This window comes from Phalacrocorax carbo, chromosome 1, assembly GCF_963921805.1.
Source record: "Phalacrocorax carbo chromosome 1, bPhaCar2.1, whole genome shotgun sequence".
Taxonomy (NCBI): Eukaryota; Metazoa; Chordata; class Aves; order Suliformes; family Phalacrocoracidae; genus Phalacrocorax; species Phalacrocorax carbo.
Window position 1 is genome coordinate 115815361 of NC_087513.1, and position 71097 is coordinate 115886457.

The 71097-nt window shown below is 40.8% G+C and overlaps 3 protein-coding genes across 9 annotated transcripts in view; all 3 read left to right on the top strand.

Annotated features, from left to right (window-relative positions):
• The first annotated feature begins 13925 nt into the window (after positions 1 to 13925).
• On the top strand, positions 13926 to 29522 carry IFNAR2 (interferon alpha and beta receptor subunit 2). 5 transcript variants are annotated; one of them, XM_064470877.1, is made up of 10 exons: positions 13985 to 14096; positions 15122 to 15354; positions 17216 to 17312; positions 20569 to 20610; positions 20919 to 21048; positions 21860 to 22023; positions 24786 to 24958; positions 26443 to 26605; positions 27050 to 27168; positions 28105 to 29522. In XM_064470877.1, exons 3-10 carry the CDS (start codon positions 17282 to 17284, stop codon positions 28792 to 28794), a joined length of 1512 nt encoding a protein of 503 aa, XP_064326947.1. In that variant the 5' UTR covers positions 13985 to 14096; positions 15122 to 15354; positions 17216 to 17281; the 3' UTR covers positions 28795 to 29522. The 5 variants fall into 5 exon arrangements, with proteins under 5 accessions (XP_064326932.1, XP_064326947.1, XP_064326961.1 ...); XM_064470891.1 differs by lacking the exon at positions 15122 to 15354 and adding an exon at positions 15401 to 15554 and having other exon boundaries at positions 13988 to 14096; XM_064470869.1 differs by having other exon boundaries at positions 13994 to 14096; positions 15117 to 15354.
• Positions 29523 to 30393: 871 nt separating this feature from the next.
• IL10RB (interleukin 10 receptor subunit beta) lies at positions 30394 to 44243 on the top strand. 2 transcript variants are annotated; one of them, XM_064470901.1, is made up of 7 exons: positions 30394 to 30567; positions 33216 to 33339; positions 34688 to 34857; positions 37057 to 37223; positions 39365 to 39515; positions 41065 to 41222; positions 43480 to 44243. In XM_064470901.1, the coding sequence occupies exons 1-7, from the start codon at positions 30519 to 30521 to the stop codon at positions 43690 to 43692; spliced, it is 1032 nt and encodes a 343-aa protein (XP_064326971.1). In that variant the 5' UTR covers positions 30394 to 30518; the 3' UTR covers positions 43693 to 44243. The 2 variants fall into 2 exon arrangements, with proteins under 2 accessions (XP_064326971.1, XP_064326980.1); XM_064470910.1 differs by lacking the exon at positions 30394 to 30567 and adding an exon at positions 31027 to 31389.
• An 11309-nt stretch (positions 44244 to 55552) lies between these two features.
• Positions 55553 to 71097, top strand: part of IFNAR1 (interferon alpha and beta receptor subunit 1) — a 20924-nt gene continuing 5379 nt past the window's right edge. Inside the window, exons 1-9 of one of the 2 annotated variants that reach the window (XM_064470932.1) lie at positions 55553 to 55711; positions 60687 to 60807; positions 62458 to 62651; positions 63327 to 63484; positions 64596 to 64743; positions 65678 to 65792; positions 66652 to 66851; positions 68656 to 68810; positions 69675 to 69828. In XM_064470932.1, the coding sequence (XP_064327002.1) occupies positions 55603 to 55711; positions 60687 to 60807; positions 62458 to 62651; positions 63327 to 63484; positions 64596 to 64743; positions 65678 to 65792; positions 66652 to 66851; positions 68656 to 68810; positions 69675 to 69828 (1354 nt within the window). In that variant the 5' untranslated portion in view covers positions 55553 to 55602. The remainder of the gene's footprint in view (positions 55712 to 60686; positions 60808 to 62457; positions 62652 to 63326; positions 63485 to 64595; positions 64744 to 65677; positions 65793 to 66651; positions 66852 to 68655; positions 68811 to 69674; positions 69829 to 71097) is intronic. The other variant, XM_064470924.1, reaches the window with a different exon arrangement.

Here is a 71097-nt window from a genome sequence, read left to right on the forward strand (position 1 = left end):
AAGATGTGAAGGATGTCATGGCTCTGAGTGGCAAGATGCAGCTTTGGGTGCTTCTGTTGTCTTTACATAATTTCCTCGTCTGTTTCTGCTGCTTTAGAAACCACACAGCAAAAAAATCTCACCACAATAACAACAAAATCCTCTGCCTTTCTTCCTATACACCAGTCAGCCCTTCAGTCACTGAAATGTCACAAGCCAGCATTAATACTCTTCAGAGTCTTCTCAATTTCCTCCTGTCTCTTTGTGCTACAGTCCTCTCTCCATATACCCATCTGTCCTTTACTGACATCTGTGAGTCTCCTCCCTGTCCTCACCAACATACACAAAGCTCAGCTGCAATTTTTTTCCTTTAATTTTTATTTTTCTTTTGCTGTTGTTTAAGACCAGAATATGGATAACCCATACTCCAGATATGGTGGATGGTATTATCTAATTTTTTTCAATTTAGACAATAAGGTCTTTGAGCCTGGAACTTTGCCTTATTTGTTTACACAAAGCGGGATGGGATGCTTACTTGGAGATGCAGTCTGTGGTATGCACCTGCTTTATACACTACCTGCATTGCACAGGTTCAGTCTCAGCTAGGACCTTCAAAATGCATCTTACAAAGCTAACATGAGAGACAAACCTCTGGTTCAAAAGTCTTCTGTTCTGTAAAGCTTCTGGGATTCAAAACTAGGGATCAACAGATGGAGGTTACTAGCTGGTTTCTATTGTCAGTAAAGCCCACCAGTAAAGAGGTTACCTTGTCCCCCAGACAGCCAGAACATCCTGGTTTACCCCCAGCTGGCAACTAAGCCCCACCCAGCCGCTCACTCACACAGCCCCAGTGGGACGGGGGAGAGAATCAGAAGAGTAAAAGTGAGAAAACTCGTGGGTTGAGATAAAGACAGTTTGATAGATAGAGCAAACGCCATGCATGCAGGCAAAACAAAACAAGGAATTCATTCACCACTTCCCATGGGCAGGCAGGCGTGCAGCCATCTCCAGGAAAGCAGGGTTCCCTCATATGTAACGGTTACTTGGGAAAACAAAATGCTGTAACTCTGAACATTCCATTCCGCCCCACCCCCACTTCCTTCTTCTCCCCCCCAGCTTTCTGTGCTGAGCATGACGTCATATGCTACGGAATATCCCTTTGGTCAGTTTGGATCAGCTGTCCTGGCTGTGCCCCCTCCCAGCTTCTTGTGCACCCGGCAGATCGTGGAAAAGTGGAAAGGACTGGAAAACTCCTTGACTAGTGTAAGCAATACTTAGCAGCAACTAAAACGTCTCCACATTATCAACACTGTTTTTAGCACAAATCCAAAACACAGCCCCAATCGAGCTACCATGAAGAAAATTAACTCTATCCCAGCTGAAACCAGCACACAGAACTATAACCATCCACTGGGAGAATTTTGAGATTAAGGACAGCACCTCAAATCCTCGCAGCAAGAAAGAGAGTGACAGGAACTGCACATAACCCATCCCACAGGAGATCAAGGGAGCACAGACCCACATGGGAGCTTGTGACAGCCAGATCCACACAATACAGCAACCACCTTTGTCAGGTCTCCCAGGCAGATGTTACTGTCATGTTCAGGTGGATTTGGGCAGCTCCTTTAGGAAGGAGGCCAGGGAGAGGTGCAGCTAAGGAACAGCAGGCTGTTTTCCTGAAGCTGATCCTTTTCCTTCCCCTGAGGAGTCCTGGGAGCCCATTGTACAACAAGCTGCTTCTTCCAGCCCTCAACGAGAGGAAAGTAGAGAGTTTCCAAATACATATATCAGCAGACTCTATTAGGTCCTTGAATGTATTCAGGTGGCTACTTCTTCTGAAAGCAATGCAAGTTTTTTGCCCCTAAGCTGATTTAAGGAGCTGGGCTGCACGGTCTTACATTTCCTCCTCTTGTGTTTTGTTTTGTTTTGTTTTCTCCTTCCTGCGCCCTATGTCTGCCAGAAGTAGCGGACAGATCGTTTTCACACACGTAGATCAAGAAAATTACCCACTAGAAATGGCTCACACCCACACACTGCACAGCTCACTGGTAACTTGCTGTTTCCTGTGCCATCATCCGAAGAGACAGAACTACCTCCGTTTAGTACAAAGCAACTACCAAAAGTTAACATTATTACCTACAAAGAGAGTACATGTTTCTTTCATCTAATTAGATAACATGCCCAGGTGTTTAGCACCAAGGCATCTACTCCTTAATTGGAAAAAGTCAAGGACAGAAACTAATTAGCAGCATTAATCAAAAGCAGAGGTCTAATGATAATTAACAACACATCCCCACTACAAACCCAATCCCTTTATTAGAAGGTGTTCCAAACTGTAAAATTAAATGAATGGTGTTTTACAACAAGTGTTTCCAGTTGTCAGTTTCTGGCAAAACTATGCATTATTTGTCCAAAATAAAGAATGCTAATCAGAGTAAACAATGTCATTTTTCACACAATGGCTGTAAGCGGTTTGTCCTGTAATTTGGGGGGAAAAAAGAAAGTAAAATTCCTAGGTAACTTCCTATAGTATTGCAGCCACTGAGTGGCCAGACAGGTCTGTATTCTTTCTGGGGCAAAATGCTACCTACCATACTCAAGGATGTGCTCACGCTAGCAAAAGAAAGACATGCAAGGGGAAAGGAAACACTGAGTCTTGCTAAGGTGGTAGTTTTGCTGCTCTCCAGAAGCATGGGAGGTTACAGGTCTTAGAAATGTTGGCAAAGACCTCGAACTTTTGTGAAATAAAAGACTAAGGAGCTGCAGCAAAAAAACTTCAGACCCATTGCCCTGCTGCAAAAGCCTCTGGAGAAGGCAGGGCCACAGGGGAAATCCCCCATTTCCAGCTCTCCCCTTCAGCCCTGTCATTTAGGAAACCCTGCAGTTTTCCATGAGCATCAACACACTCAGACACATCCCAGAACACACTTTAACTTCGACGGCTCCGGGTTTTAGGTTCACTGGTGCTCAGTAAACTGAGGCTGTACCGGGTTTGCAAGAGGGAGAGACCACTGGGTTGCCACATTAACTACACTCCACTCTTCCCTGGGACTCTCCAAGATCATTCCTTCCACCCTCCCTCCACACGTCTACCCAAACTCTTCTTTTAACTCTGTTCTTTTCTGGGCTTGCCATTACGGTGTTAATAGAAATGCATCTTCATGGCAAGTTAAAAATTATCATCCCATGTAGAAACATAGTCTGCAGTTGGTTACTGCCAGCTGAGCTGTAAATTACATTATTATAATATTAACAATGATTTTCCTAGGTTCTGACATGCCATTAAGTGATTACTTACAAGAAGGAAAGCATCAAGGGAGGGAAAACATTACAACAGTGAGGCTCAATGTTTGAGAGCACAGGAGTTACATTCTCAAGAACAAGATATTCACAGAAAGAGAAATCCCTGCCCACATCCGTGAAGTAGGTCCACCACAGCTCATTCTGCATGTGTAATGCTGGGTAATTTCTAACACCATTCGCTTGCTCTTTTCCCATCTACTCAAACACTCCTGTGTCTGTGAGGCAAAAAAAATCTTACCTGATTCAAAACGTAAAAAGAGTAGCCAAAAACCAAGAACAGCAGCAATTTTTGTGCAAGACTAACACATAGGCTGGTCAGCTGCAAACAAGATGTCCAGATTCTGACAGCTTTTGTGGGCTGAAAATCCCATGGCTGGGCAATGGAAGGTTTTATACTCTTTCTCTACCATTTTAAGGCCCTTTAGTCACCTGCCCTCATGTAAGGATTTAATAATCTAATTTATTTCACTAAAGCAATTTGTGCGAGTAAGACCAAGGATGTATGTAAATTCTTTCAGGGTTACAGTACCTTTTCATCACCTCTATTTAGCAACCATCCTGTGGTTTATGTGTGGTTCATGTTAGATACAGTGCCTGTCAAATACTGAGAAAAACTTCCCAGGTATCTACACCACCAGCTTTTCGGAAGCTGAAGTTTACAAAAGAGAAAACAGAAATAAAAATCCCTGAGGTACAGTCTTGCCACGTCCCTCAAATCAAGGTTGTTGGGATTTTTCATTCTTTTGTACTGAAGAGAGCTTCTACACATTGTCCTTCTCCCAAAGGACTAAGGCAACAGAGACTGTTACTGAACAACACCTGATACAAAAGAAATCTAACTACTCTGTCAGCCCGCTGCAGGTCCAACACAATCTTTTTATTATTTTTTTTTTGTATTTCTATGTTACTTCTTAGTGAAGAGACAAAGCAAAACAGGAAAAGTGTAAGTGTTCATTTCATTTGGTGTGTGGACTAAGAATAATTGCCATCAATATTGATTAACCCTTGGGGACACCACTGAATTTAAAACCCGCAGACAGTGAAATCCCAGCTGATGCATGCTCTGCTTTGAGTAACACTTATTGCATGTTTCTGTGTTTATATTTATCTGAGAAAACTGTGAAACTAATGGTCCCACAGTGGGAATAATATGTTATCATATGCTCCAGGACTGTGCAGTTTCTGCAGATCCCTACCCCTACCAGGTGCTAATCAATGACAGGTTGATTAAAGTTCTTCCAAAACTGAGTATTCTGAAAAAAAATCAAACCATTTGTGAGTGTTTAGCAGCCCCAGAAAGCACTTGATAGTGTTCTAGCTCAGTGCTGGTTTTTAATGAATATAAATCACCAGAAACCAGATTCTGTACCACCCTACTGCAAACCCTGCTAGGTTAATTGACTTCACTGAGGTGGCTGGAGTTCATGCAGAATTTTACTTAACAGGTCATACCTATATTGTTTTAGTTATTGCACTACAGGCAGCAAAAGGTATGGGCCAGGTACCAAATTCACTGTTAGCATGATACCAAATCAGATCCCAACTCAGTCATGGGATATACCAAGGCATCAAAGGCTAGCAGAATCATTTTAATAAAGAGAACAAGTTGTTAGTAATATTAGCCAGGCAAAAAAATTCTCTGTAATCTATCTTCCAATCAATAAGTATTAAATCAGAATATTTTGCACATGTATTTTATATTTAAACTGTACAATAATGTCATCCATGGCTTACTCTATGCCTAGAAATGGATGTTTCACTGGGGCTTTGTATGAAGGCTCCCATGGTTGTTTTCATTACACTCAGTGCTGTTATGTGATGATATAGTATTGTGTTTAGTTACTGGAAGTACTCATTATAGCAGACATTTTAAACATAAGAAAACATTCAGTAAATATCCTGATTTTGGTTGGTTTGGCTTTTTTTAATCAAGACTTCTCTGTCTTATAACTACCACACATGCAGGACAAACTATTTAATTAATAGGACAGAAAAGGGCAATTCAACCAAGTATTCAATCAAGTAACGAAACAATAACATGATTTTAAGTTAAAGCTTCAGCCGTTAAAAAAGAAGAGACCTAAAGTGCTGATCTGTGCATCTGGCTTGCAAACAGTCATGCCCAAAGCACAGAGATATAGCTGCATGGAAAAGAGTTGCTATATTAACTTGTTTGTACAGAAATGCAACGTCTTCATGCAATTAATACTACTAGTAATAGTAAAAGTAGATTTGGATTTATTCTATTGAATGTGCTTAAAGTGAGTTGTAAAAATATGCAGCATTAGGTGAAAAGTCCTTTGTCATTACAGATAGGAAAAAGTGGCAACTTGGAATTTTTTCCAAGGTTTAGACTTCAGATACCACCGTCTTTAGGAAAGGAGGTGTGGTACTTCCTGAAAGGTTAATTTTACACTGGAAAGTGGCCACATCTTCCCAAACAAAATAAGTGCCCCATCTAGAAGCATAATCATGAACTTCCAATGTGTCATTATAAGGCAAGAATAAGCATTATTTCCTGCTCACCCATCTGGGAAGTGTGTGTGTATATATATATATGGTCCTCATGCATAGCAATCCCTATAACTATCCTAGAACTGTGAAATACTGAATGAACTATACTGTACTTGCTTAAAACTTTCTTTTTAATCCCTGACTAGAACTTTGGCCAAAGTTTCAAGGCAGGTATGAGATATATTTTAAAGTGCTCCCTTTTTCATAAGAACATTGCACTGTGTGTGACTGCCAAAGAGCAGGGCCATGGGCAAGTACTGTCTAGCACTCTTTTCCTATCTGTTATATAAAGTTGGCCAGAAATTTCACCAAACTTTTCTTAAGACCACTTAACAAGTGGTAAACTGCCAATACTGATTACCCAACCAGAAAAGAAAGACTTCTTCAGGCTTCCACTTTCAAACACAAACCACATTTTAGAGAGCACGTAAAAGTCACTATAAAACTGAGAAAACACTTCCCGTCTGTAGTTCTTTTCTTGTAGACTAAGAGTATGGGACAAATTTTGGGGTGAAAAGTATTTACTAGACAACAGAGAGTCATCATTCCTCTTCTACATCTCCCTAGTCCAAGAAGGGAAGTACAACATCACGTCTAGCACCTGCATATCCCCTGAGAAAATGATCAAGGTTACTTAAGGCAGCAGTTTTCAGAAAAAAGTTAGCAGGTTCTCTAGAATAAACAGTGTTGAAAGGTAACATTTGTCACTGCTGTTACAGAAGTGTCTCAAAATCACAGCCAAAGATCAGAAATTAGCAGTAGTCACTTTTTATATGCACGTGGCGTGACCACTGTCTTTACCTGGAAAGAGCTTGTTACCTGCATGATGCACAATACAATGCAGGCAGGATGCAGTGCAAGGCAGGTAAGACAGCAGAAGCAGAAGCTGTACAGCAAGGACCTCCACAACCCAGGAGCAGAGGCTTAGGCAAGGAAAAGATCTGATGGACAATCCATTTTCTGCAAACATGAAACAGAATCTTTCACTGTGCAGTTGAAATGCCACCAGGTCTACGTACCATTGAGTTTCACATGTCTTGGAATGCGGATTTTATTTCTTCTACGTGGCAGTTGTATGTAGGAACTTAGCTATATTCCTGGAGCCATTATGCCTATTATGTTCATGTGGAGTTTGGAACCTTCACAGTACCTGAAACTCCACAAGGAACCTCTGGGAGTTCACAGGCACTGAAACAGCCCATGTTCACAAAATCCTGTTATCCCTAAGCACAGCTGGCTTGGATGTCCTGCAGTGTGAGTCTGTCCTCCTGATCCTGCAGCCATAAAGAAATAAGCTTAGTCAGACTTCATCATACCTGAAATTCAGTTATACCCGTGTCCTGTCTCATGCAGCAGCCAGCAGCACAGGCCTCAGGAATAAGGTAAAAATGGGTTAAGTGTCTAGCCATGCCTTAATATTTAATTTAATCTGCCGCTCTAATCTATCCAGTAGCCCAGTGACAGCTGGAAAGTATTGCAAAATATTTCCACCCTGCATAATTTCTCACTAGCAGTAAACTTTGTCTGCCTGCTCCCTTTTCCAGGTGATTTCTGAACATGCTGAACAGTGCAGACCCAACACATGCCTATGTGGAAGAAAAACATCCTGCACCCACTGTCTAACCAATCCTAGAGTCCTACTTTCCCTCATACCCCCAAAATAACCAAGGGTTGTGCTTGGGACTCCACCAGAAATGTATGCCATCTCAGGCCCCGCCACCAAAGGCAGTAGGTGACACATTTCCCCACCCTCCCAAGTTGTGGATAAGGGAAGTTCTCTCCCCCATCAGGATTAATTGACCTGCAGGGTGAGACACAGGAGTGACACAGGTGACACCTGAAGGTGACAGGCCACATCCTAGAGACATCTAAGACTGGAATTGGATTTTATGCAATCTTCCAAGAAACAAAAGATTTCTTAGTGAAAAAGAAGAAGGATCTCATCAGTTTGCTAAGGCTACAAAAGGACAAGGAAGTTGGGCCAAAATTCAAAAATTTGCCTGTATATTACTATTTGAGTCAAAATACACAGATGATAAGAACTGACTGAAATGAACCATTTGCAAGGTACTGAAGTAATACCAGAAACCTACTCCACCTCTTGGCTTTGCACAGTGACATCTTTCAAAACAAATAAGAATAAGCATCTTTTGTGAGCACTTGCACAGAAACCACACCTCTCTCCCACCAACAAATCTGAAAGCATGTCAAAGCACGTGACCAACACAAGAAGTTGGTCATTAAAAATATGCATGAATAATAATTAAAAAAAAATAATGGCTCCTATTTTTAGTGTGCTGGTCCATGATATGCTGGAAGGTTTAATAATGTACATCTGAGATCTGCTAAGAGAGGTGTCAATCTTCCAAAGTGTTGATGAAATGTTATTAATACAAAGTCAAAGAGCATAAACAGGTGAATATCTAACTTTAACGCAAGTACTTCCGATAAGACTTCCAAAGTACTCCTCTTCAATGTCTTTTCCAATACTTCTTCCTAGAGAAACAGCAACACCTTCAGGCCAAAAAAGATCACATTCCAATTCTTGAGTCAGGAAAGGCTTTAAAATTACCTCTCAAAATCTTGCACATTTTTTATTTCCTTCTGATGCTAGATTGCAAAACATGAACACACAAAAAATTTATAGGGCTGTACACAAATTAAAAAAAAAATAGCAGGAAGGGGCAGTCTCTCCTAGTTTTGGATCCACTGAAGTTTCAGAACAATCCACGCAGTTGAGCTCAGAAGAAAGTAAACACAGCAAAAAACATAAATAAGATTTAATAGAAATAGATGTGTCAGAATTAAATAATGAAAGTTATATAAAGATGCTTACAGCTAGAAACTGTATTAAAAATGTTCTTCCTAACACTATCACTAAATCAGGTGCACCAGTACTAATATTGACAGTAAATATAGCAATTGGAAGGCAGGCTTATGGCACTTTATGCTAGTTTTAATAAATTCCCAGCATCTATATACTCAGTGAAACCCTGCCTGTATAGAGGATTGGCCCTTGCTAGAGGTATCAGTGGCAGGAAAGTAACAGGATGTAAGGAGAAGAAACTAAACAACACAGGACATGGAAAAGTTGAGGATACCTCAGTTGGATGCGTGAGGTGAAGCAAGCGCTGCATGAATTCACAAAGAAAATAAGAGCACCTCAGTTCTGTCTTTCTACATCTTTCTTTATTCTCTCTTTCTTTGCAGTGGGCCAGTTTTACCAACAAACCCATCAGTAGCCAGCTACTATAGCAATTATTTTGCAACCTGAAATCCCCAGTAACAATAATACAGTCAAAAAGGTCAACATGGCATATGAATGGCAGAATTCAGGATGTTTCAGGGCGTGCAAGCATAAGGTACCAGCAGAAATTAGGTCAAGCCAAACAAGACCTACATGCACACTAGGAACTTCCTTCGTATCAGGGAAAAAAACAGATGTACCAGTGCATAACCTCAGGATAAATACCAGTTTGCTGAGCTATTTTTAAATGATCATTTGAATTATTTTCATGCTACTGAAAGATAGAATCTATGATTCCATGATTCTATGATTCTACCGCCTGTCCTGGGGTATGGCATACACACATGATCATCTTTAACAGTAAAAACTATTGAGCACAACTAGGCTGAGCAGCCACAAGAGAGGAGGTGTGACAATGGTCTGTTATTCCAAAAAGGTGGGATACTACCATTCTGTGCGGCACAGCATGGGGGCTGCCATGTGTGTTTAGCTGCTGTGCTTACTCCTCCAGCTCTACAGCAGCAGTTGTACCCACAGACCTGCCCACAGCTGGCAATTCTTTGGCTTGTCTAGATACCACAGGAGCTCCAGAGAGGAGCAGGACAATCTTTTCGCCATGTCCCAGGCTGGTTTGTAGTGATATGCTTAGGATACTTTGGGCTTCTGAACAACCTCTGTAATCTTTGGTCTGCACAGACAGCGACAGTCTGACCTTGTGTCAGTCTAGACCAATGAGACTTTCCTTCCACACAGCTTTACATTCAAAAACTGAATAGCAAAGAGACAACTGAAAAGAGAGGGTGCTTACTTTACCAGTGTTAAAATCTAACTTTTAATACAGGTGCTGTGTACTGAGATTCCTGCTCCAAATTCAGACAGAGAGTGCTAAAACACAGAAGGAAATGTTTCTGCCATTGCCCTAATGAAAGAGCAGCCACCTCTGTCTGCCCAGAATAGAAAAAATGAATGACAGTGACTTCTTCTATGTTAGTTAACATTTTGTAAATTTTGCCTTTCTTATACTAGTTTTGAATCTAGTTTTAAAACTTCCTGCTCTTTTAACAGTCATGTATTTCATGGGTTAGGGGTGGCACATTTAATCCTGAGGAATAATTTTACTTCAGATTAAATTTGATTTATTGCACAGATAAATCACAGTGAGCTCTCCAGATTAATTTATGTAACCTTATATTGCAACAAGAGAAACTGAGAAATAGAGGGCAGATGCCTTCACTGAATAGGAAATTTAGCATCTCAAGTTACTTCTTCAAAATATCTTCCTTCCTCCCCAGTATCAGCTTCACATGACACGTTTCACGTGTACAAGCTGCTCTTCACCCAGTGTTGACCTTGTGCAAGTAATGATCTCTCAGAGAACAACTGATGAACCAGTTACATGCACGCAAATAGATATTTATGTATAAACACACACACGTGCACATACATACACATATTAACAGAACTAAGAAAATAATTGGCTGCAATAACAGTGTATTTAGTCTGTTCAATTTCTTCCCAACTTTCTTTGAAGAATAATGGATGTGTTTACTGCAGCAGAGCCCAAGGCCAGGCTCCCCATTTCACTTACAAATTCTACAGGCAATTTTTCACATGAAGTGCAACAGATGGAGTCATTCTCTGCATGAAAAACAAACAAACAAATCAACCAACAAAAAGTCCCCCCAAAACGACTAGAGTTTTCATTACAGCGTCTTAACCTGGTATAGCTGAGCATCCCTGTGGCTTCAGCACACTTTTTCTTTCATGGGAAATGCAAACTGAGCTGCCAAAATCAAGAGGCTTTATACTTTGCACTAGCCAAATCTTCATTATTCCTTGCTCGTAGTCCTGCCCTCCTCCCTGTCTGCATTGGGTCAGTACCTGAGTGAGAGTACTTTGCTGAGCACTCCAGAATCAGGAATAGCTAGGGGTGGAAGTAATATTTCAGCACCTAAGGATACATTTATCTCTAAGTCACAGACAGATCATTATGGGAGGCAGTTTATATTTATACTGGTAATAGCTATGACCTGGTGATCTGACCAAAAAATTTTGAAAACTGAATTCTAGCCCTCCATCGCCACCAACACACAGGATAATCTTGGACAAGTAGCTTCTGACTTTAATGCTAGTTACAAGAATTACCAACAACCTGTAACTCACCCTAAAATCATCAGGGGTTGGAAGGGACAAGCACCTTTGAAAACAGACCTTCTTACCTCTCTGCCTTAGTCATCTCACCTATGAAATAATAATATCTTCCCATGCTCTGCAAAGGGCTCTGAAGCCCAAGGAAGGAAGGAAAACCCTACTTAAATAGAAAGTATGATATTATGAAAAATTAGTCCAAATAAGGAAAGAGTTTCCTTATTTAAAAAATAAACAAATGCAGGAAAGGCATCATTCTGGGAATGGGAAACAATGTAAGAAATACCCAGTTAGAAAGAAAAACATTCTGCATGGCGGAAGAAAGCAGAAGATTAACATTAACACATGTAAGCATGTGACAGGGATTTTAACTTACAAAAAGGATATAGCGCTTTTCAGGTAATTCAGCAACCTTGCAGCTCAAGGATATGCTCCCAGCCAAGGCAGCAATTCAGCTCTGGGTACTCTCTGTTAGTCTGAGCAAAAAGAACAAGCCAGCAGCCATACAGATGAAAAAACAAAGGCAAAAAAAGACACTTCCTAAAGTCAAAATATTCAGTGATACCAGAGATGGTGAAGTTGCCTTTGAGCACAGGTAAAGGATAAGACGGGTACCAGCACACAACTGATACGGCAAACTGCAATTTTATTGTAAGAGTTTTACAAACAAGCTTACTCAGCAGTCACTGCAGGGATGTGAACAGTTCCCTGTAGCCACCTAGCAGGGGACCTATAAAAAGGGAACCTGATGCACTGGGCCTTCTGCTACACCTTTTCCGAAAGGCTACCTTGGAAACGTTTTTCAAGGTTTTTCTGGCTTTTTTGCCAATCACTCAGGCTGAAGGCTGGGTCCTTACTCCTCCCAGCAAAATTCTTCTCCCTTTACCCCTACAAATATTGGTAAGTAACAGTCTCCCGTAACATAGTCTCCTTCTTGCTGCCTTCCTCATCACAAGATAGGAAGGTAAGCAAGCAGGTGAAGGAGTCCCTGCATCTGAAGAGTCAAAGGCAAAAGCAGCTGATTCCTGCGTGAGCCAGAGCTGCTGAACTCTTTCCCCTCCTGCTGTTGCTCACTTAAAGCTTTTTTCCCCTCACCACTCTCTCCCTCGCACAATGGAGCCAGTGACTTGAAGGTTGCTTCATCCCTCCTGTACCTAGGCCAGACTGAAGATTCACTGGATGATCAAGTGACAGCATTATCACTGGAGACAGTGAGGAAAGCTGGTGAGAAAGCTGAAGACCTCACTTTTTGCTGTATTTAGAGTTTAAAGAAGTGAAGAGGCAAGGAATGATCAGAAAAAGGGAGAAGGAAATGTAAGGAGAAAAAACCCCACAGCTAAATTTCAGCATCTTCAGCACAAAGTGCTGAGGGACCATGACAGACAGCAAATTAATCTCATAGGCAGGAAAGAACAAGAGTTTGGGGGAACTGCTGCAAAGATGGCAGGAAATGAGAAAGAGGTTTCACAACAGATAATGCTGAAAAAGCAGTCAACAGAAAATAGAAAGGCTCACAGGTAAAACAGCCTTAAGAAAAAAAAATGTGGGCTGGAGCAAGTCAAACAACAAAAACAAAATAAAAATTAGAGTGTAGGAGACCTTAACGTTTGGTCTTTTAGGCAGAAGCTGAGTGAGCCACGGGAAGGTAGTGTCAGCAGTATAAAGGAGATGTAGGCATGCCAAAAGGTGCAGTACTATTGTGGCAGAACTGATCAAGACAGAACATCATTAAAATTTTGATCGTCCTTCTGATTTTCATTCCAGACTCTGCTTCCAAGTAAACATTCTGCCCTTAAAAAAGTCAGTTTGGAACTGGAATCAAGAAACACAAATACTGGTGCCACATATAAGACTCACTCATGAGACAAACTCATGCAAAGGCATACAGTGAATTTAGCCTGTTTGGAGTTTCTAGTCAGAACTGGCACCTTTTCAGTTTGCATCTCAGATCCAAGGTTATTTCTTCACGAAGTAAAATGGAGAAAAACTGTCTTCACTACTTTTGAGCTATTCATGTGTTAAAGCAATATATATATTTAACCAGAAAGTTTGGAGAAGCCTAAAAGATGAAAATTGGAAGTCTCAGGTTTGCTTTGCCTTGTGTCGATTAAGCAGATGCAGCACAACCTCACGTCCAGCTGCCAAACAATTACACGCGTCTCCATCCGTGAGGAAACAGATGCCGACAGACAAGGTGCAGCGAGCAAGGCCGCAGGTGCTGCGGGACAGGGCCACTAACCAGGCGTGGTTTGTTACCCCTCGCTCCCCCCAGGTAGGAACCAAGATCTTCTCATGAAGATCCCTCAACGTGATGTCATACAGGCTATATTTAATACAACATTACTGCTCTTTCCACTGTCAGCAAATACTTGGACAGAGGACACCCTCCATTTGAGTGCCCGTTAGGGCAAATATTTACAAAACGCTTAGGAGCATCACCATGCTCCCTCACCGCTAAGGACAAGGAGACCCCAAAAGAGAACGGGGATCAGCAAGCTCCAAAACAAAACAAAACAAAACAAAACGAAAAAAACCCAAAACAAAACAAAAAAAAAACCGCTTTCCGCGAGCGTGGGGAAGGAGACTGTCGTTCGCCAGGCGAGCCGCCGGCCAGCGGCGAGGTGCTGACGCCGCGGCTGCTGAAGCGACGCCCCGCCGCTGGGCCCCAGCGGCGCTGAGGGGCACCGCCCGCCCCCCTGCACCGTCCTGCCGCCTCAGGCGGGCGGGCCGGCCGGCGCGGCGGGGCGGTATGGGCCGGGCCCAGCCCAGCCGCGCTCCGCAGCGCCGCTTCCGCCATTTCGTGTTAGGCGCAGGCTCTGTCTTACTCTCTCTCGGCCTCACAGGGAAGCCATGGGGAGCCGGCGCGGAGCGGAGCCTAGCCCGCAGGGATGCCGCCTACTGCGAGGTACGGCTGGGAAGGCGGCGGCGTGTGGTGTCGCCTCCCCCCCGAGACGCCAGTTTCTCTTCGTGGGTCGCCGCCTGCGGGGCGAGGGTGGGTGCGGCGGGCCTGTGGTAAGGGCGTTAGAGCCATTCCTTTGCAGCAGCTGGAGCGAGGGCTGGGGCGGCCCCTCGCCGCCCCGGTGGGCTTGCCCGTCTCCCTCGGGGAGGGGAGGCCTCTGCGGGCGCCGGGCCGGGCTTCCCGAGCTGGGAACGGCGGCCGGGCTTTCCTGGAAAGGTCTGTGGTTTCTGCTTTGCCCCTTGCGGAGGCCGCTGTTGGCCGAAATCCCAGTCCCCGCAGCGCGTTTTGGTATAATACCAGCGGAACCGCACATAAAGCCAGCGGGGTGGTTGGGGTTGTTTCTCTGGCGGTGTCGCCGAATGCGAAACTGACCCCAGCGATAGTCTGAGGGGTGCGTTGTAGCCGGTTTTGATGCAGGTTATCAATCATGTAGCTCACGGCCAAGAAATTGTAAGGAAAAATACACAACGGTAGACTCTGACAGAGCTTGTTGTCGCAAGTGCTGTGCCGTTGTCCCCACGCCGCGCTGGAGCACCACAGGGCGGCCGAGGAGTCTCTTGGTACAGTTTAATGCTGCATGTCCCACGCTGGTTCCTCCAGGGTCACGTCCGGCTCACCAGGAGCACCGCTGGCAGTGTGGGAAGTGGGCTTCTGCGTGGTGGGCTTGCGTTATTACGGTTAAATGACTTCGATATCCTTAGAAGCGATTTACCCAAAGTCCCCGAGCCAAGCCAGGACTAGAGCGTGGGCGTAACATTGCAACCCACAGAGCGATCCCCTGGTTCACATGGTCTCAGTAGTGAAGTTGATCCATACCTTGTATTGCCTTTCGGTGGGTTTAGAACATTCCTCTGCTGACTTCTCTGCCTAAAACATCTCTTGTGGTGTTTCTCTCTCTCTCTCTCTCTCTCTCTCGATATTTTGATAAGTAGATTTCTATAAATATACCATCTGCTTGTTTCAAAGAATAGGGTGTGTTTTCTGCTCTGCTGATATGGAGCTTTTCTGAAATACAAGCTAGTGACTTTCAAAACTTCAAAGCCTGATTTTTCTTCTGATTGGAAGCAAAATGAAAATAACCCAGCCCGAACTCCAGTTAAAAATGAGCTGCCGCTGAAGGTGATGTGGAAGTGCAAAGCAGAGTTTTGAAAGCCCTGCAGACTTCAGGCAGCTCCTAGCGGAGTTACTGTGAGCCCAGGCTGAGGTGAGTTGGGGCTGGGCTCACTAGTATTTCCTTGGCTTCTCTCCAGGAATTGCTGCACCTCTGAGAGGAAGAGTAACAAAAGCTAAACAGAGTTCTGACAGAAATGGTTTTCCTCTGGAATTTCCCCCGCAATTTCACTGGCATTGATCTGCAGAAGACATCCAGAATTAGATAACTGTGCAAACTCAGAGATAAACCTGGTTTGTCACATTTTATTTACCTATTCTAAGGTGCTAAACCCGTAACGTGGCTTTGAATGTGCATCGTGTGAATACATGTGGTGTTCAGCATACAGAGCCGCTCACGAATCACTTCAGATTCCAAGAGTGAGAAAGTTGTAATTCGTGACAGCATGTACAGCAAGGATCAAAGGCACACAAATACATCTATTGCATAATACTACATATGGAGTGCTTTGAACATGTCTTGTAATTAATTGCAATGATTAAGACCTAAAGAAAATATTTTGCTAAGTAAATTCAGGATCTGTAATGTTGTCCCCTTAAGAGAAAATTTTGAGCAGCCTGAAAAATTAGATCCTGCAGGTGTAACTGTTCTTTAAAGTTACTGTGAAGGGAACGTGGTTTGGCATTAGGTTTCTGTGTGACTTTTGAACAAAGCTGGTAACCTTGTTGAAGTACAAAGTTTTCTTTTTTTCTACTTGTGTAATCTGTAAGCTTGATCTGCACAAGAAAGTCAAATTATTTTATCTTGTCACATTCACTAGTGCCAAAACTAAATTACTTGATAGATATGTGTGACTTAATCGCTTTCAGGTTTGCTGATATCAGTGATAAATGTAAAGATCTTTTTAACTACTAAATCTTATCATCCATCATTTTTAATTTTGATTGAAAAGAGAAAGACTGGTATTTTGTGTCTCCTAAATATTCCTCATGCTTGGATGAATTAATAAAATGACCAAACTGAGATGAAAAGAATATTCTTCTTGTCTGTGGAATTATGAATATCAGTTGTACAGATGGAGATTCTCAGCATTTATCCGGTGACTTCCTATAGCCACACTAAAACTCAGAGCAGAAGATTGACATCTCAGACGAGGGTTTTTTTAGTTCATCAGATTTTAACGTACTGTGTTAAGTTTGACCCTAGTATGCTACGTCATGATTTTAAATTTTAAGCTGTTTGTTTTGCAGAGAACATAATTTAAGTTGTATTTTAAAATAATTTTAAATTAAAAAACAATTTATTTGTATTAAACGTGAAGAGAAGATTCTTTGGAAATAATTATGCCCTTGCCCAGCTGTCTATAGATTCACGATTGGCCTTAGTACTTTACCTTAATTCAAAACCTGATCCTGCGAATATTGATGTTATGAGGATAATAAATAGAGTAAAATAACATCAAGGAGAGGGAATATTTTAATAAATCATGTATTAAAAAACTGTCACAAACTTAATAACTTCCTTATAACTAATAATTATATAATTGGGGTTTTTTTCCTAACTTTCTTCTTGGTCTACCATCATTCTGGAAACATTTTTTACAATAGTGATGATTTCCAAGCAATGTGGTTTTTTTTTCATTGCATTTAATAAGTTGGAGTGAGTGGCTACCTTCATGCAAAATCAATACAAATAATCAAAACAATGCTGTACTTATTCGAAATGGTAAGAGCACTTCCCATGTGAAAAAAGGAAAGTGCTGTTGTCATGAAATTGCCTGTCTAATCTGAGGATCCTTGCCCCACCCCCCCTCCCAGCAATAACTGTTTCTATACCACTGCCTCCCCCCAAACACTGAAGAGGTTAAAATAACTTTGTCCATAGATTTTGTTTTACTTGCAGGCAATTTACTGAGATGATTTGCTGAATGTGATTGTTTTTAATGTATTTGCAGGTACAGAAGCAAAATGTTTATTTTACGATCAGTAGGTTATATTTCTTAATCATTGTGGAAACACTGATGGATGGACCAATGCATTTTTATCAACTTGGTAAGCTGCCTGTACCTTTATATTGTAAGAGGAGTAGGAGTGCTAATTTTTCACTAACAGTCCTCCTGAGTTACTGAAGTAAGATACCATCATCTTATTATAGAGCTCTCCCCAGAATAATTCACAGAATCTTCCCAAAAGAAAGAAATGCTTTGAAACAGCATACTGCATTCTGCCTCTCTAAATGTCCAGCAAACTCTTAGTTGGATGTGTCATTTTTCATTTCTTATTCTAATTTTTTTAATGACTCCTTAGTTTCTGGATTGATGGGCACAATAAACATAGTTTGGCTGAGCTGTAGTTGTAGTGAGAAGCTGTTTTGATAGGATCATTTAATGCTGTAAAAAGGATAACATGGTAAAGAAGGTTCCCTGTTCAGTTTACAGACATCTTTATTTCTGTGGTCTTAATTTTCCCAGTTATTTGGTGTAAGATTTTTTTCTCTTGCCTGTGTCTCTTATGTAAGAATGTAACCTACAAAATTTTGCAATTCTCCAACTATATTTGCTAAACATGTTTGTTGAAACAAAGTTCTAAGGCTGTTCAAACTCTAGATGAATGGAATTCGATTTTGAGAGAGGGGAGGCATTTAAACGTCACAAATATGGACAGAACAGAAAAATAGTTATGTCAACAGGAAATATATCAGCAAGACAGCTGACACATGTGAAGTGGCTGGCATACAAGAGAATGGCAAAAGACTGTTTGCATCTCTTAATCCGAAGGGCTTGCTCCAAGGAAGTGTATCATTACTAGGATCTGTGCACTGGCACTACGTTTCTATAATGGGACTAGCCTTATTGTGCTAAAGGGGGTGTGCCTGTTGGAAAACTGCCACAAGTAGTTACAAATCTGAGGTTGTGCTCAGGTAAAGAGTAAGAACTGTTAAAGTATTGTTGTTATTCATACCCACTGGATGTTTTTTCCAGATAGGTGATTTGTTACTCTATGGCAAGAAATCAGTTGTTCTACATTTAGTTTCTCTTCTCTAAGGGGAAGTTCATTATTTACTAATAATGTAGAAGAACAAGTAGAAAAGGAAGGCATATAAGAGAGAGGATGTCTGTGGTTTGGATGGCAAAATGTAGCTTGAGAGAGGAGTTTTCTGTTTTGTGGAAATACAAATTTGCTGCATGTGCAACTCGAGTGAGTTGCTTAACCTCTTTGTGTCTAATTTCAGAAGGGATGCTGGGAGCATAGCTCAATATTTATGAGACAGATGTCCAAAGAGCCATATTTGTAAAAAATACTTGGCTAAATATCCATCCCAAATGATTTCAACAAATTTAGATGCCCAAGTGTATTTGTGTGCTTCTCTGTGTGCCCACTGCTAATAAAAGGGCAATTTTTAAGGCACTTCTCTGCAGCCATAAAGATTCTGTGCATGTATCTCTTTAATTGAGTAGGAGATTTTTCCCTTCCTTTTCCAGTACTCTCTTCAAAAGTAGACAAGGATCATAATTGGATTAATCCATTAGGAAATTCTCCCAGCGTATCTGGGACAGGATAGTTCCCACTGAGCTGCTATTGTTCTGAATCCTCGCTACTTTGCCAGGAATATGTACTCTGGTACCATGTTTCACATAGCTGGGGGTTGGACCAGGTGACCTCTGGAAGTCCCTTCCAGCCTCAAGCATTCTGTGATAGTTCTGTCCTATGCATTATTTATACATCTCCATAAAGATGGTTTTAATTTTTTGTGAGGTATATCCCAGATTTCTTTTCTCTTTTCACGGTCATTCTTACTGTGGCACATCTTGTTGACCCGCCAAGTAGTTCTGTTACATTATTTGTCATAGTGTAGCACCTGAGAACCTCAGTGGTGGACCGGAGTGCTGCTATGTTAGTTGCTGTGCACATATAAAGTCAAAGACATTCCTCATGCTGCAGAAGTTACCATTCAAAGAGAGATGAGGAAAATAAAGGAACATGTTAAGGCAGTATTCATCAGCACAGTTAACAAAGGTAGCAGGCCAGTGGTGTTTTGGGTATTGTAATATTTTGGGGTAGAGGGTTTAGGTGTCAAGACAAAAGAGAGTTCATGGAGAACAGTTTTAGAGAAAATAATGAAGTGAATTTGCAGATTATTTCAATGGAGTTTGTCTTAAGGCATGAGAAAAAGCATGCATGTTTGAACTTAAACTAATAACTACTTTGGCCAACTGAGTGTGGGAGTCAGCGTGTCATCAGCAGGAGGATAGGCCACCAAATGCTTTTAAAATGAAGAGAGGAAGTTTATATTATTTGCACTCAGAAAGCAGAAGGGAGCTGAAGGATCTTGAGAAAAAAATTGGAAGGGTCAGAAGAATAATTTCAAGAGTGTCTTGAAACACTGTGCTGAAAAGATATGAATGATGCAAGACTGGGTTGGTCAAGGAAAAGAATTCTGGATACAATATGAATCTGGATGAACAGTCTCTTATGGAGGCTATACAAGAAGATGTGGGGACCTCTGGAATGTCAGGATGTGCAAGAAGGCTGGGTTCGCAAGATTACTCGGACAGTAGGCCTGACTAAAAGGCTGAACGTGGCCTTCAACGTTCCCTCTGACAGGGGAAGCGTTGCAGCATCTGTTGATGGTTTGTTTTGGTTTTTTTTCTTTTGCAGGCAGAGAATAGAATGCTGTAGAGTTAACCACCCGCAGGGAAATGTTACAGAAGCAGGACACAAAATAGCGTGTGTTACAAAATAGAGCCTGAAATAGGCAGTTACAGGAGTTAGCTGAGTGAAGACAGTGAGTAATGTACTGAAGTTGTTGTACAGCCTCGAGGACTCCCCACATTTAGCAAAGAAGGACATCTGTGAAGATGATTCAATAATGCTTTTCAAGCTGTAATAGTATTTTTTCCCAGATCAGTTTTAAGATTCTTGTCGTAACTTAAAGTGGTGTTTAACAGAGAGAGCTACCTGAAATATAGTCAGAATCCTTTACGACATCTCAAGTACATATATTTACACTGAGTCTTGAACCTTATCTGGCAGGGATCAGCATAAGCCTGAACCACGGTGCAGTTATCAAAGAACTAGCTCCTAGGAGCCTCAAATTAACAACAGAGGTTGGAAGGGGACATCCCGTACTCTGGGGAAGGAAGGAGGGGTAGAGAGAAGTAGTAGGAAGATGATGGGAAAGAAACGGTTCCACTGAGGGAATACTGAGTATTGCCTTTAATTGTTGAAAATTAATATTGCCAATAGTAAGCTAATAATCAGATATTTTAGTCATACAAATGCATTAATACATCGTTTCGTTTTCCAGTGTACATCAGCATTCTGTCTACAGCTTCTTGCAGCTTGCCTGGTAAGAGTGTTTATTGTCTTTCAAATGCTTTTCCTAGCACAGGTGAAAAAACTTGCATGTTGTCACCAAGCATAATTTTAAAACTTTGTGTTTTTTGAAGCAAGAACTTAACAGAAATATAATACAAGAGGACAGTCCTTTGCATTGTTGTTTTTATTGTGCTGAACTCTGTTATATGGTTGCTTTATTTCTGGCAAATATTGGGCTGCTGTAACTGGGTTTATTGATTAGAATTGTTGCAATCTCACATTTGTTTGTTATTCATGTTGGTGGGTTGTTTTTGTTCGTTTTTTTTTTCCCCTTTCTAGAAAGGTTTCTGGGAGGGCCAGCTCACAACCTACAAATGAAATCTCACAATTTTCAGCACATTTTGTCCTGGCAGGCAAAAAGTGATCCAACTGGGCCAACATACTATCGTGTGCTATACACTGACCGCAGGCAAGTCTTATTTTATAAGACACAGATTTTACTTTTAATGTTTATTGACTCAAACTGTTACCGAAACCAGGAATAAGCCTCGTAATACTGATGTAGTGTTAAAAGGCAGGCATTCTTTATCCATGGTGCCAGATGCACGGGGAATTGCTCCTCCTAACATGCATACCTTACACACCTTTCACATGTGATTTACATAGACCAAAAATATATATATTCATTTTATCTGTACATATACAATATTATTCTCTTTGGTGATTGGCACAAACTTGCTCACTTCATGTGTAAATTATTGCGCAGACTCAGTTGTCCTTTCCCATTGTTCTCTTTTGGGTAGGTGGTGTTACTTGGTCAGGTGGTCTGTGAGTTGGTGGTCGCGACCTCCCCCTGCCAGAATTACCTTCTACCTACTTGGCTCTTAATCTTGGCAGTCCTGGCCAGTTTTCTCAGACCACTACACAAAACCACATTTTGTCATCCTCTTCTGACAGAAGCACATTGTCTATTGTTCTGTTCACATTAATGATAACCTAGAGACTAAAACACAGATCAAAGAATACACTGACTGGTATACTCCATGTCTCCAGACTTAATGTCCCGTTGGATAGGGCTGTATAAGGGGTATAGGAACATCCACGGTTGGTTAATTCCATTGCTCTGGTTACAAAAGTACTAAGGCTGGGGTTCTCTGGCTTGTTTGTCTGTTTTGCCACTCAGAAATGCTTTTCTTTTCCTCCCCCCAGCCGGTGCTTTCATGTATCAGAGAATTCCGAGAGATTAGTTTGATCTTTTTTTAACTTGCTTTGATTTACAGGAACTGGAAGACTGCTGAACAATGTTCAGCTATTACACAACTTTCTTGTAATCTGACAGATGATTTTAAAGATTTGTCAATCGAGTATTCTGTATTTGTTCAGAGCCTCATAGGAACCGAAGAATTCAATTCTTCTGTACTTCGTTTTCAGCCATACACTGACAGTAAGTTCTCTGCCTGCATTTGCTCATTTTAGTAGTTTTTATTCATAGCTGATGTGCAATATCATTTTTACAAGCTTTACAGTAAGACACTCCAAAATAACTTGGTTGGTAGCTTATTCCTTTATCTAAGAGAATATGAATTTGTATATAATCTATGACATATTAGTTACAAGACATAGAATATACAGACAGCTTTCTAAAGTTAGCGGCTACAGTAGTTCTGATAAGTGGACATGGCTTTAATTTTGAAATAAATATATATAAATATAGAGGAAATAGCATAATGTCAAGCATTGACAAGCACAAAGTAAAAATCTCTAAGTGCATAAGATGCATAACTTAAAAAAAAAAACATTGTTTTTATGTCTTCAAGTAGTCAATGATAAGAGTTAAAGAAATACCATGTCTGCACTAAGTGTAGGGGAAGAGATTTACTTGTTTGTTCATCAACCTGCTCTTTCCCTTTCCTTGGTGAAAGAAGGTGTTCATCTCCTGTGACATGCTAATGTGGTTTCACCCTTAGTTTGCTTAGTATTCAGTTTTGAAGTAACAGAGACAGAGATTGAAGAACAATTGGAGGACTATGGAGGAGAAACAGGTCATGTTATCTTTGAATTCAGCACAGAGGTAGCTGCTGCTGTGTCCACTTACAGGCTCAGAAATGATGAAAAAGTGGAGGGCGTGGGGAGAAATAGCCACAAGGATAGCTGAAGGATTTGAGAACATCCCTCTGAGGTGGAGGCCTTCAGTCTTTCAGCAGTTAGTTTAATAAAGAGAAGGATCAGAAGGTGCATTGACCACTAGTTAGTATGGTGTCATGCTTCTTCAGTCTTGTAAACAAAGCATAACAGCATGCCCTGACTGGAAGCTGAAGCTAGATAACTTTTATCTAGGAACAAGAGGCATATTTTGAATTGACCACTGGAACGGTCAGGTGCTCTGACTGACTGGCCATCACTGGCAACTTGTAAATTGAAATTGGATGCTTTCACAGAGAATCGCAGAATGGCAGGGGTTGGAAGGGACCTCTGGAGATCATCTTGCCCAACCGCCCTGCTTGAGCAGGGATGCTGAGAGCAGGGGGCACAGGAACGCATCCAGGCGGGTTTTTAATGTCTCCAGGGAAGGAGACCTGCCACCCTCACAGGAAAGAAGTTTTTTTCCTCATATTGAGGTGGAACTTGTGCCCATTGCTCCTTGGCCTGTCATTGGGCACTATTGAAAAGAGCCTAGTCCCATTGTCCTGACACCCACCCTTTAGGTATTTATAGGTATTAATGAAATCCCCCCTCAGTCTTCTCTTCTCCAGGCTGAACGAACCCAAGTCTCTCAGCCTTTCCTCATAACAGAGATGCTCCAGCCCACTGATCATCTTGGTCGCTCTCCACTGGACTTGCTTAAGCAGTTAAAAGCAGTGTGCTAGTAGTTCTCTAGTTCAACCCAGAAGCAGTTAAGTCATGTTTTCCAGGGCACAGGACTTAGATGAACCCTGTAGTCCTTTTTTGGTTTACAGTGCCTAAATAGGAAAGAATCAATATTCTGAGATATTTCCTTACTGGGTGTAGTTGATATGTACCTTCTAATACCTATGGTGGAATCTCACGCTTGTGACAGACAGATTGAGCAAAGGCAGAAAAGCTTCATAACAAAGAGCCAGGAGAATAACCACGTTTGGCTGTAACCAGATTTAAGCCAATGTTTATTTGTAACTTACTCCTTTCTAATCTTTTGTTTTAAGTGTGCAACCATTTGGCTAGGACATGCTTTCCTGTTTGAGGGTAGATGAAAGTGCACATTTGTTCTAAGTATTAAACTTTTTTTTTTGCCTTCAACCCTATTTCAGGAACAGAAGTACTTAGCAAAGGTATATTGGTTTTTTTTTTAATTTTGCAGAAGTTGACAAACCAGTCTCCACCTTGAACAAAATGTCCATGTTTCTGGGGAAAAAAAAAAGTGAAATGCAAACTTTAAATTTTTGTGTGCTTTTCCTCCACAATTCACTACACAGAAGCGGGGGATTATGGAGATAGTTTGTCCTCACACCGTTTTCCAACATTCCTACTTCTTTCCTGTGCTGGAGAAAAGAAGATTTTAGGCTTGATTCACTACAGAAGTTCCTCTGATCTTGATGGATGTGTAGTTTTGGAGAGATGAGACAATTGGTGTGCATGGCTCTTCAAGCACATACATGTTCTGAGGACCTGAACTTGAGAGATTACCTTGAACTCAGTGGAAGTCTCACAGAGGTGTAACTGTTTTCGCTAGGTCCTTTGTCCTATTGTCAGTAGAGTTTTTAGTCTTTGGAGCTCAGCTGTCAAGTTTAGACCTATAGCCTTCCTTGCAACCAGTATGAATGTGTGCAGGTCTACACACTGCTGAATTTCTACAAAGATTCCTTCCAGAGAGTGACTAGAAGATGATGATGAGCAAGAAAGTAATCAGCTTTTCCTACACATCAACCTCAGCTTTCCTCTCATGTAGATAAAAAGCTCACATCTCTGTGGATCTGAAGCAAAACCTCTGCCACCTTTCTTCTTCTTGCTGCCCCTCCACTGCTTTCTGTTTTTAAAATCTAGTCATGTGGGAAAAGATTGTTTGACTGTGGAACTTAAATGTTGCAAAGCCTTGTGGATTTACAACAGTGACATACTCTGGAATTTGATTAGTCAGCTATATATCCATCACCGAAATAGAACTGGTACTGAATGCATAGTGTATATTTTTTCCATCATTTTTTTCTCTTTCTTTCTTTCTTTCAATAGCATCCTTGGGACCACCAGAAGTGAATGTCAGTTCCTGTGTAAACTGCATAAATGTCACCATAAAGCTGCCAACCTCTCACGTCAGAAACAATGAAAAGTTACTATCTTTACTTGATATATATCAGGAGCTTCATTATGGTATAACACTGAAAACACTTGATGGAGAGCATAAGGTAAAGAACTTGTTGTTTTATTTGTGCTTTAGGGGAGAAATACAGAAAGCATAAAATGGCTCTGATGGTTAGCAGATTCACAGAAGCAAATGTGTGAATAAAAGATACTTAGAAGAAAACAAAGAGGATGGCCAACGTGATCTTAGCTTCCTTTTACTGCAGAGAGGCAGGCCTAGAAGAGGAATGCTAGTTGTCTTGTATCCTTACTTGAAATAAAGCATAGGGCACTGGCTTAAGTGATTATTCTCTGGGAAGACAAGGGAAAGACAGTTTAGCAGAAACTGCTAGCACATGTATACACACCTGATAGGAAACTATGTTCAGAAAACAGTTTCGTTTTCTGTCAAACTGGAAAAAACTATCTGCTTGGTTTCTGAAACAACCTGTTCTGGGTCTGGTGGTTTTTTTGTGTGGGTGCTGAAATAGAGAGGTAGGTAGGCATGCTTGCAACTTAAAATGATCCTCACAAAATGGAGAAATAATCTTAAAATAATAGGAGATAATTCAATAAGGACAAGGGCAAGGCATAACACTTAAGAATAATCGTCTCTGTAGTAAGTAGAGGCAGCAGTTTTGCTGGAAGAGATGAAAGCATTCTATAATATTACAAGCTAGACATGACTCACGTGTTGCTGAGAGATTAAAAAAAATACATTTTTATGTACCCAGTGCTTCTAAAGCCTACCTACCCCATACCAGTCTGGGGTTCAGAAAAGGCACGGACCAGTTGAGCGGGATCCAAAAAGGAACAGTGGGGACTGTGTGGGACCCTGACACATGACCTGTGAGGAAATGATGGAATAATAAGGGACTGCTTAGTGTAAGCAAGCAAAGCACAGTTAGAGGCCGGAGTCTCTGGGTATGTAAACATTTACTACAGAAAAGGAAGAAATAAACCACACTGTGACTGTGACCAAGAACAGTGAAGTGAAATGAGCAGTTGTGCAGACTTTAGGTTAAACATCAAGAGAGACATTAATACCTGGGCTGGCAAAGCACTAGAATAAGTTGCCTAACTAGAGCATGGACGACTGCCTATACTGGAAGTTTTGAACAGCAGGACAGAGAGGTATTTGTTGAGAATTTAATCTAATACATTCTGCCACAAGTCACAGAAGAAGGACCACAACTTGCCTGCCATGGATGTTCTTCCTCTGATTGCTGAATCAGAATATCGCTTGCAGTTTCAAATCTGTAGAATCTATGTAAGGCTACTTCAAGGGGACGTATAACGACCAACAGTTGGAGACAGAAGGCAGTTTATCTTTGACAATACGATATTTCACAAACAGGCCTAAGGTAGGCATCTTGACATCAGCTAGAGCTAGAGATGAAGCAGTTGTCTAGGTAAACCACTGAGTTACTCAGTTTTTGCAGTTTCACGTGCTACTGCATTTCTCTGAAATAGCCATGCTATTTTGTCAGTGGCTAGGGATCTCTTTTTAGGTAAACGGCTAACTTTAAAGCATTGTCTTTCATGGCAGAGGCTAAGTAGAAGAATCAAAGAAGAAATTTTTAATACTGTCATTGAAGAATTGTATCCAAATAGAAATTACTGTGTGTCTGTTACGGTCACTGCACGTCAAAGCAGCCATTCCATCCCATCAGCCTGGAAATGTGTAACTGCAGACTCTGTAGCTCAACAAGGTAACTGCTGCGGTGCAGGAACGGATTGTCTGACTTAATTGTGTGCAAGTGTTTCCTTTTTACATAGGAAGATTTACAAGTCAATTAATCCCAAAAATAATAAGAGATAAAGTACCTTCAAAGTTATAAATATTGTGGGGATTTATAAGTGAAATATAAAAACCCATCCACTTTGAGGCAACAAATCTGTTGTTAATCCTGTGTGCCATACAAATCTCCACTAACTGCATAAATAGTTATCAAAGATGGTGTAATTTCTTTCCTAATTCCTGAGTCTAATTTGAGATTTGGTCTTGTTTTGACTTTGGACCAGATGACCTCCAGAGGTCCCTTCTAACCAAAATTATTCTGTGATTCTAAATAGCTGTTCTGAATGTGAAGTATGAAACGTGGTCATTGGAATCTTCATTCATGTATGTCTGTCTGTTTGTATTTCACTTGCAGATTATCATATAGTTGCAATTGCAGGTGCTATATGTTTTTCACTGATATTAGCTGGTGCTGTGAAGTGTATGCATACAGGAGGTTATATTCTTCAAAATAAATCACTTCCACATATGTTGGTATGTATAATTCTCATATTTAACCTTCTTGGTTGGGAGGAGGAAGTTTACCACCTGAAATTTCTAATCCTGTGCATTAGGTACAAGTTATTTAAGTACATATAATGTTTTCATTTGCAGTTTACTTATGTAAAAGGTAGCCGCTAAATCTTGTCTGTTCTGTGGAACAAATATTCAGGCTATTTCAAAACCATTTCTTGCTACTTCTGTGGCAAGTTACTAACAGAGATAGAGATGTGATCATCCCACCCTACTCAGCGCTTGTCAGGCTGCACCTGGAGTACTGTGTCCATTTTTCTACAAATGTATCCAGAGCAAATTGGTATCACCTTTTTCTAAGACTTTTTTTCCTCATGTTTCTGTCCTTTGCTATGGCATTACTTTCATATCCCTAAGATTGCTGGACATGACTTTGCCAAGTGGTGTCTAAGGTTAATTATTTTTATTGTCAACATTTTCCTCCTAATGCTTTGACTATTCAATAATCCTCAGAAGTGCAGAGTAAAACAGAAAACAGGGCTTAGGATGTTACATAGTGAATTGCTTCAAACGGTACGTTTCTAAAGGACATTAAAATTGGTCAGTTGCAAGACTCACTTCGAGATGTATTTCTAAAATGGGCATTTAGTCTTAGAAAGATATATCAAAAATTAGAATTAAAACACTTCATACCTGACACTGCTTGGCACTAGTGTAATTTCTCTGATGCTGTGCATTGGTGTGTGTGTTGATTTGTAGTCAAGGCTGTCATATTTACAGGAGTGGAGAAGAGGGAACAATCCCAGATGCCCTCAGATCTGGAGAAAAAGCCAAAAATGTGGCACAGAAGGAACCATTTGTTTGACAACATCGTGATAGGGGGTATTTTTTTCATATTTTTCTCTGCATGTGTGCAAATTTGGCTGATTTTTTTTTTTATTCACTTTGCAACTTTAGGTATTTATCAGGACACTAGCCTATTCACAATGGACATTGGCACCTGAAGAAACAGCCCCTGTAGAGATCGTTTACAAAGAGGTTAAAAAAAAGGCAAATGAATCCAGTGGTGGTGTCAGTGATGAAGATGACAGCGATGACAGTGACAGTGATGCCATAGGTAATCATGACTATACAAGGCGTGATATGATAAGTAGAGCACCACAGTCCTCTGGCACTCCAGATGTATTTGTCCAGTACTCTACAAATAGTACATGTGACGACAGCAGCAGCCAGGCAAGTGAAAATCCAGACACTGACCCAGAAGGTTTTGAAGAGCAGGAGATGGTCTTTAAAGATGACAAAGACGCAAGTAGCGAGTTACTTAATCCTTTGTCTGAGGTAAATTGTAGCTATTCTGCTAGGCAAAGGAACAGTGTTTGCTTTACCATTAACTTAAAAACTGTGCTGTTGGGAGCCACCGAGGAGAACATGGATAGTTCTGCAGCTCTTCTTTCTTCCCAGGAAGATGCAGTTGAGTGGCAATGTACCCGTGCTTTTGAATCAAAACTCCTGGATGACACAGAAAGTGTGCAGAAGCCACAGTGTCGTAATGGCTCTCATGAATGGGAAAATTCCTCTCGTTCATCTGCAGAAAGTGACTCATCAGATTCAGATGTGGACCAAAAAACTGAATACATAAGAAGATGAATAAATGAGAACCACTATTATTTTGTAACATAGGAATTTATATTGGCCAACTTTATTTCTGGACTCAGCATTACAGATCTTGTCTTTTTATTTTTTTAGCATTCTGTGAGTATATGCCTTGGAACACTGAAAACATGCAACTCTCATTTTTACAAATATTTCTGTCATCTCTCCAGGTTGCTCCAGGTTGTTCAGGTTGGGTTATCCACAGAGAAACAAAAATGACTGTTCAGATGCAGCAGAAAGAGTAGTTATTTCATTTTGCAGTTTGACAGTGAATTACACCTTTTAGCTGTTTCAGAGTAAATCTTTTCTATAACTCAAGTGAGAAGTTAGTTTGTAGTACTGTGAGCTGTGAGTGGCTAGTCTCTCAACCAGACTACTTTTTGAATTTAAAAGGACTCTGCTATTATTCTTTAGCTCTGCTGATGGATTACTCTGGAACCCGTTTTGCTGGTTGGATTGCTGTATTCAAGTCAGTGAACTAACTTCTACGTTTCTGCAGAGAAAGCTGTTCCAGTAAAGTAATGGGGGCAGAGATAAAGAATGCTCTGCTTACAAAAGAGTTCTCTTTACAGCCAATCAAGGCATTAAATGCACCTTTTTGTATTTTTAATACAATTTTGTGCAATTATTGAATACTACGCTTTTTAAAAAGTCTTTATGACATCTAAAAGTTACTGCAGTGTACAATTTAACGTTCTTCATAAAAAGGAAAATTTTTCATACGACTGTCTGAATTTTTACTGCGGCTCCTATGTGCCTTTGAAAAGCTACATGAGTTAGCCTGCTCTGAATCTATTCCTTATGGGGTGGCTTTCAGGTGTCACATAGCTGAAAACAACAGCTTTTTTTCACCTTGTCTTGATCTGCTTAGGTACTACTTTTCTGCCCACGAGCAGTTTTCGGCCCCCACGCCTGGCAGTCATTCTTTTGGTCAGGATAGCGGAGTAATTTCTAAGGCGCCGGAATATATTCCGCTGCTGCGCTGCTGTTACGAAGGAAGTAGGTGTACGTACGTACCTGACAGCTTGGACCTTGACAGGTTAACTATTTGCAGAGTTACGCAGCCCTAGAATTAGTGGCTGAAGCTTCCCGCCGCGGTGCCCCTGTAACGCTCGGCTGTTTGTGGGGTGCAGCTGGGGCGGTAGGGGCCAGGGGAGCCGCGCACGCATAACCGACGGCTGTGGGGCTGCGCCCAGCCCAGGGAAGCCCAGACCTGCCTCGTGGCCTCCTTTGATAACAGGAGGTGATAAATGGGCCAGAAACAAATGTATTAAACCCCCACAAAGAAACTGGTGTTTTCGGCTGGCAACAGGAATAGCTTGAGAAAGAGCGTGTTACACATTATTTGTTTATCGATCCACTTTCTGCCGACCTCCCATCTCCTGCCAGGCAGTCTGCCCGGCGTCTCCAAGGCACGGTAAACCTCCGCGCCGCGGAGCAGCTTTCCCAGCCCGCGGGGAAGGTTGCGGTGCTGGGCGCCCTCTTTACGGGAAAGGGGAACGCGGCCCCGGCGAGCTGGGGGCGGGCGGCAGGGCTCCGCGAAAGCCCGGGGCGGCCGCCGTGCCCCCGCCCCGCTCCGCCCCGCCCCGCCGCGCCGCGGGAAGGCGGAAGGGTTTCGGGGCGGCCCCGCTCCTCCGACTGCGAGGGCAGGGTCCGGGGTCTTGGCGTGGTGCCGCCGGCACCTCCGCTTCTGAGGGAGGCCCGCACCGGGAGCCGCCATGGCCGCCGCCCTCCGCTGCGCCCTCTGCGGCTGCCTCCTCCTCTGCGGTGAGTCCGGCGGGGGGGCCCGGGGCCACTAGAGGCGGCCGGCTTGCCTCCTTCTCCTCCTCCTTCCTTCTCCTCCTCCTTCTCCGGGGCAGCGCTGCCCGCGAAGCCGGGGCCGGGGGGCGCAGTAAGATGGCTGCTCCGCGCCGGGACGGGCCGAGCGACACCGACAGCCTGTCGGGGGGCCCGGGGCGGGGGGGTGCCGGGGCCCGGCGGGGCGCCCCGCTGGCGGGGGCACAGCTCTCCCGCCCCTCCCGCCCAAGGCCGTATCCGCGCTGAGGGACTGGAACACTCCTTTTCTGTTTTGGGCGCCCGGGCACCTGCCGGCGCGGTGACCCCGAGCCGTGGGGGCGTGGGCGCGGCTGCGCCGGCCGGGCTTCTACCGCTGCGGCCTCGGCGACGGCGCCCGGAGGGCGGCCGCTTAAACTGGCCCGGGCTATTCGTTGCCCAGAAGAGGCCGTATCTTAAGACCGTGATGCGAGCTGCGTGCAAACCTTTCATTTACAACGTGCAAAACCACAGGAATATTTTCGCATCTCTTTGGGTCCACAGCGCTGAGTGAAAAACTTTACCTGGAGGCTTTTCGAGTAGGAAACGCTGTCAGGGAAGCGAGCCTTCAAAGGCATCGTGCTTTCTACTGGGAATTTACAAACCTACCTCAGACCTTTGGAGGGAGCTTCCTCAAAGCGCGGGCGGGAGAGGAGAAATCAGATGCCTCGTACTAGCCCGATTTTTTTTTTTTCAGCCATGTTGTTCACGCTGAGTCTTTGCAGTCTGTTACCTGCACCCATCTCCTTAGTGTTCTGCATACCTGGGATTTGGCAGGTAGGAGAAGGTGCGGGAGCAGGAGGCCAGAGGTGTCTGCAAAGGGACACGGGACAAGAGGAAATGGCCTCAAGCTGTGTCAGGGGAGGTTTAGATCGGATATTAGGAAAAATGTCTTCACTGAAAGAACAGTCAGGCATTGGCACAGGCTGCCCAGGGAGGTGGTGGAGTCACCATCCCTGGAGATGTTCAAAACACGTGTAGATGCGGCACTTCAGGGCATGGTTTAGGAGCCATGGGGGTGTTGGGTTGGCAGTTGGATTTGATGATCTTAGAGGTCTTTTCCAACTTTAATCATTCTATGATTCTGTGATTCTACAGCCTGTGCACAGGCAGACATCCCTGGAGGCCAGTGCCCAAGGCGGGTACCAGTGAGGGCACGTACACACAGGGACGCCATCTGTCAAGGAAGTCCGGGTGCAGGGGAGCAAGCAGCTTCTGCTTTTGTGGTGCAAAGTGTGCTTGAGTTGATTTGCTGGGTGTGAGGGTAACATTGTAGCAACTGAGCTGTGAAATAGTGATTATGCAGGCAGGGTTTAGACTTACAACTCTTGTCTGCTAAGGGTGGGTAACCAGCACGTTCATTTCATGTGTTTATGCATCAACTCATCAACTATAGACATATAAACTAGGTTATTTATCTTAGAACATATGTCATTAGGTTTTACTCCTGTGACATTTAAGCACCAATCTGATCTGGCAGGGTTTGTTTGCAGTAACGGGCCAAAATCTTTTCTATTTTAGCTTCAATAACAATGGTTATTTTAAAATAATTAAATCGTATTAGTAATGGACTGTTAATCGATACTACTTTAGGGTTTCACTTATTCAGTTTCAATAAAGCAAAATAATTGTGTTTTCATCACTGGTGAAGAGTGCCAATTAATGATACATTTATCTGCATGGTATATTTAATAACTCTCTTGCCTTCGAAGGTACTTCTTGTTTATCTCTGCCTTTCAAAATGGTGGCTTAATAACAGAATGAGTAAAACATTTTAAATGGCAATGTTAATCCATGCAGTGATGATATAAGCGTGCCTATGGTGGGTTTTTTAATTACTTCAGTCTTATACCCAGGTCTACGTAGAAAGACTGGTTTTGCTTCTCTTCAGGAAAAAAGAAAACAACAACCCAACAATCCACACAGCCATATTATTTCCATAGTGCCACTAGACCACTATTAAAAAATTTTATATGACAATCTCAGTGAGAGTTCATGCATGTAGCCTAATGGGCCCCAAGACTTAGGCAATAACAAGTCAGTCATGCATAACAAATGATGATATCATAAAGACTGTACTTACTGGAAATCATTGATGATGGGTAATTTGTTTTTCTTGTGTAAGCTCAGGAGTTAATTATATTAAAGTCTGCTTTAAAAAAAGTCTCTGAGGCAAGGAAGAGAGAGAAGGCTGTATTTGGATGACTGAGAAGTCGCTGGAGGAACACATGGGATCTCATCACCGTGTACCAGTACTTAAGGGGTAGCTACAAAGACGACGGAGACTCCCTTTTTACAAGGAGTCACGTGGAGAGGACAAGGGGGAATGGACACAAGTTGCTCTTGGGGAGATTCCAACTGGACACGAGAGGGAAATTTTTCACAGTGAGGGCAGTCACCCATTGGAATAATCTCCCCAGGGAAGTGGTTGACTCGGCCACGTTGGACACTTTCAAGATTCAGCTGGACAGGGTGCTGGGCCATCTTGTCTAGACTGTGCTCTTCCTAGGAAGGTTGGACTAGATGATCCCTGGGGTCCCTTCCGACCTGGGATTCCGTAAACACATACTAAAATGTTTGTTTGTTTTTGATTGCTCCCGCAGTATCTGGAATAGTGCCAAAACCCCAAAACGCAAGAATTATGTCAGTTAATTTTCGTAGCATTTTTCAGTGGGATGCACCTAAGTTTTACAAAGGGAATATAAGTTACACTGTCCAATCTAAGAGGTAAGTCTGCGGGAGTTGTTCTTTCTTTAATTCATTCACATTTTACAGCTGCGTGTGTTTGTGATTTGTTTCCTTTTTTTACAGGAAGATCAGTAGCTGTCCCTTTTTTTTAGCCTGTGAGAGGCTTATCTTCTGAGCTAAATAACAGGGCAAAGGCACTGTCTATTCACACCCAAGGCAGCTTTGTACATACTTCTTTTGGAAACAGAAACATATTTTAACATTGGCTATTATTAGTGGGGTGTGTGTTTTTCCCTCTGTCATGTAGCTGTTACCTGCGATTCAAGAGACTAGTCCTGCTGAGTGTTAGGACCTTATCTGATCTTTCACTCAGCAGCGTTTTGTGCTCTGCCACCAATGCAGCCAGCTTGCCTGCGCCCTTAGCGGAAATGCCCAATGAACTGCAGGCTGGTGTCTCATCCGTTCAGTGCCTTAAACTGAGGACACATTTTCTGAGGTCTCCTTTTGTCAGTTTTGGTGGGTTGTTTTAGCTTTGATTTGGTTTTGCCACTCTGTCCTTCTGAGTTGGTCTTTCCTGTTGGGAAAGTGGTCTCTGCGGTTGTACCGAGGAAGACGGCCGCTTCCCCAGCCCAGCGGTGGGCTCCCTGCCTGCCTCCACGCTTGACAAGGAACCACGTCATGGGCCAGAGGTCTCGCATTCCTGCTGAAGGTCGAATTCTTTGGCCAAGATAGGGTAGGATGTTAAGCGGAGATAATGGCACCCACAGGCAGCTGCCTGCTGGGGAGAAATCTCCAAACTGAGGGTATGGGCCACCTTAGTCAGAAGGTGGCTTTTCAGGGTTCTGGTAGCAATTACCTGTTGGTCACTACATTCCTAGGTGGGGTTTTGATGCAAAACAGAAAGAATATAATTTATTATATGGTTCCCAGTCAGTTGTCAGGCTCTGTTTTCTCTGGCTTTTCCTTATATGCATATCTTAAAGACGGTTCTGCACAAAGTCCGAGTTAGACGGCAAAGCCATGCATAGTGATATTGTCTTAATATTTGCAGACTTGCCTGATAACTACTGTCTGTTGAATCAAGTTCTGTAACCACTGTTAAGAAAGGGGCATCCTTTCTTAAGGATGAATCATAATTTTAAGGACTGAATCATAATTTTAATCCCTAACTTTGTCATGGATTTATAGATGCATATGAAACGCTTAGTGTGTGTGCACACACTAGTAATGAAGTTTCTTATACATTGGATTTATTTTTTTCTTGTTCATGAGTCATAATTGGTTGTATTAAAGAAGAGATGTGCTACTTTTCCAGTTAACTGAGAGGAAAGACGTTTAGTCAGTTATAATTTACCCATCATATGCATTTTTTTTCTCTTCCATACAGCAACGTTTTCCATGGAGGCACATATGAAAAAGAGATCACAAACCTGAGACTCACAGAATGTGATGTCTCTTTTCTGTCTGCATATGGAGACTATATTTTACAGGTCAGAGCGGAGTCAGAAAATAACCATTCAGACTGGGCAACCGTCAGATTTAAGCCTATGGACGACAGTAAGCCTTTTCCTAATCTTCCACAAAAAATATTGTCTGCTATTAATGCACCTTTACAACTTGTCTCCATAAGAAAAGCGATAGCATGCAGGTCATTTTTAAATTTAATTATATTGAACTATAAAATTTTAGTTGCAACACTTTCATTATTTGAAGGCAGAAGTTGCTGTCAGAAAGCATGGTAGGTTCACTGTTATAGTAGATGTTAGTATTGGTAGTTGAAACATCTTTTAAGTAGGTTTTTTAAAAAAAAAACTCCCTCGCCCACGCATAGAATAAGGCTTTGCTTAGTTTTTTTCAGCCAGGGAGAGCTTTTCTTCAGGAATTCAGACTTCCTGTATATGTAAATAAGTTCAACTCCTTTCTTCATTGCTATGTCAGGCAAAAAGCTTTCTTTTTTTTTTAATTTAAAAGATTCACAGTGAAAGATTAATTTTTAGTCAAGAAGTCTTCATCACACAACATCGTCATTCTCTTAGTAACGCTTTTCAGTTCTCTGTGAGAGATGGTTAGACATTGCCTTGCATTAGAGTGCACAGCAGAGGTGTTAATCATGTTGCTGTCACCTGAGCTTAGGAATGAGGGAGTGTTTTTTACCAATGAGTGTCCTTTATTTTGTACGTTTTTACACCACTCGTAAGCAAAAATGAAATTATTTTAGATTATGTAGTTAATGTTACCCAAGGCTTTTATTCTCCTCACAGCTGTTAACACAAAACCTGCAGGAAGCTTCTGTTACACCTCATCTTTGAGCAAAAACTTTAAAAAATAATTTTCTTTCTTGTTCTGCCTTCATTTGCTTGAATTTCATCATTCTGTTCCTTGGATTTCAGCGTGTAATTTTACAGTTTACAGCCTTGTCTTTCAGAATGCTTTTCTTGATGATCTCTCGACAAAAGCATAGTCTTGATATAATTTAATCTGCCTAGAATAGAAGCACTGAAACATACCACAGAAAAAAATTACAACATTGCAGTTATAAATTACAACCAAAAAAAAGTGTAATACAAAAAGTATGGGTGGACTTTCAGAGCAGAGAGCAAGCGTGTAAATCATTAACAGAATTGTAGTTTGACATATATTTGAAAGAGTGTATGGCCTTCAGAGCAGGCTTGGCTTTGGGAAAGGAGCTTATTCCTGAACGGGGAAAATATGGATATAAAACTACCTGGAAAGAAAGACATGGGAGTACTGGCCAACTGGCCAAATCGCTGAGGAGGACATGAGGATTTTTAATGTTGTCATAGCTGATATGAGCAGGGCATCATGGTAAAAATATCTGGTATTCCTTTCTGTGTTCTTATTTCTGCTAGTGCTTTTGTTAAGAAATTCCACACTGTATTGTTGGAGTACCCTAAGTAAACCAGAGTGACCAAGACCCTCCTCACTTTTTTTTTTCTTGCAAGTTCAACAACATATTAACGAGCATTACATGAATGCATGGTCATTTTATTTTTAATTAAAGAAACACGTATTTCTAGAAGAATGCAAAACTATCTGTATACCAAGCTCTTCCTTTCTTAGACACTTTATAGTGTGGCTGTAGCCAGGCAGAATTGTAGTGGAGGCAGCCAAGGCAGAGTTGTTTGTTGGAATTACAGGAGACTTTAATGAAGAGCTCATTGCAGACATAATGTAGTTGATAACTAAGCTACTCAAGAGTTAATTTAGGTAGTGGCACAGAAACGTACGGACAAGCCATTTTCAAAATACAAGGACAAAATAGTCAAAGGAGCTCAATCTTTAAGATGTGCAGAAATAATTCAAATGTTTCAGTTTTTCAAAGTGATCACAGTGAAAGAAACATTAAAATACTTTGCTAGAGGGTCTCCTCAGAACAGGCAGATGTTGCAACAGCTTGGCCCAGAAGGAGAAGTGAGTAGTAACCTGTAGAAATAGTCCTTCCTCTCCCAGGAGTCACCACAGGTGGCAAAAGAGAACTGAGTATGAGAATTTAATGTATGAGAAATGTAGTCTGCAAAAATATCCGTTATTTGACTGCAAAAATAAATCCCTTTCGAGACCAGTTCTATAAGGAAAGGATTTATTTATGCCTGACCCATGAAAGGAAATTACTTTCTTTTAATGGATAAAATTATTTGAAGCATGAATTGTGATAGGTTGCATAAAAATGTCAAATTGAAAACCATGTGACACTGAATCGCATTCCTTCTTCTCTTCCATCGTGCTAATATATAGCAGTTGTTGGGCCACCTCTTATAAAAGTGAAGTCTGAGTCTGGGTACCTGCATGTGGATTTCATAGGCCCTTTTGCTGAACATGAACATGACAGGTGGCCTCTAAAGCACTATTACGGCTCATGGAATTACAGAATACTGTACTGGAAAGAAGGCAGCGATACAGAGGTAAAGTCTGCTTCCTGCATGTTGTGACACCATGACTTTGATATATGCTATTCTTGGTAAAATGCCATACTGATGAAGTTCTGAAAGCTAACAGTATTGAAGTAAAAATGTATCTCTACTATTTACAGCATAATAAAGTCTAGTCACTACAACTGGTATTCAGGGCAAATGGCAGATAGCTGTGTCATTAAACAGTAGCATGGATATAATGGCTATAATTTGCTCTTCCCATAATTAGAAATAACTGCTACGTTATGAGAGTTTATTCCCTCAGTTGATTTATTTGTGATGCCGTCTCTGTATTTCACACATACAAAACTTAGAAGCTGTAACATCAGCAGTATCTGTGATCATGGCAATAAGCTAATGTAGATTCAAATCGCATGTCATTCAAGTATTTGTCATCTTCATGGGACTCTGGATGTTGAACACCACCATGGCTGGGGCCTTATGTTAACTGTGGTCACCTTCACCTCTTCAATTTCTGTCAGCTGTAATTTGCTTTCTTCCTCTCCTGGACAGCCTCTTCCACAGACAGATCTGGTACTCAGCTCAAAAGACTTCTCCATACAAAATGCATGGAGAAAGATCATAAATAATATAATAATCATAGGGTCATGAGTTCTATTACAGGAAAAAAGGAAGCCCTTTACTGAAAGGTATCAGTCACAGTATAATTAGTGCTGTGTACATCTGTACAATTTTCGTATAATAGGACTCCACTATATATAATTCTGATTTGTATTTGTTAGCTTGCAAAATTCTTTGGCATTCAATTCCAGAAAATGAGGGGTCATCGTTCCCAAAAAACAGATTGGTTTTCAATTCCCAAACTAAAAGAAATGAAGGTATTTGTAAGAGAAATAGTGTGGCCAGCAGGAGCAGGGCAGTGATTGTGCCCCTGTACTCGGCACTGGTGAGGCCATGCCTTGATTACGCTGTTCAGTTTTGCGCCCCTCACTATAAGGACATCGAGGTGCTGGAGCATGTCCAAAGAAGGGCCACGAAGCTGGTGAAGGGTCTGGAGCACAGGTCTTACGAGGAGCAGCTGAGGGAACTGGGGTTGTTTAGCCTGGAGAAGAGGAGGCTGAGGGGAGACCTTATCGCTCTCTACAACTACATGAAAGGAGGTTGTAGAGAGGCAGGTGTCAGTCTCTTCTCCCAAGTCACTAGTGATAGGATGAGAGGAAATGGCCTCCAGTTGTGCCAGGGGAGGTTTAGATTGGATATGAGGAAAAAATTCTTCATCAAAAGGGTTGTCAAACATTGGAATAGGCTGCCCAGGGAAGTGGTTGAGTCACCATCCCTGGAGGTATTTAAATATGTGTAGATGTGGTGCTTGGGGACATGGTTTAGTGGTGGACTCGGCAGTGCTAGATTAACAGTTAGACTCAATGATCTTAAGGGTCTTTTCCAACCTAAATGATTCAAGGATTCTATAAATTTCCATAGGGATCAAAGAAGCAAAAGGCATAGACTATGTAACTTCATAGGCTGTATTTTGAAGTGGATCCTTGCCCAAAATGTTGAAACCTAGCTATAGAGTCTTCTTACCCTTGGGAAAGAATCTGTTGCTACATAATGGGGCATGTTGTAGGGATTCCTATACTCTGCAGGGACTGTATGGTTACAGGGACGTAACCAACCATGCCTCTAAACAGAAAGTTGCATCTTCTGTCAGTCATGTAATAGCTTCCACAAGACTTTTTCTTTCTCTGCCTTTCGCTTTCTTAGGTCCAGATCATCCATCCTACTTGCTCCATCTCAAATTAAATGATGTTTTTCTATGACAGCACTCTTAGCTGATCTCATTTAGTTAGGCAGTTATTTCTCTCTGCAAGCAGATCTCGTTTATCATATGTCTGTAGGTCTCTTCAGCCTAGAACTTCATTAATGCTGCTAGAAGTAGCCAGAAAGTCAGCAGTGTGAGTGGTCTCACACTCTTGACAACAGGTGAAATCAATGTCAAGTTATCAGTTACGTGACACAGGTAGGGCACTTCATTCTACCTTTAAAAGCCTTATTCATATGGCAGCTATAATTGCTTGGATTTGTCCTGCTAAATGTGATTTTAATTACTTAGCTAGTCCATTCACTGGACCAGTGCTCTTCAGATTTTTTGTATTCTTCTCTGTTACTAGGTAACTCATGTAGATACTAAACATAACTCTGAAATATTATCTCAGTTGGAGCCGTGGACAATATATTGTATTCAAGTGCAAGCAGTTATCCCTGACTGGAACAAAACAGGGGAACTGAGCAGAGAGCTTTGTGAGCAGACAACCCACAACGGTAATACCTGGTGCATCACAATGGGACATGCGCTGTAGGGAACTAGGAAATGTGCAAAGCCGTTCAAAATGAAAATCGGTGTAATGTGTAAACCTTCCAAAAATGGATGTCTTTGTTACTTTAGTATTGTTTGCTGGTTAATGCCTGTGCATCTTTGGAGCAGAGGAGTTGGAAACGAAGTGAAAACTATAAGCAATATAGCACCAATGGCATGATGCTTTACTTTGCTGAAGAGGCCTGAAAATCAGAGTTAAATGGAGCATAGGCTCTTCACTAATCATACTGTGTGCCTGAATTTCTTTTACCATTAGCTGTATTCATTATCCTGTGAAAGCCTTTGTTCCATATATCTGTAACTGAGAAAGAAATTGGACCCTGTGGTGCAGTCTGCTTCATCTGTAGCGATATTGCCAGTCCGTCATGAGACTAGGCCATGATGTGCTTTCTCTCTGACACACAGCAGTTATTAATAATATAAATAATTATATAAACAATTCTTTTGTCTCAACGCTTTCCTTTTCATTTTGAAAATAGTTAAGTACCAAAGCACTTTCCTTTTCCAGCTGTGCCACCTTAGCTGCAGTCTGTAGAGTCCAGCAATAACCACCACACGGTGTGACCCTGTCGTCTTAGCAGGGAACTTTATGTCGCTAGTTAAAAGAAAGGACAGAGTCCTAGATACTGTCTTTTTCACAGGAATAATGTGTATTTCAAGTAACTTACACCCTTGGATAACTTGTGGGAAATCAGAGACACAAGTTGATGAGGAAGCCATCTGGGGGAAGCCTGGGAAGGCTTCAGGTCTCACATGTTTTTTCTCATAAAATGTTTCCTCATATATTTTTCCCACATGTATATTACTTGCATGCACTGCAGTTGAACTGCAGGTGCATTTTGGTGGTGGTGTTGCTTGCTAGTTCGTGGCTAGAAGAGTTCTTAGCAAGCGTAGGTTGGTTTAAAACACTTATACAGTGATGTATGGATACATCTTTATTCCCATTGCCTGTTGTGAAATCCCCCTGCATGACATAATTTTTTTAAAGGCTCAGTAGTTCAGAATTTTATAGAGTTTTGCCCCCTGCTGTCTTTACTTTGCTGCCATTTTTACAGATTTCTTTAAGAGAGAAGTGGCAGTCTATACTCTGGTAGTGTTATGTGTCAACTCCTACACTTGTGAAACACCAGAAAGTGTACAGTAGCTTTTTACATATCACTTTGTGGGTGGTTCGTTGGTCTTTTTTCCTTTAATCATTTGGTTAGTATTGCATGTAAAGTCACCAGTATATGTAACTGCAAATGTGTAAACAGGATGGCTTGTAAGCTGACTTTAGTGAGAACTTCCTCAGCCTATCCAGACTAAAAATTTGAGCTAAGAGGTATTTTGCATCTGGAAACAATTACTTATGTCTGCAGTTACAATTTTGTAATAGTTTGGGTTTGGGTGGTTTGGTGTTGTTTTTTTTTTTAATTCCATAGAGAAAGTGATAATTTGGAAAGAATATATTCAGAAATTAATAATCAGAGATTTTTTTTTTCTTATCTCTTGCAGGTGTAATTCCTGTGTGGATAATTGTGACCATTCTAATAGGATCAACATTGGTTGTTGTAATATTTGTTCCTGCTTGTTTCTTCTCCTTTTTGTATCTATATCGACTCACCAAACGTGTTTTCTGCCCTTCATATCTTTTCCCACAACACTTGAGAGAGGTTTGTTTTCCACCTAACACAACTAAAATCAGCCTTTTCCAGCAGAACCGCCTGCCTTTCAAAGGCTCTCTGCAAAACCTTTAGAGCTTCTTTTATTTTGCCTTCTTTCATTTGCACCTGATTGCCAGCCGTCTGTAAATCACAGACTATTCTGAGCAGGTTTTAGACTATGCGGAGCAATGCTGGTTATCTGTTGTTATATAGTTATTGTGTATGGTTAAACTCAACTCACTCTTCTGCCAAACATAAGAAGCCATTAAAATAAGCATAAATGATGAAGTCACGAACTTTGGAAAAAGCTGACAAAGGAAGGTACTTTTCAGTGTGAGAAAGGTGGTGGAAGTTAGTTCATTTCATATTTAAATTCTGGCATTATAAGGTCATAAATTTTGCATTAATGTTACCTCATTTTTTGTCATGTTTTGTGGCGCTGCATAGACGTAAGTAAGAAGCAGTGAAATAAGACTTCCTTTTGAAGTATACTGATGTATAACGAACTCTAAAATACTGTCATTCTGAATTGTTCTGCACAGAATGGTCCAAAATATTTAAAAGCTGAACAACTTAAAAATTTGGCATAGACTTTTAACCCGAAAGCAACTGCCTAACTTGTAATATGAAGCTCTAGATGGCTTAGAAACAGGATGTTTTCTTTTGTTCTGAATTGAGAGAATAACAGGTGTTAACCTTCAATTCCTCATTTTAGGTAGTGAACAACTATTTGTCTTCACTATCTCATTTTAGACTTAAAATTGGACGTTTGTTCTTCTGAAACAAAGTCCTTTTGCAAATACAATACTGAGTTTTAACTTAAGAACGCAGTGAAATCTGAAAGTTCAAGATGAAACAAGAGCAATGAATGTTAGCCATTACTGGGGGGGGAATACCGCTGGCTGACCCTGTTACCCCTATAGCAACTTTGAAAGGCTGTATCAGAATCTCCTCCAAGAAACAAGGCTATACAGAGTGTTACGTGGGCTAAAGTTAGCAACCTGTACTCTTCTGAGTTTTCTGCAGTTTCTCTGGGTCTTTCATTTTGACTCATTTAGAGTTCCGCAGACTAAGGCTTTGCAGCTGACCTAGCAGTCTGTCTTGTGCTTCAAGTTGAGCGCATGCTCAGCACACAGTAGTTTGCTGAACCTGGAGCTCAGCTGTTGGGAAGGTAGCATTCCTCTGATCACCACAGGATATGGCCAAATTTCATTTTGCTCATAGGTTTCTCACAGGAAAAGGAGAATTTTCATTTTGTGCTAGTGGGTTATAGTGCTTAATCACAATAATCAAAGGTCAGTCATGCTTACCTAAAATGATACTTATCAAAGGCAGTGGTTTCCCTACATGAACATCTGAGATTGCAGGTTACTGACAGAACATTTCAAATCACAGTTTGCTAGGAAAAGGTCTAATAGTAATAATATTAGTATTTACTTTTGGAATTACCGTGAACTGGACTCCTGAAAGAGCAGTTTGTTTCTTACGTAAAATGCACTAAAGTAATAGACAGGTCACAGAACAAAATGGAGTTGTACTCCTCCAGCCACTACCAATAAAATGAACTGCCACTTCAGCTGCCAAAATGAGTGGTTGACATGTTATTACTGTGTTGAGTAGGTGTGCTGTTCTTGTGCTGACATTCAAAACAGAGTCAGGACATCCTGTGAAGTCCATGTTGATTCTTGAGGCCAGTTCCATGTTATCAGTAGAACAGGGAGTGGGAGGAAGTTGTGATATTTCGGTACTAAAATTAAGTCATCTCTCTCTCACTGACTGCATAGCCCTGCAAATCTCCCTCCTTCTCCTTTACTTGACTAAATGGTTATGGTTTATGTTGACATTTAAAGTGTCACTATTTGATGTCTGAGCAGAGAGCTCCCTGAGAAGGCAGGAACAATTCACATCTTTAGGAGCTATTTGACAAATCTGTGTGCAAACTCCTTCACCTACAGTCATGTCACCGTTTTTTGGTTTTGTTTCCAAACAAAACCTAGGTATTTTATTTTTTTAAGAAGGTTTATATTTCAAAGAAGTCGCTAACCCCTGGCATATCTTCTTGCAAATAAAGGCACTTCCAACTTGCTTCCAAATCTTGCACAGGATGCTTAAGCTAGCAGAGAGGTTATGACATTGTTGCCACTCTAGGACTTCTAAGGTTTGAGAAGGCCAACCAATGTGTGGAAAACAATATAGAATGTATTTCTAAGCAAACAGGATAGTATGGCTGGTGCAGCCTAATTCTCATTTCCTCTTTCCTTCACAGTTTTTGAGCAAGTCTCCCAGTGGGTCACAGTTTTTTTCTCCTCTCCCACAAGAAGAGCATGTTTTTTACGACAAGTTAACTGTCATTTCAGAAGAATACAAAAACCAAAGCGATGAGACAGGGGATGAGGCCAGCAAGACAACAGAGCACCTTCAGGACTCTGAACAAGAAGATTCTGATTCAAGAACAGTGCCAGCCTCAGAAAAGGCTTAAATGCACTCCTCATAGGTCACTCGGACCAAAAGAAAAGCCAATGTGCTGTTGAGTTTATCTTCTTATTGCTGAATTCTTAAGACAGTAAAAATTCGTAGATGATGATGTGTACACAGACTTTTGACAGACTTTTTTTTTTTTTCAAGTACAAGAAACTTGAATATAAATGAGAAATTAAATGATACATAATTTTTGCCACTGTTTGGAGTGGCTCACTGTTAAGTTGTAGCAATACCTAGGACTGTATTATGACATTAATTTAAAAAGCAAATATCATAGATCTAATACTAGTTAATTTAACTGTGATGGACTATTTATTGCAAAAGCTACTCAAAATGACATATACTATAAGATTAGTAAAAGAAAATACTATTTTATAAAGAAAGACCCGATCTAACTTTTTTTAAATGAGAAATTGTGTGTATTTCTTAAGGATATCCCTGGTGGCATAATCTTTCTCTTGAATATTTTTCTACCTGATGCAAAATTGTAAAGTTACTATGATGGTATGAACTTGACGTGAATAAACCAAACACAAATATTTAGTGCGTTTTGCATCGTGGGGTGTCACTCATTCATTGCTAAGGATAATGGGAACATACCAGTGCTCTGCCAGGTAGCCCTGTATATTCACACGTTGCTCAGTTCCCTGAGCCTCTGCCCTGCAGTTTCTATGGCTAATTAAATTTTGCATACCTAATCCAGAGTCCACAGAAGTCTGTGGAAAACTTTGCAGCTAAAGCGGGAGTTAAAAGGTAGGTTCATTTTATTTACCTACTGATATATAATTCAAAAAAAGTAAATCCAGGTTGATATTACTATGCTACATAATACAATTTCACCTGCATAGCCTTGTTCATGCATGTGAATGTTATGTCCATGCCACCACTGGGGCATATAGTGTGACCTTTGCACTGTGCGCTAATTTTGTGAGTGACAAATTTTTTTGTGTGTAGTATTACATCAAAATGAGTGTGAAAAATCAAATTCTGTCAGCAAAAGTGACTTGCCATAAGTGAAGTTGTGTGTAAATCATAAGTTGATGTGGGAATTGCAGAATTTTTGTTTATGGTTTTGAGGTTTGTTAATCCATAAACATTCACTTCTTGAGAACTGTTGCAGGAAGAAGACATAAGGCATTGATTCTTTGTACCACCCAGCTATATCACATTTTCTTCTGTACTTTTTAATTTTCATCATATTTTGGTTTAATGTGGAATATGGAAAAAATGGGGAAGTGTTTGGATTTTGGTTTTTTACGGTATTTTGTTTCATTGATGCTTTTTTTCACCTCTCACCAAAGCTGCCCTGTGAGTGCTGATCCTAATGTAGGCCCATGTCCTGTGTCTGGTACACCTCTCCACTGTAAAAGTTCAGCTCCCTGTGTGTTCCCTATCCCTCCTTCCACAGTAGCAGCTGCTTCTCTCTTTTTTCTTTTTTTTTTTTGGCTTTGAGAAATGCAGTGCATATGCTAGCTGGCTGGCCAGCTGCTGCCAGAAGAGAAGACAGTTGAGATTTGCCTGCTTTTTCCTCACTCTTTTAGTACAGCTGCTGTCATCTCTCTGGTGGCTGACTTTCACGGAAGAGCAGGGAGTTACTGTCTATCAAATGTGACTGAAATCAATCAGCTGCTTCAAACGTTATGATGATGGCACAGGTAAGGCAATCCCATGTGCCATGCCACTTCATTACAGGCTCATTGGTAAGCTAAATCGGGGAAAAGAAAAAAAATATTTGTCTTGGCTCTTCAGAGATACTGTCTTTTCACATTAAAGCAGGAAGAATGTGTGCAAAAACAATCTCTGAAAGTTTAAGAGTTTGTCCTCCCCCATTTAAAAAGAGGAAGCATTTCCCCTCATGTCTTTGCCAATACCGACTGTTGTACTACCCATGAGAGGAAAGGGGAGGATTCTGTTCTCAGAATACCACTTCCTCTTTCAACTCAGCCAGACATGGGGAGAGGAAGGATTCATACTGACCACTTTGTTTAACTTGTCTTTGATATGGAACACGGTGTCTTTAAAGAAACAGCTATTTTAAGTTCACATGAGCCCAACATTAACCTACTGGCTATATCATTATCAAAAAGCCTTAACATAGCAAACTCCAAAATAAAAAATATATTAAGATTCCAGCTGCACCATGACTAGCATGAAGTAGGAATGAATTCCTCAACTCTGCATCTCAATAGGTTGCCGAAGTTTCCAGAAAGTCCAGAGACACCTGTACAATCCTAGCAAAAGTTCAATCCTCAGTCATACCGTGCTCCAGTTGTCTGAGGACATCGAGCTGACAGAGCTGTTAGACCACACCATTGCTAGCGTTATTCTAATGCCAATAACTTGGTAAATAAAGTTAGGAGATTATATGCTACATAGAACAGAAATGAAGGCTCTGATGCAGAACATATTTAATAAAGATCATCCTGAAAGGGCAGAGAGACATTCTGCAAAATCCTGATTTGATTATTTGGTGCCAGAAGTATTGCTTCGTGTAGAGCTAACCTTGTAGTCAGGGCATCCTCTAACACTGATGTCTGCTTGCTCGTCTGCTCTCCCTTCAGACATATAAGCATCCAGAACGTGGATTTGTGCAGTGTAGCAAAGTATCGTTTGTATTCCTATTTATAAAGGAGTTTAGAAGTAATGTTAAATAATGATTTGACCTTGTGGAGGACTGTGATCAATGCCTCATTTCTGACTTCTCACCTCAGGTTAAATCGCTTAGCTGTATTGTCCTTATAATGAGGATTATGGTATGCAGATACTGCAGTGATGGGTGAGACAGAAGCCCCCTCAGTAAGCAGACGGACATCATGTGCATAACGACAGAGCAAGCAGGAGAGGAGCGAGCCCTCTAGCTAAGACGTACAGCACATGAGAAATCTCAGCAAGGCCGTTCAGTGCACTGTGAGGAGGACAGGGGAAGCTGTACATTCAGCGACTGTTAGAAGACAGATTTAGCTTGCTGAACCAGGCAAGACATTTCTTGGACGGCTCCTATTTTCTTTGCTATATTTCACTCTTCTGACCTCAGAAGAGGGTTTATGACTAAAAAGATGGTGATAAGCAGTACTCTGGAGCTCCTACATGTGGTGCTCATTGAGACCTGGCTTGCGGTGACTGTGGAGTGTGTTCGCCTCCAGGCATGATCCACAGCAGTTGAAGGAACCTGCCACAGACAAACGAGGTTCCTCCTCCACACACACAATGGACTTTATGCAAAATTTCAGGCACATGATACGAAGCAGAAATACAGAGTAATGCAACAAGGATAGGAAGAATTCACAGCGCTATGAAAAGGGAAAGCCCGGCTCATTTTTCACTTCTGACTTCTCACCTCTGATGTGTTTTGTTCACCTCATTTTGTATTAATCTGACTAAAACCCAGCTAAACCATCAATGTCTACAGCTTTTACTCACACGTTGCTATGCATCTAATCCTGGGGATTTCAGGTTTTTCCAGTTTTTTGTTATTTAATGATCTAAGACTCAGTAAATCAGTTACAGTTAGATAAAAGGACTAAGTGACACGGGGTGATGCATTCAGAAACTCTAATTCTAGCCCCATGAGGCCAATCCTTCGGGCTCTCCCAAGAAAGTAACTCCTTCAGGAGGCAACTGCCTGGGATCCTTCTCTGGAAGAGTATCTCTTTCCTTGGTGACTACAAAAAAAAACCCTAGGCTACTTTTTCCTCTTAGGCAATGTTAGTCCATACACATACCTCTTGGACATCTTGTATTCCTTCTTTCTGTTCTGCAGGGAAGATAGGAATCTAATTGTGACCGGCACTGAGGCCAGGCATGGCCAAGGTCAGATATCACAGTGCCACTTGAGAGAAATTAAAGCTGACTTCTGCTTTTAAAGGTCAGCCTTTCCCAAGACCTCCTAAAAGCAGTCAATTTTTTTTTTCTTCAGACTGACCTGCAGTTTGGTTTGCTTCAGAATTCTTCCTGTTCCAAACTGAGTCCTCACAGGAAGGCATTTGTAGGTGAGAGCCCTATTCTTCAGCCACAAAAGCCACAGCTTCACTGAGATGTGTAAAATGAGCCAACAGGCCTAGGGACAAGGCACAGCCTCTGGCTGTACCCAAATGGGCTGCTGCATGGCCCCACAGGTACCCCAGGCAGTACATGGCACCAAGTGCCTCTTCAGAGGAGCAATAATTTAGAGGACAGTTGATCTTGAGCTAAGCTTGTGGAGAGTATGATGAAAATGAATCAATAAATAGGCGAACTTTAAACTGCAAAGTATGGAAGTATGCTGCTAACTTTGGCACAGCGTGCCAGGGGTTTTGGCAAAGTGATGAGTAAAATAGACTACTCTGAAGACCTGGGAGTTATTGGAGAAATATTTTAGGCATGGAATGCAAAGCAGAGCAGGATGATTAAGGAATGGAGAAATAGGGGAAACTGAGGGAGCGCAGTCTAGGCTTGTGGTGAACAAGACAGATTATAGAAAAGGACAATAAGGTAAGAGAGTAAGAGAAGGAACAGGAGTTTAGCAGGCTCCAGTCAAGGGAGTGGAGTGAGCATTTCAGGGAGAAGGGGAACAGCAGAGCCCAGGGCCAACCCAGGGACTAGGGACGCAATTACCCATCAGCTGCACATTTTTCTTTTATCTCTCTATATTGGTAACTTTGTGTCTTCCCTCCCTAGCAGGTCCTGGAGGCATCAGGGAAGGCTGGCTTGCTGCAGAGCGCAAATCCACATCTGCTGGCTACCTGGCCAGAAAGAGCCCTGCTGAATGGCATAGACAGAAAGGCTTTCAGAAACTTTAACTCTACATCCATTACAAGCTACAGAAAAAGCTTTTAAATAGATTCTTAACCAGAAATACAGCATAAGAATTTGTGATATTAACTTACCCATTTTCTTCTGAGACAGGTTGGGAAATGACCATCATTACTTGGCAAAATGTAATTTTCTAGTAAACACCGGTTATTGAATAAGTGGTATCGAGTGTCTGTGCAAACCAAGGATCCTTCCGTTGATATTGCACTGTCATGAAAAAGAAAGGTCAGAATAGCTGTTTTACAGAAAGAACTGTGAATAACCAACAGGCTTAGCTGACCATCTATATGCAATATACTGGAAATTGCTCATTTGCACTTCCTGATATGGAGTCTTGTCTTATTTCTTCCTTACAAATTGGATTTCCTGAAGTTAATTTTGCATGCTTTCACACAATTACTATAAAAGACTGAAGGCATGGAACGATAATGATACCAAAAAGACAAATAAGAAAATGCTGGGGAAATCTTACACAGAAAATCCTGGCTCCAGCAGCACTGACTGCTCCAGCATTCACTAATGCTAGGATTTCATCCTGGAGAAAGCACCAGACCACAGAATCTGTTCAATAACTTTCAGCTCTTCCACTTTCCCACTACTCTGACATGGCGTCACTCAAGTATTGTCTCTCATTTCTACTCCCTTCCCTCAGCTCCTGTTGTTTACATTACACTTTTCAAAACTAGACTGCAAGGTCCTCAGAGCAGGGGCTTTCTTTTCCAATCTATGTAACATAGTTACAAAGACAATGTAAATCACAACTGAAGCTTTGCACATGGGTTAGATTTTTCAGACATGCTGATGTAATGGTACAACCAGGCTCCAAAACTCACCCTAATCAAGCACAACTTGCTAATCATTATGAAATATTATCTATGAAGATGAAAGCTGTAGATGTATTATAGTTAGGCATTTTGGAGATACTAGATAGGTCTCCACAGACTCTAAAGAGACAGGTTAACAGCAGGCTTTCCACATTCTTTCAGCCTGGTTGATGCAAATTATGACACCTCTGTCCCTCAAAACCTGATGCACTGTTCTGACAAGATACCTGTGTTTTATTTACCTGAGTTTTCTCGTGCGCTGAAAATATTCAGCTGTCTCATAGCTAAAAACATTTCTGATGCACAGAGTGTATCTGTCCCAAACCCAACTTTCTAGATCTTAGGGTAGAGGGTCAAAAGAAAAGGGCAAGAGCTGAACCTAAGGGTCTTTCTAGAACTTAATGAGTGTGACAATAAAATACTAATGCAGGAAATATTCTCTGAAATACACTTAATAATAAAGTCCTGCAGTGTAGTGCTATCAGCTCTGAGCCTGACCTTGCTCATTGTATCCTGCTCCTTTCTGGAAAATGATAAACTGGTGCCTGCGGTGCAGTACGTCCAGAACACAGCAAAGGTGAGGCCAGAAGGGTGCACAGAGCAGACACATGGTGTCTGCAGCATCCATGTTTGGTTAACTTCATCACCCTGGTTACACTCTCAGCACCAGAATGGGAGCAGCTGTGAGAAACAAATTACTTTAGCTCTAGTCTTTGCACCAAGCCTCTGCAGAAGCAGGGACTGAGGCCTCCTGACTCTTATGCAGCAAGAGCCACTCACCACTGCGGAAGCCTCTCCTGTAAGCAAGACCTTGCTCACATTTTTCCTAAAGAGAGAGGGCAATGTGCTAGAGCAACTAATAAAAAAGATTAAGACTGGTGTCAGGCATTGTCCTCCTTACCCTAGAGGACTCGCTTGCTCCTCTGCTGGTGGCTGAAGCCTTTAACAAGACACCTGGACCATATGGAGGAATTCTTTACCCCTTAAGAAGCTGCAAAAGAAAAGGAGGTGTGGATTGCAAGCTAGAGGATAAGCACCCCTGGAAGGCTTAAGTTAGCTGATTAGTTCTCATCTCAAATTATAACCGTGTCCTGGACAATACCAGCAAAAGTCAGGGAGAAATTCCCACTATGGTACAAACATGCAAAGATACAGAAACCAGTATCAGAAAAAAGGGATGTAACACCCCACCTTTGCCACAATAAAAGCCCCAGAGCAGTTGGCCAGACTGAAGTGCAAATCAGAATGAGAAGGGACATGGAAATATTTTGGAAAATTTGAACGGCTGTTTTGTAGCCTTCCGTGATATGAAATACCCCAGTCCCAATGAGATTAAAGTCTCAGTTTGTTTGTGGCACATGAAGGAAGAACTTTGACAGAAGAGTTTACTTGTGGAAAATTCCTCAACTGTAGCCTTGCTATGTGCTCATGCCATGCTATTTGGAAGAGGGGGGGAGACTCACCTACTTTTCTGAGGTGGGGTTTCATGTGAGCACAGCAGCCCAACCACACTTTGTCCAAGAAATGTGGAACAGAACCCAAATGTCCAAAGAGGGAGCTGGGAAAGAAGCAGGTGGGTTTTTTAATATATATTTCACTTGTAATGTTTTTGGCTCCCAAAACTGTGTAGAAAAATTATCACTCAGGTGCAGAATATTAAAAAAAAATTGATCTAATTGCTTTCAGTGAATGTCAATGAACTTTGTGCACAAGGCAGAAGTGGTAGGTTATAGTTTGCCTATAAATGAGTCAATGTCTCACTATTGTGAAAGAGGCAAATGCCATCCAGGATACACAAACTGCACTGGAGTCCATGAAACATGTAAAATAATCCTTCCTGCTATTTAGCACTAATAAGGCCATGTGCAGATCTATATCCAGTGCTGGAAAAAGTCAGGAGAAGGACAAAAAACATGCTTTGTGAATGGAGATGGTATCACGTGGGCTGGCAAAAAGAAGTCTGATGGCAACATAATGACAGTCTTCCAAAATGTAAAAGGCTTCTGAAAACAGGAAATGAATAATGTCATGTACAGCCATGACAGCAAGGAAAACAGTTACAAGGCTACCACAAGAGAGACACAAGGAAAAGTTCCCTGTGATGCAAACAAAGAAGTATGGGAGATGTTGCCTGAGAAGTGGCATATTAAAAAACAAAACAACAATGACTAGATACAGCTTATGCTGCCTTGGGGCTGTACAATGAACCACTCACGGTGAACTCTCTTCCTGTACAATGAACTCCTCACGGTACTTCCTTCCTGAATCTACCTTTCTACACAAGATGAAACAAGATGAAATACTGTATTTGCTCCTTTTATCCTGTTCCAGAGTTGACATGAGAAGAAACAAGCAAATGATTTCTCCTTTGCCTGTCAGCCCACTAAAATAAATTCAGTGGAGCCTGCATGTCTTAGTTTCCTCCATCACATATATATTTTAGTATTGACACTGATGACCACAGGAGCACACATCGTCTTCCCTTCTGTTTGGTTGCTTGTGTACTGGAGATATCTTGTAACAGATTGTATCAACACCAGTTTCTGTTTCTTTCTTCTATAATATCAGAGAGGAAGTTGTATTCACACATATTTATTAAGCTACTAAATACTTCTAATGGTAATAAACCAGTAAGCTATCTGTAGCTCATGATCTAGACCACAAAATGGTTACCCTGAAGAGTGGTTTACATAAATAACTTGCCATAAAAATGTTTCCCTTTAAACTGCCTGAGCACAAGATAACAAATTATCCTAGAATAAATCTGACTCAAGGTCAGAAATGCCCTGCAAGAATATATCCCCCTAAGCATCGTGTTGTATCCATGGATTTATCTTACATAGGCTCAACCATAATGCATCACTGGGTTCAGTACCAGCCCACTCTTGACATGCAGAGTGGATTTTTTTTTTTCTGGCAAGGCTTTCATAGCTGAGCAGACTTTGTCATGATCAGCTCTGCCTTACAGATGTTTTTAACCTAACGCATCACTTAGTATAACAGTACCCTATATCTTGCAAAAACACATTTTGCATAATGCCTGCAGCCAACTCGTAACTTTACAGGGCATAGTTTTCCTCCCACTAAGATTGAAAAAAAATGTACCAAGTACACCTCTCAGCTTTTAGCACTTCACCACTGTGCTGGCCGAGAGCTGGCAGTCACATACTCTCAGCCACCAAAATCTTCAGTTGTCCAAAGCCTTCCTCTCATCATGTATCAAGTGCTGCCACCACAGCCTGTAGCTTTGGGCTCCCTACCTTAGTTTCAAGAGTATCTCTCTGTGTGGGAAGCTAAGAGAGGCCACAGGAAACACTCTGATAGAAGCAGCCTGCTTCTACCCACCCTTCTTCCAGGTGTTGCTCAGTTCTCTGGAGCAACAGGCTGCAGGCACAGAAGCAGCATGCTTCTTAGAGATGTCTGTGTTCCCATAAGTGTGTGTGCACCAGAAAATAGGATGCTTCCAGGAAACAATGAACCTTGTGTTCGTGTACGTTGTACACACGGTCTGCACATGTACAGCAAATCCAGCACTCCTGGGAAAGGGTGGAGTGACCCTTGGGGACAAGTCTCATGCTTATACACAATAATTCCCATTTTATGATGGGAAAGAGCTGTCTAGTATTGGCTCTGTTTGACCCCACGAGACAGTGGGTGTCTTCCTCAACTGGAGAAGCATAGCATCAGTGACACAAAAAGTGAAGGCCTGTTTGGTGTCAGCCATTAATGCTGTGGACATAACAATAAGTTATTTGGGTTCCTTCTCAAGAAGCAGCCAAGCTGGAGAGCCACTGGAAAGGTTTGTCTCCTGAAAATGGCATTCCTAATATTTAAGAGCTAATAAAAGGTTGCCATTTCACTCCATTTATCGAAAAGCACTGATGGTAAAATAGCAATGCTGAATGTTGCTTTGAAATCCTCTTGTTGAGATTTCAAAGGTACTTCAGCAATACTAATATACTGACTTTTTTTTAAAAAAGCTTCAAAAAAAGGATAAATAACAGCCTTTGTCTTAAGGGGCAATCAGTTTACATAAAATTACACAGGAAGTTGTGGTGAAGCTATTTCACAGATCATGTCCTACTGTGTTACCTTCATCACAACATGCTTTCTCCTCACTGTCTATTGTATGATGATCATGATAGACATGATGGCTCACACCGAGTGGTACTTAAGAGCCTATTATTCATTCAGTTCTGTTACACAATAAATATACTTCTGCATTATGTATTTATTGCATTGCATATTTATTGATCCAAATAAATTAATAACAGAAACCAGAAACTAAAATTACATTGTTTAAACAATCCATAAACTATTTTTTCTTTAAAGAAACTGTGCTAGGTACAGGCACCTGTAGCATACTAGACAACATCAGACACCATGTGTTTCAAAGGGCATGGTTACCCACAACCTCTTGTCCACAGCCTGCACTGTAATGGCATCAACCTCTTCTCAATCACCAGTCTTTTTGATAGGACAGGTTTGCAGCTTTTACATCCCTGAGTTAGCTAGTGCTACATATATGCTCATTCATTTACAAGAATCAACAGCATTTGCATTTCATAAGCACAGTTAGATAGTAATAGTACTGGCTTTTAACAAGCAAAACTGACATTGTGGTGACCTGTTGATGACCACCTCAGAAAAATAAATAATTGAAAGGTTGTCACATAAAAGAGGATGATGCAAACCATAGAAATATTCTGTCTGGATCAAATTCTGCCACCTTAGGCAGTACTAGTGATTTGACTGCCTCACAGACTTGAGAAGTATCCCTGCACTTATAACCCAAAATAAAGTTAATTTTGTTGATTTTTGTGTCTTGCCCTTTAGCAATCCTCAAACACCTCTTAAAACTGACAGGCCAAAAGAATTAAAGTTCCATTTATGTATATCTTCATCGGTGTCTCAGGAGAGCCTCGGCTTAGTAGACGTGCTCAGAGTATGTGTAGCACCTCATAGCAAAAGAAGCATCAACAGTAGCTAGGAACACTTTCATCCAGAAGTATGGCTGGAAAGATTGTCATGTCCTTAACCGACAAAAAAAAAAGTAATGTTTATAGCACCTGAGATGTAGAGGGCATAGACCTTTGCTTACCAGAGTTTCAAATCCTCATCTCTGAATACATTGCTATGACCACTTAGGCGTTTGCTGCTTTGAGGGGGTAGGAAGTGAAAGGTAAACCCTGACTTCTACCCTCCCAACCATTGCAGCTGGGCAGTCTCGTGAAAAATATGGAACAGAAAAAGATGAGCTCTTTAGTCATAAAACCAGAACTTCTGCCTGCAAAAAGGCGAGCTGGGTCCAAGCCCCACTTCAAAGACCATAGCACACATGCTGCATTCAATACTCACTGTAGTATTCATTCAAACATTGAAGAACTGGGGCAGACTGCACCAGAGCACAGATTTCCCCCTCCCCAGACAAGTGCACCAAGTACTGAATGAGAGGAATTATGTTCCCTCTTCATGACCCAATGCATCTTGTGGTTCCATGATTTATTTTATTTTTGATTAAACCAAACGGGTCATTTTTTCCTGTGAGCTGCGTGAATAGGCCCTGCTGACATGTATAGGCTGGGATGCACAACTGCTAACCTCTGCCCTGGAGAGCAGCAGTCCTGTTGGGCCTGCAAGAACCAGAACATCAGGCACCCACCCTGCCAGTACCAGGCCACAGAGACAACAAAATTAGCTTGCATTGCTTGGTCCACGTCCTCCTAACACAGCGGCTGCCGTGTGCTGATAAGAATACAGAGTTACGCCTATGCCTGATAAAGCAACCCTCTGAGGAGGGCTGCCTGCAACCACCTGGGAGGCACAACTAGGTCGACGCAGCCTGCTGCTACTACCCGCGCAACGGGGCTTGTCCTCCCTGTTACTGCTGCTGCTGCTTCAAACGGGCCCGCGAGCAGCACCGGCCCAACGGCCAGAACCGCCGGCGGCGGCGGGCCGCGCGCCCTGTCACAGCCGGTGGGCGGCAGGACCCGGGTACACAAACCATTAGCGGCGCTTTCCGCCGCTGCGGAGCGCCCAGCCTCCCCCCCTCTCCTTAAGCGGCACCTCCCATCGCCTGGGCGGAGAGAAAGGGAACAACACACTAGTCTCCCGGAGTAGCGAGTCGCTACAGGGACAGACAGAATTCGCATCCCTAGCGGGCAGCACGCCGACATTTCGCGCACCGCCTCCTCCCTGCCCCCGGCGGTAGGGCGGCGCGGAGGCTGCCTGCGCATGCACGGCCGCACAGCGTTTCCGGTAACGGTGCGGGCGCTGGTTGCGCTGGGGGACGGATGGACGAGGGAGCGGCGGCGGCGGTTGGCGTGGGGCGCAGGGTGGCGGCGGCGGTGGTGTTGGCGTTGCTGTCCTACCTCCTGGTCGCGCTGCCCTCACGCTGCGCAGGTGGGTCCCCTGTGAGCGGGCACGGCAAGGCAGGGCGCGGCACCCGGCGGCTGGTGCGGTGCCGCTTCCCGAGGGGGAGCGCAGGGAGACGGGTGGCGCGGGCTGGGTGCCCCCGACAGCCCCTCCGCCGAGGGGTGCGGCTGCGCGGCGCGCCCGCTTCCGTCCTGCCCCGGCTGCCCGGTGCCTCGGCCTGCGGCGCTGCGAGGGTCGGTGCGGTCCCGGAGCCCGCTGCCTGGCGCCGCGTTGGGGATGTAACGGCGTCCGGGCCTTGGGTCTGGATGGGTGTGTCTGCGTGGGTGAGCGGGGCTCGGTTTCCGTCGAGCGCCTTGGTCTTTATTGTGAAGTAGCTGTTTTCATTTCGTCTGCTTCAGGCTTCATTGCTCTGTGAATGGTAGCGGCTGGAGCTTAAGTGTGGGGCAAACAGGTTTTTGAATAGTATTGCTTGGCTTGAAAGGCGTCTCAGTCTAGCCGGCCAGACCCTAAAGTACAAATAAGAAATGAGAGAAGTAAATTTGCAGAATGAAGGTTTCATCTCACAGCATAGTAACATGCGCCTCTTTTTACATCCTGAAGCAGTAAGAAACAGCTATTGCACAGAACCTTTTCTAAAAGGGAAGGATTGTACAGCCCAGACAAGCTGTAAATTACTTTTCTGCATGTTTACAGGACATCATGGCATGCAACAGAGAGTATGTGGGCTAAGCTAGTTTGGATAATGGGAACATTACGGCAATGGCCTAGTGTGTGCATGCTGCTTCTGATGCCACCTGAACTCTTGAATTGTGTATAAGATTGTATTGTTCTAGTTTGGGATACCCAAAAGACGACTAGAGAGAGGCTGTGTTCAGGGGTCCACGCTTTGCCTTCATGGTAGGATTCGGACAGAGGAGCAGCTCTGAAACCTCTTCTCTTTGTTTTCTTTCAGCCTTTGGTTTGTAGGTGAATTCTTTGTGCATCAGCCCCAAATCCCATCCCAAAACTGGAGTCATTGTGATAACCTGCAGATACTTTGATTAACCCACGCGTTATAGCAAATGACTAACATTCCCCAGACTACTTCTAGAGTTAGAAGTAACTGCTCTCCTACAGTAACCTTTCACCTTCTGCCTTGTCAAAATCAGCAGTTCCTCTCTGCTGCTCCTGTATAAAAGTTCTTGCAGTAAAAGTTTTCCGTGGCTCTCTAGAGCACCTTTCTGCCCATGGAACCGATAACAGTTGGGTCACTTTTGGTGCGTGTTTGGTTGTGGTTTGTGGTTTTTTTTTTTATTGAATATAACAGGCTTTCTTTCCTTTCTGGGCTGGAAGGTTGAGTTAAAGTTTCCATTGGTTCTACTGCCTGCTTAATGTGATAAGCAGGAAGCCATTATGTACTCTTAATGGGATTTCCCCTTCACTGTCTCCTGAGAGAGTATATTTCTGTCTTGCTAAGACTACTCTCTTCTGTTGTTGAATGGCTTTTGTTATTCCATAATGTTATATAACTGTTGTTATTTTTAACTGTTATTTATTGAAAATATTAAAATATTATAAATTAAGTAGTGATGTTTATTTATTAGAATAGTTTTCTATTTTAGTTTATTAAAATTTGGCAGGGGAAGGAAAATAGGCAATTGGGCTAAAAGCTTTTCTCGTCTTTAATCTCTTCTTCCCATAAAAGTCTAATCTCTTACAATGTTGTCCTCGGCACCAAAGTGTCATCACGCTTAAGTGAAGAAACATGAATTAATTTTAAACATCTGTCTTTTAATAATTAGTAAAACAAACCAGGAAGAAGTCTTGATTTTTCGATATTACTTTGCATATCTGGTTTCTGGCTAAATCACGAAATTTCTCTGGTAATTAAACTTTGCCAAGTTTCCTCCTTCATTCCTGATTGCTGTTCATTGGAATTTAAGAAATTAATTTAGCAAAGCAAACACAAAACACTTACAGGGAGTATTATGTGAAAGGATGGATGGGTGGATCACCTACGTGTGTCTGTAGTATTGAGAACAAATGTCATGGTAAACCAACCTGAATTTCTGCTATTCTAAAATAAAAGGCTATGTGGATAAAGGAGCTCCAATTGCATGTATTTTGGCTTAGTATTGCATTTGAATCTATATTGTATACTAGTCTCTTAAGCATACTGGAAAAAATAATCTGCATTAAACTGCTTCAGTATGATTTTTCCAGCTCTTAAAAAATTTTTACAGCTTACTGTCAAGAGGGAAGGATCCATCAAGTGGGGACCTGCTAATAATCTGTGTGATAGAACAGTGCAAGCTTATTAAATCCACATATAACTAAGTGGGAGGAGCTCACAACTCTTTTGAAAAGTAGACAAAATGGAGAAGTATCCTGACAAACTGGAGAAATACTCCAGAAAAAAGTACAGTGGTATTGAAAAAGGACATGTGCAGGGCTGCATATTTAGGCAAATAGAGGATAACAAAGTATGGTCTAAGTATCAGTTGGGATGCGGGAGGAATGCAATGTTACAATGCCTTGTAATTTATGTGTACAAGATTATGTGGTACACTGTAGAAAATGCAAAAAGTATTGCGGGACAGCAGTACTAATTAGAATGAAAAGGTTAGGTTGTGTGTCTTGTAAACTAGACTTCCATTTATTAACCTCAGCTGGAGTACTGTAATTCTCTGAAGTATACCGTTTCAAGTGAGTTCAACCAGAGTACAAAAGAGAACAATAAAAGTCATTCAGAAAGCTAGAAAATTCATCTTAAAAGGAAAGCTAAAAGAATTGTTGCTGCCATTCAGTTTTCTTTTTTATCTGTTATTAGATATTAGCTATTTATCTATTTATAGATAAATTTAATTCATTTAGATATTTGTCTATCATATCTGTTTATGATCATATCTATCCATATATCATATCTATTTATTACTGTTAGTAGTTTTCAGATAGGTCTGATGTAAAGATAATGTGCTTTAATATCCGTAAACAAAAAGTACGTGGGCTAAATGTGCTTAGAGGGGATGTAGGTTAAACTGAGTTTTACAGTCTGTAAACTCTTTGTTGTCCATGGACTATGAGCAACAACTAAGCAAGCATCCTGTTGTAAGGAAACTTGGATCTGTTCTGCAAAGACCCAGACCTCCAATAGAATCTACTAGAAAATCTGATTTGGGAGTTCTTTGCTTTTGATTTGCAGAAAGCTGTCCTTAATCTGTAATGGTAAGGAAAGTGAAATATTTCAGGAGATTGGAGGCCTGTGAAATTAGATTAAGTAGTGGTGGAAACCGTAAGACTTCTACACAAATATCTGATGATGTACATAGAGCTGGCCACCTCCTTTCTTCAATGTGAAATATAGGTTGTCGTGCAAGGTCTCTTCCAGCTCAGTTTCTGTGCCTCCAATATATGAATGGGTGATCAGGAAGTGTTAAAATGCAAATTGGTGATCATTAACTTTTAACAAATTTCAACCAAAGACATTCCTCAGAGTATAAAATTACATTTGGTGCTCTGATTACATCCCTCTCTTTACCTGCAACAGGAGGTGGAGTGAACAGATGAAAGAACAAAATTGTGACCTGGAACCTTCAACAAATAGGTATTTTAATTTGGTTTCCTGGCTTCCAAAATAATTTGGTTTCCAAAAGAAATTTGATTTCCTGGTGAAGATAGTTTGGAACATCAGGGTTATCTGTCAAGACTTGGGAGATCTTTCTGAAGCAATAATTTGGTTTTCTGACCAGGGCAAGGAGGAAAGTACCCAATCAAGCTTGAGATAGATCGGCAGAGATTGTTGGGGTTTGGAGTTTCTTCTTTTTTTGCTGCAATGTTTTATACCGGATGAAGCCAAAAGGCTGTCTAATCCAGTGTTCATCTACAGCAGTGGTTGGTGGTGGAGTAAAAAAGAATTAAAAAAACAAGTATATGATGATACTTCACAATGTAGTGTTACAGCAATCTATAGTGTTGAGACTTTGTATTTGACTCTATCTTCATAAGCCAGGTAGGAGTTGAGCATTCACAGAGTCCTAGAGGAAGGAATTCCACAGATTGACTAAGTATTCAGTGAAGCAGCAGTTTCATTTGTTTGCTTAGAGCACAGCAGTGTTTATTTTGAGCAGTGTTGTTTCCAGCTTTGTGCTAAGACAGCAGTCTTTTGCCGCTTGCATTCGCCATGCCACTCACTAGGTGTCTGTAGATCCATCTCATCCTCCCCAGTGTCTCCTTGTCCAGCTGAAGAATCATAGTCTGATTCCTCTCAGGACAAAAGCTCTTCTGTACCTTGGGTTGTCCTTGTCACCGTTCTCTGCCTTATTCTGTTCTACTGTCTGCTTATGAGAGTGGCACTCTAGAGCTGGTCCTTCCCTTGATGTTATGGACATTCTTATATGTGTCCCGAGACTTAGCCCTTGCCCTCCGTAAGTAATTTTATGCACTGGTCTTTGTGTTAAAAGAAAACACAGGATTACCATGAGCAAGATACAAGATCTGCTATGTGGTAAAACCTCACTGAAAGGGATTTATGTTCAATATGTTGAATTTATGGCAATAACACTTGCCATAAAACAAGTCTACTATGCTCAGTCTGTTTTGCAACCATGAAATGACAGCATTACGTCAATCACTAGTACTTTGCAGCTGAGATCCAGATGTTGGATCCAACCACAATAAAATATTGGTTTAAATGCATTCAGACTGCTTATAATCAACCCATGACAGTGAACAAAAGCCTCGAATGTTACAGCTGTATATACTTTTTTTTAAAGTGGTGTGGGGTGAAAGACTAAGTGCTGAGGACAGTGCTGTGTAGTCAAATAGGCAAAGGAGCTGCCTGATGCATAGCTCCTGAGCTATATATTGAAGTGCCTTTTGAGTACTGTGGGGTTTTCTTAACTCTTATGTTTGTTGTTATTTCATTTCACTATAACTCTCTACTTTTTTTAACAAAAGTTATTATTAAGTTATGTACAAATTATTTATCCTAATCTTTATATACCTTTATGTTACTTTCTTGTAGGCCAAATTAATCTGAAGAGTCCACAGGATATTCAGGTCTATGTTGTAAATACAAATTTCACTCTAAGGTGGAACTACACTGGGAATGATACCGATGTGACCTTTTCAGCAGAATACCAGTGGTAAGTAGTAACTTTATTCAGAGCCAGAAATGTCTGACACTTACTTGTGTAGGAGAGCATATTAATTAATTACTATGCTTCTTGATACTGCCATGTAAAACTTCTAGAGACTTTTTGAAATCCGGTAGAGGCCAGGGAGACTTGAAATAGAGCGGAATCCTAGTGTTGCCCTTTCTTCATGTAGTGGTTTAACCCCAGCCAGCAACTAAGCACCACACAGAACTTGCCTCACTTCCCCTCCCTTCCCCTCCCTTCCCCTGCCACCTCCCCCCCACCCTAGGGGACAGGGAAGAGAATCAGAATTGTAAAAGTGAGAAAATTAACTTTATCTCAGCCAAAACCAGAACTGTTTGTATAATTAGTATGTAAAATTAGATTGGTCACTGAAAATGACATGTTATAAATGAAGAACACACTTGGTAGTAATGCTTAATACTGGAGTGGTTCTTTGAGGAGATTCACCAGTACACTTAGAAATGTAGTATTTGGGTATATTTATTCTCTGTTTTTTTTGGGGGGTGTGTGTGGTGTGGTGTGTGTTTTCTGTTTTGGTTTGGTTTTTTTAATTAAGCTACATTGTGGCCACACACAGAGAGAATTTGAGAGAACTTTCAGTGTAGCTTTTGAATAAGTTGTCAGTGTTTATGAATCCAGATTTCTCATTTGCAAATTTTAATCACCAGATGAAACAACTTATTTTTTGTTCTTAAATGTTTGCTTGGTGTTCTTCAGTTGTTTCATATACCAATACTTACATGTGCATATACATATACATTTGGTATTTTGTGGCACTTTCCTGACAAGTAAATATTAAAAAACACTTCTAAGATAAAATCACTTAAGAAGTTCTTGATTGTAGGATTTCCTAGTGTACGATTTTGGATTTAAAAAAAAAAAAAGCTCACCTTCAATTTGTAGATGAGAAACAGGTGCTTTGAAAATAGTTTTGTTTTAAAAATATAGTACTGGTCTGAAAAATAAGAGTTGAGGATAAACAATTACTACAAGTCTGTGCCTCTTTTGGTCACCACATTTTTTATCTCTGTATGAAATTTCTCTTTCTTAAGTAAGGTACAGACGTCTGTTAACTCACAAGAAAAATAGCTTCTGTAAAGCTAATTATTCCAATACTTAGTGGTGAACACCAGTGTTCTCCTTTGTGTTTTTCTTTTCCCCTAATCTACATCCCTTGCTAATGTTAGATTTGAGGGCTTTTTTGCTGGTTTTATGCTCTTTTAAGCACTCCTTGCCATCAAGACTTTTAAATTTCTTCTAATGAATTATAAAATCATTGCCAGACTAGGATCACGTACTAAGGATATAATTCTGGATTTTAGCAGTTCTTTGATGCTGTTTTCTGACACTGTGTGTTTACATGGTGAATAAAGCAAACTGGTATCAGACTTTGCAGACTGATAGTTAACCTTTGGTAATAAGGCTAGACTAATAAATTAGTGGATTAAATTAATGAATTAAATGGCGATATGAATTCCAGGGTAAATAAGTAGATACCACTGATTTCGCTGGTGCTGGTGATAAAACAGCATTAAACGGTGTGGCATTTATTAGCATGAAGAAGAAATGCAAAAAGAATCTCAAGACTTAAATTTGCATATTGGTTTTATTTTTGGGGTGTTTTCTTTCTTACAGGGTTGAAAGTTTTGAGACAAATGGAACAGAATGGAAGGAGTTGCCTGGGTGTCAAAAAGTTACTTGCATGGAATGTGACTTCTCCTCAGCAATAACCAAATACTGTGACGAACATCATGTGCGTGTAAGGGCTGAAAGAGGGGAAGAAGTGTCTCCGTGGTCTAGCATTTTTGTCATGGTTCCGTATTCTATAGGTATGAGCTCCCTATATACTGTAACATTTTTAGTTAAACGCCTTTCAGCACATCATTGTAGGAAGAAATGCGTAACAACATGAGCTAGTGGTTTTTTCCACATTAACCTAATACAAGGTATTTGCAGATTGGAATATTGTGATTTTGCCTTCTATGGAAAGGGGAGAGTATTCTAAGTGATGCTGGTTTTCTGACATAATTTTCTGTCACTGTATTTTTTTGGATTTCAGAAAAATCTTTTTGACTGTGGACTTCTCTGGAAGTTTTCTTCTGCCCTTATGACTTCTCAGTAGTTAGAGTATAGTATGGTACTGAAGCCTTCCTTTAATGTTGGATTGATTTGCTTGAGCTAGGTTTCTTGCCTTACATGTTTCTGAATAACTTATATTGATTTTTGCTGCAGATTCTGGAAAACATTCACTAGTAATATTGCATTTTAACTGTATTGCTTTTAGAACTAGGTAATGGTGTCTGTCTGTTAGGTTAGATTTCTATTAGATACTGCTTGAGATCCATGAAAACTAAGATCCTATGGGCAATTACTGTGATCTTGTTACTGCCTTAAAATAATTGAAAATAAGATACCATAGGCAGTTACTGTGGTTTTATTAATGTAAATGACACTTTTGGTATTTGCTTTTTAAAGAAAGGATTTTTTTCTTTTAATATTTGCAGCTCAGATTGGTCCCCCAGGATTAAAGTTGCAGTCCACAAATGGAGTAATAAAAATTAAGGTTTCTCCTCCAGAAGCAAATCAGGTCCAAAAAATGTGGATAGATGAAACAAGTTTTAAATATAATCTGGTTTTCTGGGAAAATTCATCAAATGCAGAGGTATGATCACTTTTTTTCTTTTTAACTTTAACATAACTGTCAGAGATGTACTTTAATTGCTTCATGCTCTAGAATGGAATTGTTTAATAATGTAACTGTGTATAACTTGCTATGCAGTTTAAAAACTGGGAGGGGGGGTTCTTTTTTTTGTTTTGTTTTTACTAGAGGATTGTATTAGATATTTTGTGATAAGAGTTTGGTTTTTTGTTAAATGCTGGAGCCACTTTCCGATGCATGAGGAAGAAGGTGAAAGCATCTCAGATGTGTTTGAGCAGGAGCTGCCCTCAGCCAGCAGGAACAGGAAAGGGAAAGAGTTCAAGGCAGTGCGAAGAAGCATGTACAGGTCTTGCTGAGACCATATAGCTTGACTACAGGTGTTGGTACACTGTCCTGTGTCATTAACTAAGTTCTTTGGGTTTATATTTTAGGTTGGGGTTTTTAGGAACTATTTTGAGGTCTTGTAATTGTGAACTAAGTTTCCAAGCCGTAATGCACATCTTGCACAGCAGATACAGCTATTCTGTAAAGACCAAGGTAGAAATTGTCTGTCTGTTTTTTGGTTTTTTAAAATACTTTTAGGGGAACAGGTGCCAGCTAGTTTAGGGTAGGAATTGAAGAGATATCTGTGGTCATTTGGAAGACCTAGTCATAACCATTACACATCAGAAAAAAGGGGAAAAAGCTTTAAGTTAAGTACAAGCTGTGTGCAAAGGTCAGTCGCTGAAAATTCTGGTAAACCAAAAGTAGGGAGGTAGCGGGGGTGGGGGGGTGTTCATTCAATGAAGTGAGGGACGGAAGTGTACTATTTCTTTTCTGAATGCCTGAATATTTGTGTGGTGAGCTGTGTCATGTAGAGCAGTGCTGCAGTCCCTCCCTGCTTTCATGTGTTAGCGGAGCACAACATGTTCCTTCCTCTTAATCACGTGGCTAAGTTGGAAACTTCCCTTTAGCATTTATTCAGCTTGTACATTGTCCCTCATTCCCTAGTTTAGCATTTTTGGCATATTATATAAATGGGCTGAAACCTGGGGAAGAAAAGAGGTACTTTAAAAAATCAGCTCATCAGGAAGAACAGTTATCCTCATTTGCTGTTTGCAATTGTTTCTTACAGTTCAGAAGTCTAAGTATTTTTCCTAATGACATAATTGATGACCTTGCACCGCATACTACCTATTGTTTCAAAGTTCAAGCAACTCTTTATTTGGACACGCAAGAAGGCTTATTCAGTCCCATTCATTGTATAAAAACTACCCGTAAAGGTACAGAGTAAAGTTGTTTTATCTTAAAGTGATTACTCAAGTTTAAACTCTTGGAAAGTAAAATTGTTCTAAAGCAATAGAAATAGGCAGAAGTGCCAAGTTCCTACTCATTTTGGTATAACAGTCTTGACAGTTAAATACATTTTCTATTTTAAATCAATATAAAATACGTTACGTATCAATATTAGTGTTAATAATACAAAAAAAGGTTTTTGCTGTGAGGCAAATCCTGTCCATTAATTTGGATTACAAAAATTACTTTCTGTATTTTGGAAAACTGCATATTTTTTACTTTGTGACTTTGAATTGGGGGAAAGGGATGTGTATGTAGGCAAAATAAAAGCCCTTTGTATACTTGGCACTAAATGAATGCATATAAAGTTGAGCTAAGCTTAAACAAATATTGGTTTTATGCAAGCCTTGGTGAATTTATTATTACAGAATCTGAAGAATTGCCTAGTGGCAGTTTGCCACCAGTTGCTTGTTTTGCATGTCTAAATTTAAATTCTTTTGTGTGCCGTTCAGATGTCAGTTTAAGTACTTTCACATGTGTATTTCAGGAAAAAACCAAAAGCATGGGAGTGTAGGAAGTCAAACAGATTGAACGGATGGTGCATCAACATTACTTTGTTTACTCATGTATTTTACATGTTTTTCCTCAGAGTTATTGCTGAACTAGTTTATTTCTACTAATTTCAGTGTTTCTGTACTTATTTTTTTCTGAATTGACTTTTAACTATTTTTTTTACTAAAGGCTTAATACGCTGTGTATATCACACTTTGATTTACCATCCTTATAATGAAAACAGACAATTTTTTTAATCATTGAAAGTGTACCTTGACCATTACATGAGAAATGCCTGTTCAGTGAAAAACTGCTGAACATAACATAAAGCTTTTCAGTAACTGTGGGTTTCCTTTTCATTTTGACCAGTGAGTGACCCCTTCTGTGCGACAAATGTGAGCATTCTTGCTTTGAATATGAAATTTCATCTGCATTGGAATAATCAGTATAAACAGTATGTGAGCTACAATGTACAGTATCTCCTGTGAGTTAAACTATTTCCATACCTCGTTAATAATGTTGTGTCATTCTAAATGCCATCCATTGTATTTTGCAAATAGTTATTACAAGTTAAAGTGAAATACTTAGCAAAAGTGGCTTAATGTGTTCATTGAAATATTGCATACCTCATCTGGACACAGTGTGGCTTTTAAAAGGATTGCATATAACATCATATCCTAGAATTTCAGGGTACTAGGCCTCTTCTTTTAAAAGAAGTGTTGAATGGAACGGACTACTGAATATATGCTAAGTAATGTTTTTAAAAGATGTGGAGTTTGCATTGCTTCCTATCTTTTTGAATATGAGGAGTTTGCATTGCTTCCTATCTTTTTGAATATGAGGGAATGAGATGACTAGGGGTGAGCAAAAATGGAGGCGTTCGCGGTTTCAGTTGTCAATATATTTAATTGCTTCTGGTCAGATCCCAACATGGAAAAAATCCCATCGTGTTTATAAACCCGTATCTTAATATCCAGTTATTGGGCAACTATTGTGGCCAGCATCTAAGTGAAGAGGAGAGATACCTCTAGCATTCTTTTGGAATTCCTTTGGCATGATTGAAAAATAATTAACTTAATAGAACTATGTGAAAAATCTTAACTTGGATTTTAAAAATATCTAAAACAAATACATAATCAAGCCTCAGTAAAAAATTCAAGCACGAATTTGTATTTCCTGATGCAGTTACCTTCATTGCTTCAGTTATAAATGAGAAAAGTGTTCTAAGAGGCCCATTCTTCCAAAAATAAAAAAACCTATGTAGCAGAAGTGAAGAGACTTTGCTTTTTTTTTTTTTGAGCTCAAGGATCTTACATCAAAAACTATTAAAATATCTCTTGCAGTGGGTATCTAAAGGCATATTATGAAGATTACTCTGAGAAGTGGCTCAATGTACCCGGATGTGAAAACATCACTGATACACAATGCAATTTCTCATCTGTCATCAATATTGATGGATTTTATTATCTCCGTGTGCAGGCCATGAATGAATATAATAAATCGTGTTTATCTAATGAAGTAAAAGTGGATCCTCTGAGAATAAGTAAGCAAATGTGTTTTCTTAAATTTTAATTTCTCAACAGGCTTGTACCTAATGCTATTATTTGCAGAAAGAAACTTGCTACATTAATGAAAGGTAATGCATAATTGCCCTACAGAAACTGTGTTGGGAATCCTAGCCTCATCAAGTTAAACAGGAGTTTTTCCATTGCCTTCTCTATTTAGCACAGCCAGTATTTCACTATATTTAATCGTATCATTTGCTTTACAAAATTAAACCACAAAGCATTATGTGGCATTTTATAATCTCACTGTATACTACATTAATCACTGTGTGAGATTGTACTGGAAATACTTCTAGTCTGACTTTTGCCATTGACAGAGCACTTCTTGGTGTCTCAGAAAAATGATGCCAAAATCAAATAATTTTGGAATCCTCCGCCTCTATCTTCTTCTGCATCTACTCTCATCTCTTCCTCCTCTCTACACCTGCACAGTGCACCCCTGAATTTTGTGCTGAAGCAGTATTACATTGACATTCAACCCTGAAGAGCTTAATGAAAAAGCGGTCTTAAATGATAGTGACATCTAAGTCAAAAATACGTAACACTCTCCAGAGTGAAATGGCACTTATTTTTATCTTTGCACTTTTTTGATTTTGTGAGAAACGCGACCTTACTAAAAATGTTTGACTTCAAACAATTCTTGATGTTTATGATTGATAACTTTTTTATCTAACATATGGGGTAATATTCCATTGCCTTCTATATTGAAGATGGAATCAATAGCTGTTCTACATATCAGCTTTCCATTGTCCAACTCTTGGTAATTAGATAATTCTTTAATAAGATAAGAGTGACCCAGTGTCATGGTTTAGCCCTAGTCAGCAACCAAGCACCACCCAGCTGCTTATTCGCTCCGTGCCTCCCAGTGGGATGGGAAAGAGAATCAGGAGAGTAAAAATGAGAAAACTCATGGGTTGAGATAAAGACAGTTTAACAGGTAAAGCAAAAGCTGTGCACACAAGCAAAGCAAAACAAGGAATTCATTCACCACTCCCATGGGCAGGCAGGTCCTCAGCCATCTCCAGGAAAGCAGAGCTCCATCACGCGTAATGGTTACTTGGGAAGACAAACGCCATCACTCCGGAAGTCCCCCCTTCCTCCTCCTCCCCCAGCTTTCTGTGCTGAGCATGACATCATATGCTACAGAATATCCCTTTGGTCAGTTTGGATCAGCTGTCCTGGCTGTGCCCCCTCCCAGCTTCTTGTGCGCCCGGCAGATCATGGAAAAGTGGAAAGGACCGGAAAAGTCCTTGACTAGTGTAAGCATTACTTAGCAGCAACTAAAATACCTCCTCATTATCAACACTGTTTTTAGCACAAATCCAAAACAGCCTTGTAGTAGTTACTATGAAGAAAACTAACTATATCCCAGACAAAGCCAGGACACCTAGGTAAATAACTCAACAAAAGAAAACAAAACCTGTAATGCTTCTCACTTTTCAACCGTACTATAACGGTGAAAGAGGGTTCATACCCTGATGAGATTAAGAAGTGCTAAGTCGTTTCACTTTGACTTGCACAGAGTTAATCCCACTGTCTGTGTATTTCATATCACTGAAACTTGCAGAAGCAACATATGAATTTGGAAAGAGAACATAATTAAAATATTTTTCAGGCCTTGAGATTCTGAATAGAGCTATTAGTCAAGTTGGACTTCTCAGAATATATTTCTTAAAAAATGTCATAGATTTAAATTATAGTATGTTGTGCAATATATTTATTTGTATTCTTTCAGTCTTACTTTTTTCCTCTTTTTTTTTTTTTTTTTTTTAATGTCTTAAGATGAAATTGGCCCTCCTGGTGTAAAGGTGGACATCAGTGATGTTTTGCTCCATATCCAGATTTCTCCTCCAGGAGGACCTGAGAACAAAGCCATGAGGGACCATTATGACTTGTCTTACTGGATTCTGTATTGGAAGCATTCATCAAATAATGAGGTATGAACTAGTTAAATCCTTAAAACAGTATATAAAATTTGTTACAACTTGAGGAGAACACAGACTCAGTGTTTAAGAGGCTTATTTTCAAAAAGGCACAATGAGGGAGTATCAATTGTGCAATCAACTTGGGGTATTTTTGGGGGGAAGGATTTTTTTTTTAAAAGCTGGTCAAGACAACTTTTATCACAAAGTAATGGAGATTTTAATCTTTTTCCACTGATGTGGCTATATGTCGTGATTTGCAGAATTGCACTGAGTTTTTTACAAGCTGCTAAATGGCTCACTTTTGAATAGAAGTTGTAGGGTTCTCGTGGTGCCACCTTTCTTATGGTACAACTCTGCACTGTCTAAATCAGTGTAGCTTCTGGCCCCTCAAATTCTTTTCTTTCTGTATTTGCAGTTTTATGGCTATATGTATCATAAAACAAGGAAGTCTTGCATGCTTTTCATGTTTTGTCCTAACGTTCTAATTTGTCCTAATGTTCCTGTTTTAATGGATCTTTCCATGTTCTTTAAATGCTTCTTATAGTAAAATATTTTACAGTAATTGGTACAGGTGTATGTGTAAATGCATGGAAGGAGAGAAGAAAATTGCAACAGGAGGAAGTTTCACATTGCACACAGCTTTGAACTGTAAAATTTCAGTATGGCGAAAGCAGTTGGTTATTGCCAATTAGTGTTTCCTGAGTGTGTTTGCTAAGGAGAGAATTGTGTGGTTTCTTTTATTTATTTAATCCAAGTGCAGAATAGTATCTAGTTTCTTACAGAATTACTTGTTTAGCAGAGGCCAAAATTCTAATCTATTTGAATGACTCTTGTACTATTAATGTACATCTTATTCTTCCAATTTTCCTTTTTCAGGAGGAAGTAAAAATGAAAGCAATAAAACAGACAATAGGGACAGTCTCTGGTCTAACACCCTCAACTTTGTACTGTGTAAAAGTACAAGCATTCTCACAAGCTTACAACAAAAGCAGTCATTACAGCAAAGAGGAATGCATCAAAACACCTGGAGGTAGGAAGAGCTGGGGAATTGTTACACCTCTGGAAGTAGAATTGTTAGCCCTTCATAGGCCTTTGCAGGTCTTACTAGTTAAAAAATATTTGCAGCATGACCTAATGGCCTCACAGAGCTGGCACCAAGTCGGGCAGAGATCCATATCAGCAGTCTGTCACTTTGCTGCTCTGTGTTCTTTTCTATAGCTAAACTAATAAACTGCTTCTGTTCTGACCTGATCAAAGTTATATTCTGGTTATACCATGACACAACTCAGTTTAGAAATTCTCAGATTAATAACTGTAATGACAGTGAATTAAACTTACTTCTGTACAAAGACTTGTTAATAGGCAAGCTTTAATTTCCAGTTCTTTCAAGGTATTTTTAGGAGGGTGCAAGGAATCACTAAATGGTATGTTTTCAAGAATATTTTATTCTTGAAATTGTCTTAATTCTTCTGTAAATTAATTAAATTTTAAAAAGTCCTGTGCTGAAGTGTGAGGAGACAGATCATCAGACTCGTTATAGCTGAAATCTCACCTTTGTGCAAAATGAGAATACATTTGTAGATGGATTACACTTACTCAGAAAATAAGAGCAAGTTGTCTGTTGAATACCATTTGACCAATTATCTTCTATTAACAGGCTGTAACACTAGAAAAATTACTAAATATCCAAACTGACTTAAAGCTAAGAAAATGTAATAATAGTAATGCTACTTTCTCACATCTTAAGCTCTTAGGATCCATTTATGTTGTAGTCCTCGCTGCTTTGTCTTTATCCAGCCTAAAAAGAAACAAATGTTACATTTTTTACCTTTGTAAGAGAAATTCTTTAATCTATTTTACTAGTTAGTTATTAGTCTTCCCTATATCCTTCCATTATAATGAGCCTGTTTAAGGCCAAGCAGTATATTCAAGACTCTCTATAGAGATGCAGTCATACAGGTCATGCCCTGTACTTCCCATACGTTCTTATATCTCAGTATGGAAATCTTTCATTCTTTGAACATCCATACTAACTGGAAATAGAGATAAAAAGACCCAATTGTCACATCTTCATTCCTTGTGAAGTGTCTCCTGGTATGTATTCATTTTAGTATATTCAAACTCCCTTCAGTTTGTTTGTTTGTAAGAGATAGTGCCAGAGAATATGTTGCAAAGCAGAATAGTAGAGGGGAGAAGGAAGCTTGCAAGACTCTCAAACTTAAGCACTGAATAGCTTATGCCTATACAGATAAAACGTTTCTTTGACTACAATATCTTACTGTCAAAAGCTGGATTCTGT

Excerpts from the sequence above, each read along its gene's own strand:
- IFNAR2 (XM_064470862.1), top strand. The coding sequence starts at position 13,941 with ATGGGCCGGGCCCAGCCCAGCCGCGCTCCGCAGCGCCGCTTCCGCCAT. Across the intron at positions 14,097-17,215 it reads GGGATGCCGCCTACTGCGAG|GTACAGAAGCAAAATGTTTA; the intron begins GTACGGCTGGGA and ends ATGTATTTGCAG. Across the intron at positions 22,024-24,785 it reads TTTTCAGCCATACACTGACA|CATCCTTGGGACCACCAGAA; the intron begins GTAAGTTCTCTG and ends TTCTTTCAATAG.
- IL10RB (XM_064470901.1), top strand. The coding sequence starts at position 30,519 with ATGGCCGCCGCCCTCCGCTGCGCCCTCTGCGGCTGCCTCCTCCTCTGC. Across the intron at positions 33,340-34,687 it reads TACACTGTCCAATCTAAGAG|CAACGTTTTCCATGGAGGCA; the intron begins GTAAGTCTGCGG and ends TCTTCCATACAG. Across the intron at positions 34,858-37,056 it reads ATTTAAGCCTATGGACGACA|CAGTTGTTGGGCCACCTCTT; the intron begins GTAAGCCTTTTC and ends GCTAATATATAG.